The sequence below is a fragment of the Rhipicephalus microplus genome, chromosome X (assembly GCF_043290135.1).
Source record: "Rhipicephalus microplus isolate Deutch F79 chromosome X, USDA_Rmic, whole genome shotgun sequence".
Taxonomy (NCBI): Eukaryota; Metazoa; Arthropoda; class Arachnida; order Ixodida; family Ixodidae; genus Rhipicephalus; species Rhipicephalus microplus.
Genome location: NC_134710.1, coordinates 76,001,851 through 76,073,939, shown reverse-complemented (window position 1 = coordinate 76,073,939; position 72,089 = coordinate 76,001,851). Strand labels below are relative to the sequence as shown.

Genomic DNA, 72,089 nt, shown 5'->3' with positions numbered 1-72,089 from the left:
TGCAGTACGTAAAATGTCAACTGCAGTTGAGTTTGCCAACTCTCTTTGTTTTATCTTTCTTTATAGTAATCATATATATTTCTAGATTCATATGACATACTATGAAAGGCAAAGCAAACAATCACCACTGCTCTCACCCGCTTAAGATTAGCGTACCTTTATGTCATTAATCTTCTGAAGGCTTTTAAAATCTTTACTTTTTCAACTTTTACATGAAGAAAGTGAAGTTATTGTTTCAGAGGCATTGTGTCTACTACACTCAAACCTCATTATATCAAAGTTGCATCTTACACAAAAATAAGTTTACATCTGAAAATGTGTTGTAAAGGTTTGTTGTTAACACTATCTATTGCAAGACTATTTTTCATTTACTTCACTATATCCGAGTTTGTTATATGGAGGTTTGAGTGTTGTTTGTAATTCCTGTCTTTGTTGGTTCTCATTGTTAATAACACTTTGACAATATTGTGCTTTTCACTTCTATAAGGTTTCTGAAACAGGGTCAGGCTAAGTGTTGAGCTTCTACTCATTGCTCTGTTCAGGGTTCCAAGATCAAGCTGCGGCCTCACCTGAGAAGAAGCCAAAGGCAAAGCCCGATGAAACGTCTGAGGACAGCTGCACAACTCAGACAACCTCATCGTGGATAAGGGAGGCCAATGTTGAGCCCCTGCTTCACAGTTACACCAAACATGTGTTGGTCAGCCGCAATGAGTACTTCTTTAGGTTGTGGCACTATGCTGACACACTTTTTAAGTAAGATAAAAACATTACTTGTTCCGTCAGTCCATACACCCTGCACCTTTTCATTCACATATGTGTGTTCCAAAACACAGAACTAAATTTGGTAAAAAAAGGAAAAGTTACGTAAAAGCTAATTTAAAAATACAATACAGCAAAATATGACATAAAACTAACATTTACTTGAACACTGCGGGACATCATGCTGTGATGTAACTAAGGTGCACCACATATCATACATTCTCCTTGTAAGCTTGTATATTTCTTTGATTAAGTTGAGACATTTTTGTACTATATGAAGGAAAAAAATAACATAATGAGTCATTTTGTGATACAAAGACTGCAGGCAGCTCATGACAGCAGTTTGCAGTATGACGTAAATAAGCAGTGAATCCTTGCCTGTGTTTCAATGAATTCAAGATGCAAGGAACACTGATTTATTTGTTGTGGTGACATTCATTGAAGCTGAAACTGGTACAAAGCTACGGTAATCCTCACGGGTTGAATATTAGCCCGACTGTAATTTTGTGTCAATTTCACATTTGCTTTCATTTATTGTGACAGTGTAAGACTGTTTGTTAGTTGAATTTTGTTGTTTGTGAATAAAAGTTGTGTTGTTACCAAAACCAAAAGAAGAATGTTGTTCATGATCGAGTACAAACGTGAATTTTACATACAGATATTATTTTACTCTTCTTGAATTACACCAATAAATGTGCAGAAGCTAAAGGTATAGCAATACCTTACAAAAGGCCTCTGTATCGGCTTTAAAAAGCGTGAAGCAAAAATAATAGTAACTAGTTGGCAGCTTACGAAAATTGTTTAAATATGGGATCAAAAGTTAAACAAAAAGCTCGATAAGTTTACTGTTCACTAACAATTTAAAACACTACCTAGTGATGGAATGTTCCTTTGTACAGAAGTAATTAAGCAAACAATATCTAGTCCAAGAGAATACATGGTAAGTACACATCGTTTTCTGTCTCATCCTTGCTCCCTCTTAAGTACCAAAAATTTATCATCATCATAGCCGTCAGACTCTGTCCAGGCGGCGCTGCGAAAAACGCCGCCACCTGGGCCTTCCTTGCCGCGCTGGCCACAAGTGGATAGTGCTAAAGAGCCGTCCGCAAGCGAACGTGCATAGGCCCTTCTCTTTCGTTGCTCTTGAGGCACGGTTTCCTGAAAACCAAGGACCTGGCAAGCTTCCGTCCATCCAACCTCGCTTCAAAAAAGTAGAAAGCTCATCAAAGCGAACTGCGGGTACAATGCAAAAGATGTTCAGCTATTTCGGCAATCTCCAACTCGCAATTTAAGTGCAAGCGAACACTGCATGACATCGAGTTCGAGGCAAGCACTTCTACGCGCGTTCTGTAACGCCTAAATGCGTGAATTTGGACATGCAGATGTTGCCAAAGAAATGAAGTGCATACACGAGCAAGATAACTTGCGATCAGTGGTAGGAAGCTCGCTTTATCCCGTACTAATGGCCTCGGCGATTTTCGCCTTCGCAGATTGCATTCTCCATCATTTTATTACGCATCCTAGAATGTCCTGTTGACGCTTGTCTTCCGTTTATATGTAAAATTCAAATAGCAACACTCGCGTGTCCACTTTCTCGGTGGAAAGGGAAACCGATGCCTCCGAGAGATAGCTCCGGCAATCGCGGAGAGACCAACGGCAAGAAAAACGTGATTGTGTCACGACCAACATTTTGCGATTTACCTGTATAACGTGCGTGTTCACATTTGTTAATTAAAGCCGGAACTTCGAGCCTTCAAAGCCTACGTTCGCGATGCTGTGTGGTGGCAAACACTTTCGATTATCGCGGCGTGTGCGATGTTTATCGCGCGCGTTACCAGTCTGCCGTTGCAAGGCGTGGACCGTGGTTAGAGGCTGTGTTGAGCTCCTCAATCAAAGTTATCACGAGTATCCGTCAAGGTTACTCGAAACAATAACAGGAGGCCCACATTATCACGCTTTCTCAAGCGACCGGCTGTGGAGAACGCGAGTAATTCGCTTACCCAACACGTTCGCAACGGCTGCAGCGCTTTCGCTGTTCCGCTTCGCGACAGCTACGGAAATCGGCAAAACTGAAGTTCTTTACGTATGTGGCGATTCGCAGCCTCGCTGAGGATCGTGGAGCTGTTGCGTCTGCTCTTGTTTTCGCCGTCGTTCTGGCGTACGTTCTGGCGAGTGCAAGCACATCATGGCGGTTCGGTGACGCGTCCGACAAGCGGAGAAAAAAGTCGTAGCTCTTTTTGTGAGTGTTCAACGTGCAAACACACCTCATATTTATATCAATCGTCCTTTCGTCCACGCTAGTTGCACCTCAATTCGCAACAAATTGTGCATGGAATATATCTGTGCGCCGGTAGGTACTGTACCGGTACCTAGCGGAGCGTCAACGGCGCGAGGAAGAGAAGGGGGAGAAGGAGGTTTAGTGCACTGTGGATGGGGGGGGGGGGGGGGCGGTAGGATCAAAGTTCAAGAGTTGGTGCCGAGAGAAACTCGTCCCTTGAATTATCACATAAAAATCTGTTTCCCAGAAAGGGCGAAGCAGTTAACATTATAGCAGCATGCCATAACGCTATTTATTTACAAATACTGCTGTCTCAGTTTACGAGACATAGCAGGTGTATATACAAATGTTCAGCACCTTAAAAATATGTAATTTAAGAAGATAGAAGTTTACGCATTTTTTTTTTCACAATTGTTCCACCAAGTCTGTGCAGAAACCAAACAACATAACTAAAAAAATGCACATTCTGCCGAAAAGCACAAAAGGAAACAAAAGAAAACGAAAACAATTCTGAATTGGTCAAAGAGGCACAATATTTAGCCAAGATCTCCTAGGAGACAAGACAAGACAATATTTAGAGGATCAAGTCTGGCACAGTATCCCCTATGCCTCCACTGCAACGAGACTGAATCCCTTCACCATTTCCTCTTAACATGCAGGTTATACACAAACCAAAGGAAGAGACTGTTAGAAGAACCTCTCCGTAGGTTGGCTCTAAATTTATCCCTTCCAGTGGTCCTCTCCTTTGGAGCAACTGAAAAGGGATTTAGCCACAGGCATGTTTGCGAGGCCGTATGCGATTTTCTAAAGGCAACAAAACAATTAGAATGTTAAGCTGAGACATGAATTCACTTTATTTCAAACTATATTAGCCTGTTCGTTCTGTGTATTACCTCCATTTTATTTCTGTATCGTTTACCAATTGGTTCTTTGTTTAAACATCGTTATCTAAATAATCAGGGTGGTAAAACAACTCCACCTCACAATTGAGGCACCGTCCGTTTCATGGCCGATCCCCCATAGTGGGTTGCGCCAGGACTCTGATGAACAACCAACCAATCAAATCACTAGCTACGGTGCGCAGAAGATGCGTCAAAGTATATGGCTGTTGAACGCTCGAACCTGTGTGAATCATATATCTTATTTATGCAAAGGGATCATACGACTTAAAGCGCGCCGATGATCGAGAGGGGCTTCCGCGTTAAAACATGCATATGCGAAGTAAGCGAGAAAAAGTGGTCATAGCGACGCAATATAAGCAGTTGTGCTGTTTTTTTTTTTTTTTTCTGCGAAAGCTGTTGTGAGATCACAACTCGGGTCTCGCGCAGCACCGTGGTTGGTCGCCGCCGGTGTCCGTAACCACATCACGCGAAATCAGCAAAAAAAAAAAAAAAACCTAGTACCAATGAAACAGTGGTGCTAGAACCCGGGTCCACTGGGCTCTAGCACCAGTGTTGACAAGCAGTCATCGCACGATGCGAATAGCGTAACGAGCGGGCCGTCCAATGCTCCAACCCATTACAAAAGCTTGTTTTTGTTCAGCTATTAACTGTGGCACATACCCACTTCAGGCATAATTCCTCATCGTCGTCAGCCACTGCATGAACAATTGGCAGAAAATTTCTCGAACCAGTTTACCGGGATACCACGGTTCTCGGAAGAATGATGAGAAATAGCATAGCGAATGCCGGCCTACTACCCAAACGTTTTATTAGCAATGCCGTAGTAGATATATCAAGTAAGTGAGCTTGCAGCAGTTACCCAATGACTGTTTGGAAAAGAGGCTCTGAAAAGCCTATCTTCTAGCTTTCGCTGTGGCTGCGCCTTCCGCGCGGGCCTGGCGTTTTTCTGTTGAGGTCGTGTCTCTGGTACATTCAATAATAATAATAATAATAATAATAATAATAATAATAATAATAATAATAATAATAATAATAATAATAATAATAATAATAATTGCTGGGGTTCAAAGTCTCAAAAATGATATGATTATGAGAGACGCCGCTGTGGAGAGCTCGGGAATTTTTGACCTCCTGTTAACACCTGAATCTAAGCACACGGGCCGCAAGCACTTGCGCCTTCATATAAAATGCCGCCACTGCTGCCGGGATCGGATCCCGCGAACTGCGGGTCAGCAGCCGAGTGCCAGCCACCAACTGTCTCTGATACATTCAATGACATTAATTAGATGTCCGTTAACTTCACCGATTGTAATGAACGATTAAGTATCTTTATTGATTTGTTAAAAGTTGGCAGAGCATTACAAAAGTTATAAAAAAAATTTATAGTTACTTTCCACCTAAAAGTAGGGAGTTATTTTCCACCCACTTTGTTGACAGTATTGCACGGCGCAGTCTGCTGATCTTGCTTGAGTAAAAGTTATTGACAGGACGCAAAAGTCAAGATCGACAAGATTATTTCATTGTTTTATCTCGAGAAATAGCGCTATAGAGTAGTGTTTTATTCATTAGAGTTAAGAAGGGCGCCAGAACACCCGAAAAAATGCTCTTAATTCTCCCCTGGTAAAATTGTGTCGTAATAAGGAACTGTACTATAAACGGTGACTTCAGTAGCTTATGGATTTGCAGGCTGTAGACGTTAGAGGTCGCGGATTCGATGCTGGCCACGCTTGACGAAATCGGAATGCAGAAAACATTCGGGTAGATTGTGTTACACCTGGGAGTCCACACCGAACGTCAATGCCTCTGCAAAGGCAATCTGTGTCAAGGCCAGCGATCGAGCCCGCCTGACGCGATCAACTCGACGACGTCATCAAGCGGCAACGCCGGTCAGTCGTAATTACGCAACACACAGCGAGCCCCCTCAGCCCACGAGCCCGATGAAGCAATCGGTGCCTTCCAGTCTGGCGAGTCTTACGCAATGCATGGCAACACCACTCGTCCTTGGGTGCAACCAAGCGCAGCGGCTCCGGATTTGATGATCATGACGCAGCCCAGTGACGGGTCCCCATTGGAGGATTCTGACATCACGGCCAGCGGCGCTTCTGGTTGGACAATGGTGACGAAAAAGATCCTCCCGGTGTCTATAAAAAAGTCAAGCGGTGCGTCGCCAGCAGTTGACCTATGTGTCAGAGAGAAACTGACCTATGCGTGCGAGAGAAGACCTCTCGGCTCTTCGAGTCCCTAAGCTGTCGGCCCCAGTGCCGAATATGTAACGCCTCTATTTCTATGCTGTACATAAACCTTGCCTTAACTCACCGTCGTCTCGTCCACTCGTCTATCAGCTCTGCGCAGAAGCAGTCGCGAGCGGAGTAACACACGCTACCAAACGGCTGGTGACTTTGGCTGCGGAGTTCAGAGCAGTGGCGCCTTCGGGACCGTGTTGGCGTCGTCGCCTTCTTAACAATTGTTCAAAATTAATTCAGATTAACCCAGGAGACAACCCACTGTGGTCGATGTTGAAGTGGTGATGAGACTTTCGAGCGCGAAACATTGTCTTGCAACCGAAAAATTCTGAAAAAGTAGAGTAACAACTTAGCCAAGGAATCTCGAGGTGAACGAAGCACATGTCGCGTCTTGCCTCTAGTCCGGCCGTGGTTCCGGACAGAGAAGTAGTTCTTGGTGATAGAGGAAGTGCTATTTTATGCAAACCTTGCGGGAGCGCAGCTCAGCACCTTCGAGGAGGTGGGGATACCTAAGCGAGACCAGCTCAGAAGAGTCTGGCGCGTACATAGCGAACAGAGAAGCAGACACCAGACCACGAATTTCTTTTAATCATATAGGGGCCAGGTGCGTAGTCATAAATGTTTTTATGGGGGGGGGGGGGGGGAGACCACTTTGATTTCGGGAGGGGCACCCCCTTAAAATGGCCATTTTTCGCTCTCTATGCCACAGCGAAAAAAATTAGGGGGGGGGGGAGCACATGTCTGGTGTGCAACCCCTTGGCTACGCTCTTGCTAGGGACCACGCTGAGCCGGAAAAGAGCGTATTTTCCTCGCCTTCAACAGTCGAATCTAGGAACTCGGCGAGGCTCGAAGGGTCCTCTCATAACTTCCTGCATGGATCGACGCGCGCCTGCACCCTCCTTTCCATTAGCTAGAAACAAGCTCCGACGTTAATTGTCTCGACAGGCAGCGCATGCACTACTTTAACGTCCGCAAACGGCTGTTAACTCGATCTTTTCCTTTTATATCAAGCGGCCGTGGTTTTGCATACGCTTACTTGAGTATAAAACAGGGGGGTGTGTCACCTACTATGGCTACTATGGTGGGCAATGTAGGAGGCCTTCTTAGGACACTGTCTGGGTCACCTCCTGGTGGACTTCCATTCTGCGTGAAACAATTTTGATTCATTGTACTTAGCGGCTGTAGCGACGTGTGCGCAGGGGCGGTTGCCGGGATTTTAGATTTTTCTTAAGATATAGAAAGCTTGTGCATGTCTGAACAAGCTTTCCCCTGTACATGTCTGTGAGTGCGTGGGTGAGCGTGCAGGAACTACAAAGGCTGGCGTCACGGACTCGGAAGTGCATTTTTTGGGGGGTCAGGCTAGCGCAGCCCAGAGAGCATTATTCCAACGCCAAACTCCCAATATCGTCTTCATTCCCTGGCGGAATTATGCACGTTTCCATGACTTCTGTGTCGACATTGCCTTTTGATAATTTTTTCCACGTTATATAGTCCAGTACTGAACTTTCGCTTTATGGTCACGACCTTTCGTGCTAGTCGTCTGACTTCCACTAGGAATTATTCTACTGTGATATTGAAATTAGGGTAAAATAGGACAGGACTTTTCGTGCTCCGACATTTGTCTTATGTCCGTTGGTATCCCAGGCATTCTCACAACCCGGGAAAGTATATGCAAAGTGTAGGACAAATGAAGCATCTCAATGGTTCTCGACTAAAAATGTGCATTAGGCTGTATTGACAGTGAAAAACAGAACGGATAGACAGTAATGTCTGTTTTGACGCGTTTCACTGCACGCGAGAAAATAAAAATTTAGGAAAATTTTGCTCGTGAAATGACATTAGGTGTCCTCACTGTATCGAAAGCTGTATAAGCGGGCATCACATTTATGGAGTCGCCAACGACGTATATTTTGCTCAAAGAAGTAGATTCCAGCAAAAGTAGGTTTATTTATTTATTTACATACCGTAGCAGTATTATATAGTAGATGGATAGCAAGATTGGGGACGTTGTATGTATAACGCTATAGACACAAACAAAAAAGCTGGAAAATGCTGCTATAGTGACGAAAGAAATACAACATACCAATGACTAAAAATGGAGTAGCTTACTCGTTAGTGATTTTAAGCAAACACCCTCCCTCCTCTCTCTTTTTCAAGTGGAAAATAGAGAATGTCACCGATCGAGTAGAGAGTTCCATATCATTATTTATTGTCCGTGGAAAAAGACCTACATAAATTAACAGTACCGAAAAAGCTGCAGTTCTTCAATAATTGTTCTTGCTCTTATCCGCGAAATTCTTTGCGTGGAATGGCTAGAGCAGCTGAAAGATGCTGTGGGTATTCTGCACGGTACTTTCGGTTCCTTTCATATAGGCTTCTACAATTCAGAATGTTTGTCGTTGGAAAAAAAATGTTTTTTTTACTCAAGCACACGTACATTGTGATGTGCTCGTGAATGCCAATCGATCACTTTGACGCGGACGTGCATTCGTGTTGTCGATATTTGTGACAAGCGTGCCCGCCTCGCTGTTTGTACGAGCGTCGTCACGGGTGGGGTTAGTGGCTGGCCGCACCGGATGCCGCGTGCACTGACTCATTTGACGCCGTACCTGAGACCATGTATGGTTCGAAGTTCGTTCGCTTGCAGAACACGTCGGTGTTTACACAGCACTGCAATTGAGCCCCCCTCCCCCCCCCCCCCCATGTCCACTCTGGGGGAACGGCCACGGAACGGATAGTTCGCAACAGGAAATGTTGTGAACTGAAAGCGAGAGGCTCATGTTAGAATCAAAAGCGAGAGATTTGCGCCGAAAGCTATGAAAATTTGAAATTTGACTTCATATAGAAAGTGTAACGTATAGCACTACTTTCCAGGCATGGGAATTCCGGATAGCAGCGCGAACATTTCTAGCCCTTTGTCCAGAGTCGACCAAGCGCTTTAATAGTAACCACTGTTGGGACTCCGGGTCCTGCCGGTCTCGTTTTCGGTAGCTGGCCCCGTCGCAGGATCCATCGTACAACAATTCAGCGAGAAAAAGCGCCCGAACGAACAACAGAGATTTATTTACATGTGGAGAAGTGGTCAACTGACCCAAAGAGAGAAGAGTGAGTGTGATACAAAACGTCTTCGGCATTTTTTATAGCGCCGCGCCGTTGACACTGGGCGCCCCGTCCGCATCGTCAGCCAATACGGTGTCTCCGGCACCTCGGCCACGAGAGAGGGGGAAACACACCTCACAACACATGGAGTGGCCCAACCTAACACGAGACAGGCACTGCGCCGGGCTCCCGACCGGGTTGCAGAAATTAGGTGCCTTTTCTCATCTTCTAACCACTACCACCACCACCTAACACGAGGTTCATATATGGTCACGGCGCCCTAAAATGTTACCAAACATGGTCACGAACGCACAGCAGACCCCGGAGCTCTCCCGGCGAGAGGAGGAACCCGAATGGGGAGGTGGGGGTGGACGACACCGTCGGTCAAGAACCGGTTCTCCACCAAACTCTTCCTGCTTGGCTCCCCAGGGCCGGTCGTAACACCACATTTAACCCGAGAAGACAAAGCTGTGTTTCTTATGTTATTTTTTAAGCATTGAATTGCATCTAAAAGAAATGAAAAAGATGGCGGATACCACGTGCCATAAGAACCAATGTTATGCGAAGCACGCAAACGGACTCGTGACTGCTGTTTTATTGAGCGAAAATTCACAAATTGACGCTAAGGTTGTGTACAAATGGCATAAGCAGCGACATTTGTCGGTGCCCGTGACATTTGTCATAAGCTAATAGATTGATCGTGCCACTCGCTGGTGTTGTGGCATGCGTACTGCTCCTTGGCAAGAGCAATCGCGGTGGGTGGACCCGATCATCGCCACAGGCGTCTGTCATTCAAACTTACGGACACATGAACTCGGGTACAAACTCGTTGATTCTGAGAAGGCTCGAGTTCAACGTATGACTGTCATGGTTCCGGTGTGACTGTCAAGCGTTTCATGTGGTGGACGCTAATCAGCGGCTTATTTCTATTTAAACTAATTTCGTCAGCTTGCACAACTGTGCAAGGCTGGAGCCGCAGATGCGCTTGTGATCACCTAGCTTCTTTCAGTTTTTTAGTCGGTCGTCTACTCAGTATGCTCGGTCTGCTTCGAAGTGAAGACCACATCAGCTCTTTTAATTTTGATTATACTAATTAGCTAGGGCTTTGTAAACATAATGTTAAACCGCCTTGTATTGATTGGTAATGTTTCAATTAAACGGTTATAATCACCTCGTAATTAGCACAATATTCTTAACTAAAACGAATCTACTTATCAACATATTAGTTAGATCTAGTTTGGTTTCCCTCAGCGTACTCTTAATTAACGTCAGCTTAATTAGTATAGTTTAGTTAGCAAATTAACTAGCACGCTTTAGTTGGCACGGTACTAGCATTACATGGCTTAATTTGAACGGTTTTACTAAGACGTGGTGTAATTACCTCGGTCTTAGCATGACGGCTTAATTAGCTTGGTCATAGCACGTTTTGACCTAACTAGCACAGTATACCGCCCAACCAAGTAGCTAATTAGCCACCCACATGTGCTTGGGGAGCTGGCAGACGACGAATACAATGACGAGGGCGCGCACCAGCCGAGAAGCGTGCTATAGAATGTACAGGCTGTTACGTTTGGCCCGGTAGTTCGTATTAGCAGACGCCATTGTGCTTGAGTCGGTCTACAAGAATGCTTTCACCCCCATATCGGCGCTCGGTCAGAAGCACCACGCACGACGCTGCCTTGCAGGTGTTCCAGGCAGTTCGTTGTGGTCGGGTTACAATGAACTCGACAGAAGCTTCGCGAACAATCCTTTTGCTGAACGGGGTCGAACAGCGTGAGACGGCGCCATGTGCACTGTTGCAGTTCTCATGGAGTCAACCTTCCCACACAGTCATTGTCGCCTACACGAGGTCGTCACAAAGCACTGACAGTTCGGAAGCGTGGGAAGGCGTCGAAGCAGCCGCTCTGAAGATTGACCACTTGGACTGTCGTGTTCAAGAGGGTTCTAGAACACTGTAGCTGAACGCAGCCATGTACCACTGCTGACGTTCATGTCAGCCGCCATCTTCTCCCCAGAGAAGCTCAACTTTTCCCCTCTACGGGACTTTACCTCCTCGCCCTGCGAGGTTTTCAAGGCGTGGGCCGGATGCGTGATTGTGTGGTGCGTTCGTACTAACCATTGGACATTTTCACGTTCTTCTTCTCACGAGTGGCCCAATTTCTGCACCCTTTCTGGTGGGTGGATCACTGAGACTGATTCGTCACCTGATTCGCGGCAACGTTGGTTACCGCCTCCTTCGGCCTAAAAGCCGAAGACATTTGTACATAATTGCAAAACCTCTGTACAGTATTCTTTCTTCCATCATGTAAATAAACCTTCGTTCTGTCTCTGAACTCGTCTCCTCACTGGCAAAGATCGGCTACGTGGACCACGGCGGGGAGCCAGCTACCGTAAAGATACCCGCCGTACCTGCCATCGACTTTCATACCCCTAACAATTTCAAGCTGTTACGTTTAGCCCGGCAGTTCCTCTTAGCAGACGCCATTGTGCGTGAGCCGGTCTGCTAAGACGAACTGCCGGGCTAAACGTATCACGGCCTACCATGAAGATTATACACGTGACCTCGTTTAACTGCCGTCACGATGTTGTAAGGTGCTCTGCCGGAGCTAATTTTAGAAAGCGCATTGATGAATATTCTAAAGGATATTTAGTGCACGCATTAAACGCTTCCAAACGAATTTAAACAGTCCCCACGTGCCTTTAAAAAATACCATCAGGAAAAGTTTCTGACAGTTTTATTGCATGGGTGCACTTATGCACTCACTGTAACGACAAAGGGAAAAAGATGCCTCTGGTTTGAAAACACCGCCCAACTTTGTCGACTGTCCGATACCTCATTCCTTTGCCGCGTTCCATCGTAACCAACGGAAAACAGCGTGCTGAGGGGTATATTTGACATTCTCGTACTGTTGGCTCGTTCAAAAAGGGGTGTCGCCAGAGTTCGTAAAGATCCCGAGTTTCGCCGAGCTCGGGTCATCCTGTATAGCGCCCCAGGACCATAACTAGGGGGGAGTTGAGGGGGTTCTGACACCCCCTAAATTTTTCTTATACCTGAACTTTTCGGGTGACACTAAAGTAGTTCCGTGCCCACGTCGACCACCAGTTTCTAGTGATATTTTTGTGATACTTTCTTTGCGGATACCATGGATTAATGAAGATTAATGAATCTCATATTGTGTATAATGTCACATTGAGAAAAATGAATTCACCAACTTTAAGCCACTAAAGCATTGCTAAAGTCCTGTACATTGCCCCGCCGCGGTGGTCTAGTGGCTAAGGCACTCGGCAACTGACCCGCAGGTCGCGGAATCAAATCCCGGCTGCGGCGGCTGCATTTCCGATGGGCGCAGGTTTGGGTGCACGTTAAGGAACCCCAGGTGGTCGAGATTTCCGGAGCCTTCCACTAAGGCATCTCTTATATAATCATACTGTGGGTTTGGGACGTTAAACCCCACATGTCAAGGTCCGGTGCATTCACACAAATGATCATTAATGAGCATTGTGGGTACAGTTTTTCTTTATAGGCAGGAAGTTTTATGTGGAATATAAATTATAGGTCAAAAAATGATTGTGAATTATCGCAGCAAAGACATGTTGGTTAAAATAAATGATTGAGGAGTAACAGCAGAGATAACGCTTGTTGTTTCTTTTCGGTAACATGTACTTTTGTTTTATTCTTTTTTTGTATGCGTAACGCGCTCCTATATAGAGTAACAAGTGACGCATTTTGGTCACTTTTTTTTCGGTAATGCATATAACACTGCTGGAAAATCATCAAGTTGCTTTCAAGGAGGGCTTTCAGGCTTCGAGATGCACGTGTTTAACATTTGGAATGCTCATTTATATGAAACATTTAGAATGTTGTTCTATGTATCCTAGCAACTTTGTATGTGATGTAATTTTTGTTTGATTAAAGGAGAGTTCCTTGGTGCTCGTTGGCATGAACTGCAGTTCAGCGTCCACGTATTCCTTGCTCGTGCCCGTTTTTCTGCAGCGAGATACAACAGTGGCGTTGCTCTGACACGTCTCCGATCGTCTTCATTGATGTTATAGCTATGCCCGCGCAGCACAAGTATCGTGATCTTAGAACGGCTTGTGATGAGGATATGTTCCATCTGCACGCAGCGTGGCTTTGAGAACGGGAGGGAGGCCCAAAGTGACAACGCTACAGTTGCACAAGCCACGTCGAAGGTCAGCGCAGAAACGTGACTCCACGATGAAACGCCCCTCGACCTTGTTGTGACTCTCGTTCGTTCTCGACATGCTGTCCATGAGGAGCACAGCCGGGGCACGTTTCCACGACCCGAAACCCCAATGCCTTTCTCACGGATCGAGCGTCCAATGGCGGGAAGCAAAGAATGCGGCAAATTCTACGGACCGTGAGCCAACGTCCCTGCAGACATTTCTCCCGAGTGGCTTGTTCGGGGAGGTTACGTGGCCAATCGACCTCGTAGGTCGAGACAAAAGCTAAAAGTCGCCTGGTACTTTGCTGCCTTCTAGGGAGAAACGGCAGCAGACTACTCGCTCACCAACGTACTCCGTGATGCACCACACTCCTTCTCTCTTCAGTGAAACTGACCGGAGGAACATTGCGTCAGCGAGTGCAATGACTATTCGTCTACCGTGTGTTATTGGCCGATGCCCTGGGGAGCGTTGACGTGTGTGTGATTGGTTTTTCAATCAAGAAGGGGGAGCACGACAGGGTTTAAAACGGCGCTGCAAAGTGCAGGAAGGCACTTTGAACTATGGTTTGGTGGTTCGTCCACCATGCTTCTGGTTTGCGGAACTCTAATCTACTATGTTGTACAGAAAAGTGCCAGTAAATCAGTTTTCTTTTCGTTTCCCCAACTTGTCAGCATTGTTTTCTCCACCTGGCGTTGCTCAACGCTACCGCAGGAGTTCGGGTCCGATGTAACCCTGACGTATCGGCTACCCACGTCCCTGGGGACGCGTCGGGTAGACCCCGGATCTGCAACAACTGGTGATCAGCGGTGGGATTCGAAGCTACAAGCGACAACAACAGTCGGCCCACACGGGAAGCAGTTGTCTCGAGACATCAATCACGTATATGGGTGAGTGCTTGGCTTTTCCTTTAAATTGAACCAGGTTCTAAAAGAGGGTAAAGTATTTAACTTTGCCGAAAGACTTAGTTTTGTTGTTTCGGACAGTTATTTTGGAAGTAGCGAGCACTCAGTACGATCATGGACTTACGGGAGCTGCAGAAGCCGGACTTATTGCTGTTGAGTGAGGAATGCGGGATCGATAAAAAAGATTTGGCACGAAAACCCATAATCATACAAGTGATTAAGATTTGGGGGCTGATGGTGAGGAACTCCGTGAAGCATGGGAACTCATCAATCAAAAAAAGGATGAGTAGTCCGGACAGCAGAAAGAGGAGGAAAAGAGGCGTGAGCGCAACAATCATCGCACAGAACGCGAGCGTAACGCAAAAAAGACCGGAATCTGAGAGAGGGGAACGCTGCATCGAACGTGAGGCAAAAAGACGGCTTTTTTGCCTCCCGTTCTTCCTTGCTTGTAAAATGAGCGTGAAAACGCCGTGTGACAATGATCGCACGAGAACTTGAGTTGAGAAAGTGGTCGGCCAGTTGTTTGAGCGGAAGTGCGAGCAACTGCCATTTGAGCAAGACACATGGTGTCACTGAAGGCTACCCACTGTTCTGCCTTGCTAGGCAGGTGATGCTGTTGCGCGACTGAGTGAGCAGGACGCGAACAACTACGAAGTAGGTAAGGCAGAGCTATTCAGGAGATTCAGAACTTCTGTTAGCAAAAAAAAAGGAAGAGCGACTCAGACAGGAGTCAGAAAGAGGGCGCGAAGCGAAAAGACTGGCGTCTGAAAGCGAGTTGTGTCGCAAAGCACTGGAAGTTGAGGCGCGTCATGAAGCGCTAAAAAATGAGATCACCACAGACTTGGACCCGCGTATTCAACAGTACACCAAAGTATAGATCATGTCGAGAAAGAGGCCTTGACCGGTCAGGAGACAGCTCTAGACGTGGAGGCGCGTCGTAAAGCGCTAGAGGAAGAGATCGCGCCAGAGAAGGACCCACATATTCTAAAATGCATCAATGTAAAGCATGTCGAGAACGAGGCCTTGGGGAGTCTGGAGGTAGGGACGGTATCAAAAGACGGTCCTTGCGTGAATGAGGTAGGTGCCAGCAGCCCTAATGGGCTCCGTAAGCAGCTGAAAACCTTCCTCGTGCATCGAGAGGACGTTTCGAGATCGTCAAATGTAGGCATGGCTACTGCAGTGACTGATCCTAGCGAGAACGCGACGCTTGAGCAGTGCAGCAATACCGTCGAGGAGGGCTGGAGTTACAGATTTTATCAGTGGTAACACAGATAATTTGCCCCGACAGTCTGACGTGGCGGATAACTAAAAAATTATGGACCATCTTCCCGGAGGGAAACCCAATGGGGAACAGCGAAGCAGCAGCGGTGCGCACGGCGTTGACCCCGATGAAACGGTCGTCGACGCGGGTACATGGAAGGACGGTTTGAAGCGAAACTCCGTGTAGCGTTTACTCGAGTAAACGTTTGTTCGAAACGCAGAGACACGGAAGGCCGGTTGGGTTTTGTGTAAGTTTCATCGCAGATAAACGAGCCGAAAGAGTAGACAGATTTAGTCACGCATTCATAGCAGCCGTAAGGACGTAACCTGCTAGCCATTTGCAATGGCAGGCCACGTCCGTACGGCTGCTGCAGACGCGCAACTAAATCTATCTAGTGTTTCCACTCGACGTGCGGTCGAGCGTTGCAGGCGGCAGAGAGGGTGAAACATAGGTGAAGCGAAAGTGTGTTCTGGTGGAGGATACAGCAGCTGCTGCGGGTGAGGGATAGAGTGACGTCAACGCGCAGCTGTGACTTACTTGGCATAGTTACAGCAACTGCGGCGAGGAGAGCGCTGTGCGGCGCGTTGGCATTGAGTTACTGTATATGCTACCTTTAGGTAGCAGAGTTGCGCCACTGTTTTCCGGGCGCCGCTCAGCCGGATTTTGACAATTTCAGCAACGCTATTGGTCGCGCGCCATCACGTGGTCATGGGTGGTTCAAATGCACTGCGGAGAAGCCAACACTACGCAGACGACGCCGAATCTTCGCAGTGTTATGAGCCGGCTGGCACCCTTCACACAGACACAGAGTGCGGCCGTCACGGACACCATGGGGTTCCCAGAGAATGGGCGCGTCCCACAGAGACGCGTCTCAATGGCGGTGTTGCCCCCTCCTCCTTCGGCGTCTCGGCGCCTGTAAAAGGCCTGCGCATCTAGCGTCGGCAGATTCCTCAACCACGTTCTGTAGATAGGCAGCAAATATTCATTTTTTGTTTCTCTCTGGTTGCCTTGTACCTTGCTACAGTCTGCTTGCTCCCTGCCCGGCATTGGCCCTCACGACACGGTAAATAAAAAGAAAGCGAAAAAATAAATAAAGCAACGATAGTACTCTCTGGCGCGAGCACTACTCCTACGCGGGTGGTGAGTGGCTTTTATGCAAGACTTTTCAACCCAAGATGGCGTACCTTGGCGCAACTCTGCTACCTACAGGTAGCATATACAGTAACTCTACGTTGGTACGGAGACACTGACAGACAGCGTTACACAGGCTAGTCATAGAGCTGCTTCGCGTGGGAGAGAAAGGGAGAGAAAGCGTTGCACAAGCTCCAACAAGTTACAGAGCTCCGTGGGTCACGACTCAAAGTGATGATGATATAAGCATCGAGGGAAAAGGGGTTCGCAAACATCGCATGGGGTGGGGAAAAGGGGTTCGCAAACATCGCATGGGGTGGGGGGGGAATTGAAGCGGAAGCGTTCGGCATAGGCCTCCCAACCTCGGCCAGGCGGCACTGCGGCGCGCGCTTTTCTTTAATGCCTCGATGCCCGCTCACCCTGAGTGGGGGCGCGCACATCGAGGCACCCTACGCTTTTTTAGGGTGGCTGAATGGTTTTCTCTCGCCCGTCCGGGCGAGGGAAACCATTGCGGCACCATACGTGTTTCGCCGCCTTTCTAGCAAAAACCGGTCACCCGCCACCCCGCTGCCGCCTTCTGGCTGCGATCTTTCAGCATGTTTTCGCATTTGCTCGCGCTCTCTTCTGGCCCCCGCGCACGTATGTTCTACAGCACGTGCAGCCTCACCTGTGACTTGCTCCGAAGGTTTAAAAAGATTTTCGAGATGTAGAAAACCATTTTCACAATGTGAATCTCACCGAAACCGAGAGCTATATTCATTGACAACCTTGTGTTTGAGCGAGTGCTATGTGCGTGACGATGGTGAATAGCCGCTATTTATGACACTATAAAATTGAGGTGACGGCGCGAATTCTATATGTATGTTAACGGTAAAACACGCATTGGCTGCGGCATTCGCGTCTTCTCGGAACTGTCGACAAACCACCACCACGCTTTCGCGTGCGTTTGTGTATAGCGCTCGGATTTCGATTGCTTGGATGTCAAGTTTATCGTGCGGCTTTAAATATATTAGGTGGTGAGGGTGAAGAGCATAAACTTACGTGTACCATGTTGTGTCACTAGCACCATTGCAATGCGCACTGCTCAGTTTCATAGGAGTATCACCTTTGCCGAGGCTTTCATCTGATAACAACGTCGTATGGTAAGTTCAACAATGTCACCTGGGATTTTTCACAGATCCCTTTAAAGGAATAATGATGCGCGCGCACACACACAAAAAAGTGTTTTATTCGCACTTCGACCTTGCATGTTTCCTTCAGCGAATGTTTCATTTTTGATCATATGCACGCCTGATCACGTAGCTATATCACTGATTCGAATGTCGCTTAGGTTGTCATGACAGCACGCTTGGCATTCGTCATATTATACGATACCCACTAAAATCGAGCATGTTTATGATTACGCCGAGATTTACCTCCTGATAACCACGTTTTATTTTGCCAAACCATCGAAATATTTATTGCCGCCATTGTTCCTTTTCTTTTCCAGCTCGTTTTCAAAGAGGCAGCTGTATATCGTCCGCGGCACAAGCAATTTGACGTGTCAAAATCGTGATATCATCACAAGGCGTTGTGTGAGACTCCAGATTAATTCCGGCCACCTGAGTTTTTTTTTTTTTTTTTTTTACTTGAAGTGCAAGGAGCGACGACTACAACGGACAGAGGGTGTGCACACACCGAGCGCCACTCCTGTTGACATTTTTGAGTGTCATTCCACATTTACACCTATATACAGTGGCGAATCCAGAGGTCGGGCGGTAGGGGCGATCGCCCCTTCCCTCTGCAGTCCTTGCTGTCCACCTCCTATCACAGATGAGGACTAATGAGTGGGACCACTGTGGGTACAAATTAACAGTACATATGATACCATAGGATTTTTTATGCTAGTAAAAACAAAACAGTAGCGACGCTGCACCCCTCAGCGGTGTTCGTGCTTAATAACATGCTTAACTATGCTTAACTAACATTCATTCAGTCATTCTCACCCCTAAATCAAAGCACACCGGTGTTACTACATTTCGCTCCAATAGAAATGCAGCTGGCATATGCGGGAACTGAACTGACGACTTCGATGCTACTATCGCAACACCTCAGCCTGCAAACAAATCGGTGCACGTGTTGCTTGCAAAATGTACACGCATAAACCCTCAGCGCGAACACGCACCTTAAAACACTTGCAGGGCTCACGGAACGGTATTTTAACTGTGGTTCATTAAGCTAATAAGCTCCGCCAATGTTGCATTTATAAACGGTTCTTTCGGAAAACCAGTGCGCTATGTGAGAATGTACAGCGGCTGCCTATTCGCTGCGTACTTTCTTTTCATATACGAGTCCGGCCGTCACGTTTCTCCCAGTTAATAGTTGGTAATACTGTGCACGACGAAAAAAATTTTCAAAATCACAAGACAGCGGAATTATCGGCGAACTGACATTATTCACTCTTGGCACCTTTGCTCCTCGCACTGCTTTCATTGCAAACTGCGCGGTAAAACTCGACGGGCTCTTTTCAGGTGCGTGCATGCTTTCCAGGATGACAAAGGAGCGCAGCTTTTAGCGTGCAAAATGCGAGATAAAAGCAACCAAGGGTCCGAGCTACCGGAGCTTTGCCCTGTCTCCGCTAGGGCAGCGAACGGCGCTGCGCAAACTTGAGGAGCATATACAGTAAGCATATACAGTAACTCTATTGAGGACTAAAGCCCCCTAGATCCATTCTAGAGAGGCTAGAATAGCCTCTCTAGTCCATTCGTTTCGCCTGCACTTCGCTAACCAGTTCACGGAGGCTCTGCACTCTGGCATTCGTTTCATAAATTCAACGTGGCGGCACCGCGGTATTTCTTTCGAAAAAAAAGTGCAGCTTCCCTGCACCTGCTCGTGAGGTAGTGCCGAGTCCGTGCAGCACAAGATGGCTGCAGCAGACGACACAGCCGATTGCATTCGTGTGTGTTTTAGTGGCGTGCGAAAGTACGACCGTGAACGTTTGCCCGTAGTGCCAAGAACGTAAGAGGCGCCGCCGCTTACGTTCACATCATCACGACCTCCACAACCCGCTAGAGAATTTCATATTCGTTTCCGCGTCTAATTGCTGCTGCACTTGCTGAAACATCCCCTGCACGGCGACGGCACCACCATGAATTAACCAGTTCACGAAGTGCAGGGTGAAACAAATGGACCTCCTATATTTTGAAAGTATAGCAACAGTCTCATCCGCGCTCGCGTTTTCCACCTCGAATTTTTACCCTTTCTTGGCCGGCGCGGCCCCCCACTTGCTCGTTGTAATGCGCGCGCTTGTTAGTTCAGCTCATTGACGCATTATACAAGGTTCTGTCACTTGAAAAACCACCGCGACGAAAGTAAAGGATTCAAGTTGACATATTTGCAATGCGCTTCGATGAACACAAGCGGAAGCACTTAAAAACAATGAGTACCAACTATCGGCTGAGCGGTTGATCCCGTCTACGCTTCTACTTGTAGTTTAGTGTTCTGGTCACTACTTGGTCGCCACCGGAGAGATGATCAACAGGTACACACAGCAGATTCATAGACTTTCTCCTAAACTGATTTATTCGCTTAAAACACTCCTTATTCACGTTGTACAAACTTGTACGCTACATAACTGGGACAGATCTGCGCGGCACTCGCTGCAACCTGCTCCCCACTGAGCGACTCTCCCGCCGGCTTCCCCGGCAACATACCGAGAGCCCGCCCAGAGACCAAACCGGAAAGGACCACACAAAATTCTCCCTTGACGACACCCAATTGGGTGTAACGAATTCAAACAGGTACACCCAAGCGGGGGGGGGGGGGGGAGGTCTCCACCGAGTGTAACCTCGAGGACTGCTGTCAACCTAAAGAATAATGACCTGAACTAAAGTAAACACACACAGGAAACTACCACGACGTCTGTTAGGCTTCCACCGTACACAGCTCCCCGCATACCGTCAACAAGGTGTTGATACCGTGCGGCACCACGAAGAGCCGTCGGCGGCCCCCCAAATGAGGAAGCAGCCCCGCGTAGGAAGGAAGCTAACGCTCGCACAACAAAGCCGGTGAGACATGACGGCAGTTATAGGTGTGGCAGTTTGGGCTGGTTGGTATCATCATCATCATCATCATCATCATCAGCCTGACTACGTCCACTGCAGGACAAAGGCCTCTCCCATGTTCCGCCAGTTAACCCGGTCCTGTGCTTGCTGCTGCCAATTTATACCCGCAAACTTCTTAATCTCATCTGCCCACCTAACCTTCTGTCTCCCCCTAACCCGCTTCCCTTCTCTGGGAATCCAGTCAGTTACCCTTAATGACCAGCGGTTATCCTGTCTACGCGCTACATGCCCTACCCATGTCCATTTCTTCATCTTGATTTCAGCTATGATATCCTTAACCCCCGTTTGTTCCCTAATCCACTCTGCTCTCTTCTTGTCTCTTAAGGTTACACCTACCATTTTTCTTTCCATTGCTCGCTGCGTCGTCCTCAATTTAAGCTGAACCCTCTTTGTAAGTCTCCAGGTTTCTGCTCCGTAGCTAAGTACCGGCAAGATACAGCTGTTATATACCTTTCTCTTGAGGGATAGTGGCAATCTACCTGTCATAATTTGAGAGTGCCTGCCGAATGTGCTCCACCCCATTCTTATTCTTCTAGTTACTTCAATCTCGTGGTTCGGCTCTGCGGTTATTACCTGCCCTAAGTAGACATAGTCTTTTACAACTTCAAGTGCACTATTACCTATCTCGAAGCGCTGCTCCTTGCCGAGGTTGTTGTACATTACTTTCGTTTTCTGCAGATTAATTTTAAGACCCACCTTTCTGCTCTCCTTGTCTAACTCCGTAATCATGAGTTGCAATTCGTCCCCCGAGTTACTCAGCAATTGGTATGACGATGGTTAAAGCGCGAAAGCAGAACGACGACAAAGGGACAAGAAGGAGACGAGCGCTACAGTCGTCGTTGTGTTCTCGCGCTATAACTATCGTCATGTCATACCAACTAACGCAAACCGACACGCTTCCGGTGAGACACTTTAGGACGCCACCGCAAACCCTACTCTTGGGCCAACCCGCGACATTGGAACGAGCAAGTAGTTAAAAGAAAATAGCTACATCAACGTTTACGCGACCTACTGTTCGTAACATGGAGACGTGACGAGTGCTGTAATGTAAGCGCTTAAGGTTTACACTGAATTTTCATCATTCTACTGTGGTCCTGATGAGCACAAAGAAGGTAGCAGAACGTGGCGGTTTACACAATGAATTAATCGGTGGACCCGACGCCCTTTTATACCAACACCGACGCGAAAAGTCATGTCGTGTTGCCAAAAAGCCCGAGCGGAATCAATGCGCGTGCCTGTGTACCATCCCAACGGAACGACGAGATATTCATTACCTCTGCGACTTACCTCAGTCTCCTAAAGATGTTGTATGTCTAAAAAGAAGACATACAACATCTTCTTAACTATGGCACCTTATAATTACTGTTTAGACATGCACAAACGGACGCACACGCTGGTGCATACGTATACACCCAAAAAACACGTGCGCACACTGACGTGCAAGCTAGCGCCCGAATACACGCACACTGAGCGCATGGAGGCGCTCAAGCACATACACACGCGCGAATTCAGACATACACAAATGAACGCACCTGTTGGCATGCACATGCATACGTGCGAGTGCTCACTGACACATAGGTGTACTGATACACATGTACTGATACACATAGGTCACTGATACAGGCGTACTAAATGTACGCACTGTGCCCGTTAAAGAACCGCAGGTGGTCGACATTTTTGGAGCCCTCCACTATACGGCGCCTTTGATAATCATATGGTGGTTTTGAGACGTTAAACTCCACATATCAATTAAACGTACGCACTCACATAAAGATACACATAGGCTCGCACACGCACCGGCGCAAATACTGGCATACACAGTCGCAAGCAAACGCAGGCGCACACTTGCACACACAAACGCACGCACACATACATAAACGATCGCGCGCACACCCGCGCATAACTACAAGTTAGGAATTACACACGTTAGCTTACAAAGTGATTATTTTGAAGATTAACGCACGTGCAAACATACAACAAAGCTCTGTCAACGCACAGAGAAAACAGCATAGCGGTGACTTACTCAGAAAAGGCTAAACCCACAATCATATGTACTCTTCATGGAACCTAACGGACAGTCCGGTTAAGCAACGAGCATTATAGTCTCCATACAACTTCATCTAAATGCCGAGGCATATAAAAGGAAATTGGTAAAATTTATCTCGCAAAGAACAACGTGCTTGCTTGGAAGGGACGATGTTTTAACGTGATAGCGTTAAAGAGCTCGTGTCGCAGAAAACCCGCCGCCGGCGTCGGTCCCGTTGGTTATGAGCGAAAAATCGTCTGTGCGTCTGTGACCGAAAAATCAAGTTACCGAGATAACCGCGAGAGGCCGCTACTTGTCCACGCGTGCGCGCGCGATCACACCGAGAAAGCCGCGCATTCGAAGAAAAAAAAAAAGCTCAAGGTCACGAGGCGTGGTAGTTTCTTTGCCCTGCCACCCCTCTATGCTTAGCTTCCAGCGCTTTCGTCGGGACGAGAAAAGAGATAATGCAATTGCAGCATGCGACAAATCTTTGTAACTCCACTTGCACTGGATGGATTCTTAAAATTTTTGTGGCGTTGAATTCGTGAGGCAATAAGCTCTTCTAGTGAATTCATTCCATGGTTACTTGAAAAAGTGTTTCAGGGCCCTTTAAATAGTACACCACTGGTAGTTGTGCTTAAGTCCCCTTATTACGCTTAAGGGGCCTTATTCTCTGTGTGGGGCTGGCTGCTGCACCGTGCGGCGCAGTAGACGCTGCCCAGGTGAAAAATAAGCGACATGGCATGGCGAAGTTAGTTTCTAGTAGCAACTCGTAGCTATGGCAGTTTTGCAGCTACGAAAGTATGCAATGGAAATGGTACTAACGCGTAAAGGTATACTCTCCCCCGCAAGTATCAGCTAGAAGTACTTTGTTTCTGTTCATTGAAGGAGCTTCAGAGTTCATTTTACGGAAAGCGTAGTCCTTGATTGTCAAGCAATGAAAATGTGACACTCGTGAGATATCACTCAAGGAAGGACATTTGCAAGGGGTCTTAAATTTCTTCTGCGTGGACCCGGGGATGTCAGGACACCCCCCCCCCCCCTATAATTTGCGCTACTGAACATCAATCATCAGGCCATCTGCAGGGGTGTAGGCAGAATTTTTTTGTGGGGGGAGGGAGGAACAGGGGGCACCCTCTTATAATGGTGTGCCACCCCCTGGTTACGCACCTGGTCCTCTGCCGCCATTATCGTCAAAAACGTGCATGGCCATATGCCTGCGGCGGATAGGACGCGATTGAGGGGCAGACCTGGCGCCCTCTTTAGATGATTAGAGTGGTAGGGGATGCGCACGTACCCCCCTAATGCGCATCTATCTATACTTGAAATGTGTGCGGCCTAACGGCCCCGGGCAAGTCAAACTTTCGGTGAAAATCGCCCCTCAAATGTATTTTGACTGCTTAACATATATAGTTGAAGAGTTGAACTGCGTAGCGACTGGTTTTCACAAAACGAAAATGCTTCTGAGAATACAAAGCATCCCCGACACAATTAGTCAGCGAATGCCTTCGCAGAAATTTCCTTGCCAACACAAACAATGTAATTTCTTTGTTGTCTACGAATTGATACCCATCGACATGTTTGCTTATGAAAGTGCCGAGAAAAGACGGTTTTTTTTATTCATGTAAAGGGTTCGATCACCGAAGAGCTACTAAAATACTAATCCACAACTTTTTGCGGCAAAATTTGTAACCCCAACCTCCCACAGCGTAAAGGAAATGACATTTTCTAACATCTGAAAATTATACCCTGGTATAGCTAAAGCTGCCCCGCGGTGGTCTAAGTGGTTGTGGCACTCGACTACCAACCCGAAGGTCGCGGGACCGAGTCCTGGCTGTGGAAGCTGCATTTTTTGATAGAGGCGAATATGTTCGAGGCGCATACGTACTTGGATTTAGGCGCACCGTTTAAGGAACCCCAGGTGGTCGAAATTTTCGGAGCCCACCACTACGGCGTCTCTCATAACCATATCGTAGTTTTGAGACGACGTTAAACCCTAGACACTATTATATTATTATTGCAGCTAAATCTGTACACCTCTGCTAGCATTAGCCCACTTTGTCGTATACGGCTCATGTTCTAAGAAAGTAAGCAAAGCATGACAATAAAAAAAAAAGTTACGCAAATTCCACTCTGTGTAAATCGCTTCTATGTGAAGGAGCCAGCGTGTAGCTAGCCTATGCTAGCTACACGCTGCGTTACGAGGTGGATCAGCATATTTCTGCAGATAAAAAAATAAATAAACCTGGACTCTCGCGCTTTAGATCTTTAAAACGATATCGCGGTACCGGCACCTAAAAGACTAAACTTCTGTTAAATGAAATTCAATAACTTGGCAGCAGGGGCGGCGCCAGAATTATTTTATCAGGGGGGACAAGGGGGGGGGGGGGGCAGGCGAAAATTATGGGGGATCTCCAGCCGCCCCATGCTCACCCCTGGCGCCGCCCCCATTAGGACGTCACACTCTTTCTCTCTCTCTCGCAGAAACACACATATATCCGTGTGAGAGAGGGAGAGATGTGGAACAGCAATTGAGTCTGGTCCCCGCCCACTGTGGGAAAATGAAAACGCTCCGTCAATGCGTGTCAGAACCTCAAATGCGATTATGGGGCACCGTGTATGTGGCGGACTGTGCGACCAGCTGAGCTTTGTCAGAGTGCACCCAAATTTAAGCATACAGGCATTCTTCACTTCGCCCCCTTTGATACGCAGCCGCGGTGGCCGGGAATCGAAGTTTACCGCACATAGCTATCGATCTCTTCAAAAATACGTAAGCACACTTCTTAAAGTGCTGCAAGCGTGACAGGCAACATATATCCCGCAAAATGAGCCAAAACTCGCTGCTGACGTCATGTCGGCCTCACTTTGGGTGCCGTACGAGTGGAACACAAGGCGACAGACCCGAGAGAACCACGCTGTCAGCAATCGCAACACAGCTGACGAGACGTGACGTCGCAAAACCACAACCTCATTGGAGTCAAAGCGCATAAACAATATGAGAGCATGTGTGCGCGCACGCACACAAGTCACTGAGACCGCGAGGAGCCGGCTGCTGCATGTCCAGCAATGAAAATAAGGGAGAAAAAGAAAAACACTATTTTTGAATTTTAGGCGCCAAAACGGACGCAAATGGTCGAAGAGGAGAAAAAGGGAGCCAACTGGTTATCGTCAGTAGTCACGTATGCGACACGCACAAAGGAAACCCGGCACCGGGAAACAAACTGTTATTTTATCTGCTGTCTTACGCTTATTGTGTTGTGTGCTGTCTCTTTAACCTTTTATTGTAAACTTGTATTTGAAAGGACGTTGTTATTGAATGTGGTAAAGCGGCGAGCGCAACGTGGAAGGCAGTCAGTAAAATAAACGTCATATTTTATCATACACTACTTATTATTTCTCGGAGACACTCAACAAAAGCAATAAATAATGTGCAAAAATCTGACCAATGGCTAGCCTCGCTGTCCGACGCATCTCTGCTCACCGCCATTTTACCCCACCCAAGGCTCCGTGGAGGACTGTTATTTTCTTGTTATATTTATACCTAGTATTCACTCGTAGATATTTATATTTCAGCCTGATCTGGAATGGTTTACTGAAAGGAAAGCCAGAGCTGGCCGAAATGCAGTCTGTTAGAGCACCGGGACAGTCTTTAGCGAGGTGAAGCGGAAATTGACAAACTTCGGGCATGTGTTTACTGTACGAGTCCGTAGAAGTATTTTCATCGACTAAGGGCTGAACAAAAACGGGGTGGGTTCCATAAAGAACCCGCCGTTGGACCAAACTGCGTTCAAGCTGGAACTGATGGAACTGGAGAATATTGTCGCCAACACGGTTTACCTCAAGGCCAGGGAAGGTTGGTGTTTTCGTCTCCGTAAGGCCAGGTGCATGCACTGTGCACGTTCGTTCGTGATGGTGGCGGCGGCTGTGTGCGAAATGCCGGCTCCGCACGGCCTTTCGCGCCGACATCGGCCAGTTTGCCGTCGGGCCTGTCGTAGCGACAAAAATCGCCTCGATCTTGCGCGAGCCTTGTCATTCATAAGCGGCACTTCGCGCAGTCTTGTGGTCCTTATACCGCTGCCGGTCTGCACTGCATGTTAAAAACGATTGTGCATGCGCTACAAATCGGCCGCAAAGTCCAGTGCCCGAAACGTCTGCGTTTTCTGGCCCTGTGCTTCATGCGGCTCGATTCAAAAGTACCAAGCGAAAATCGCGGCTCATCTATATGGCCAGCCATTTCAGTGACCCAAAAGATGTTCCGCATCTGCTCTTGTGTTTTCCACTCGACGAGCCACGGTGTAATGTTCCGAAATGTCGTACCACACGCTTTTCGTCATTCAATGCTGCTACCGGGACTACATATGTGCGCTTCTTGAGGCTCCACCGGCGACATTTTCCCGTTTTGCAATATGGACAAATGCGGGAACAAATTTCTGCGGAATAAGAGCACGTTGCTGCAGTTCAACTTGCCCAAAGTCTAGTCGCTTGTGTTACGTTGAGAAGCACGAGTGTAGTGGTAATAGGCACATAGCCGCGTTTGCTGACGCATCTCTGTGGTTTGCATGGTGTATTTTTGTGAAGAACTGATGCGTGTTCTAACCCGACAGGTGGTGCAGATTCAAACAAAGGCAAGAGCAAAAAATGGAAGAAGATACTGCAGTTTCCGCACATTTCGCAGTGTGTATATCTCAGGGACAAAGTTGGTAAGCACTATTGGACCGCATAGTTTTTGTTGCTTGAAGTATTTTCATGTTGCTGGTTTTTTTCATTTTGCCTTGTGTTTTGCGTGTCGCGAGTGTGTATCTGTATAAATGGTGGGCCACACTTTTTGATCCTCTGCTTTGTTTAAATGTCATGAGCGGTTTCTCACGGTTTTCACATCACTATACTGCATTTGATGCAGTATGTGTTGAAAGCATTCTGTATTCATATGTCTACTTCCTCACTTCTTGTTTAGTGCAGTGCAGTTGTGCAATTATTTTTTTATAGAAATGCTCTGATACTGCAGGTGTTATTATTCTTTATTACATAGTTCTGATTTTTTGCTGTTTTGTTTATGTATAAGTGGATACATTAACAGGCAGTCATTAGATTTTTCATTCTTCTCGTTGTTTTTCTCATATTTGCAATGGAAGCATGCATCACTTTTTAAAACCTTGTTGTGTATTTTACTCTCACGTTAAAAGTTATTTAGCTGTTGTCATATTATTCTTGATCATATTAAAAATTATAGTAGTACATAATCAGGCATGTAAAGGTTTTTGTGTACATGCAAGAAATATGCTGAAGAGAGAAATATGTATATTATGTTGTGTTAGCTGAAAGAGCAATCTGTGTAAGATAATAGAGCATGTATTGACAATTGGTTGAGTACATTGATGTGTAGAATTAGTATTAGGTCCGCATCATAATTCGATAACAGATTTCAAACCTGGTTCATACAGCTTCTCATTCATTTCATGATTGATGGTGCTTTGTCTAGACTTGTTGGCTGTATGCACAACAAAAAGTTATGGAGCAGAAGTCTTCCGAATGGCACCTTAGAAGCATAGACTGAAGCCAGTTTTTTTGTTAAGTTCCAAAGGGGTTTTTACATCTGCAAGTGTAATATTGTCATGTATTGGAATTTTTTTTTGTAGTTTCGGTCATGCTGTATTCAGCAAAAGTAAGCTTACAAGCATGCGACTAAAGCCAAGATTAATATGAATTATATTGTTCTGCTTTATGTTAACCAACTTGTTTTTTTTTCCATTGATCCTACTGACATATTAAAACACCTGTAAACCTCAGTTTTACCGATTCTGCATGCTAAGCTAGTAAGTGTCTATCATGAACACTGGTTTGACTGATCTTGCTACCAAATTAATTTAGACTGATGGTGAGATTGGAAAGAGATGTCGAGAAATTCAGTCTTGCAAGGTGAAGTGTATCAATGGGCTCCCAGTAATGTTCAGTTGCAGAAAAAAATCTGCCCTCTACAGCACCCTGGTCAAGTGTAGTGCTGCTATGTAGCATCGTAGAATTTGTTTATTTTTAAAATAGCTTACATTCTTCAGTTGCATGGAGTGAGGGGGTAGTATATAAAGTGATATAAAGTGAGTAACATACATTTAACACACAACCTACATAATACACAGTAGTATGTACTGCACAGTAATGATAACTGAGATGCAAAATAATTACTTAGTTCATGCAGCATCAGTGCAGATGTAGTACCAGTATTGATAAAATATACATATTATGGAGTCCATTGTACCAAGTAGGTTCAGTCAACTTGTGTAATCAGATACAAATAGTGTGTTTTACAATATTAGCGTTTACAGATAAAAAAAAGTTCTGGGATGGATTTGTTATCAGGCAACATGTGCTATGCACATTATAGAAATGATCCAATCTTGCAAAGGCAAGGGCTAGCCTACTAATTAAGGAGAGAGAGAATTCATAGGTGTGTGAGCTTCTGGTTTGATTGGTGCCACTAAATTGCGACGAGAATTATCAGCTTTACCACGCATACGTAGAAATCATCCTTAAAACCGTTACCGCTGCATGTAGACTGGCAGTCACTAATAAGCATACTTGTCAGGCTTATTAGAGCTTGCTATGGTGCATTTCACACTGACATCTGTATGCCGCCATTCGTAACAGCGTGCCAGACATGCCTATTTGCTTTTACCACCATGTTTTGTTTTAGCTTGTGTATTAGCACAAACTGGCATTCAGGACCAATAGGAGGCAGAAGATGCCAGTCCTCTGTTGTGACCTCTTGTGCTACACCCCGGGTTATGCATTGCAAAGTAGCTCACCACTTTGTTATTTTCATTTTTCATGTTTGCTGGCTGACAAAAAGTGTGGCTTATGGCATTCTTTTGAATACTGATTCATCTGCAACACTTAGACTGACATTTTATCTATGGGGTATTTGTTAGTTCTATCATGGCTTTGCCTTTATGCACTTTTTGCGAGCGACAGGACCGTTTTTTTTTTCCTGACATTTATATGACCACAGAACTGTGTTCTGTTTAGGTTAGTTCGATGGAGGCAGTATGAAAGGTTCTTAAGTTTGTTCCTGTCTTCGATTTGGTTTGGTTTCTAACGCGATAGCGTTAAAGAGCTCGTGTCGCAGAAAACCTGCCGCCGGCATCGGCCCCATCGGGTGTGAGCGAAAAATCGTCTGTGCGTCTGTGGCCAAAAAATCAAGTTACCGAAATAGCCGTGGGAGGCCGCTACTTGTCCACGTGTGCGCCTGATCACACTGAAAAAGACGCGCATTCGAAGAAAAAAAAAGCTCAAGGTCATGAGGCATGGTAGTTTCTTTGCGCTGCCACCCCTCTCTGCTTAGCTTCCAGCGCTTTTGTCGGGAGGAGAAAAGAGATAATGCCATTGCAGCATGCGACAAACCTTTGTAACTCCACTCGCACTGGATGGATTCTTAAAATTTTTGTGGCGTTGAATTCATGAGGCAACAAGCTCTTCAAGTGAATTCATTCCATGGTTACTCGAAAAAGTGTTTCAGGGCCCCTTTAACACATTTTGTTCAACAGGTGGCCCCGCCATGCTGGTCTAGTGGCTAAGGTACTGGGCTGCTGACCCGCGTGTTGCGGGATCGAATTCCGGCTGCAGCTGCTGCATTTCCGATGAAGGCGGAAATGTCGTAGGCCGGTGTGCTCAGATTTGGGTGCACGTTAAAGAACCCCAGGTGGTCGAAACTTCCGGAGCCCTCCACTACGGCCTCTCTCATAATTATATGGTGGTTTTGGGACGTTAAACCCCACAAATCAATCAATTGTTTGACAGGTGTCACAACGAGAACGAGCCCATTCGGCAATAATAGCACGCGCTGGTCCAATCTACTGTGTGCGTGTATGTGTATGTAATAAAACATGAATAATTATGCACTTAGCGGTTGAAGGGTGCACTAGGGGCCAGATTTCGCTATCACGTTCAACTCTTAAAAGTGAAGCTTAAGGGTCCCCCCTTTTTTTTCTCTCTCTCCGGTAAAGACAATTTGGCATTAGGAATCGGAATGCTTTTTTTTTTTTTGGTGAACACAAATAAAGGTACCTTGCAGAGACTGGTGTAGCATCTGTAAGCTTTGTGACCCCATAGCCATCATGTGCATTAAAGGTGCAATGGCACAGATTTTTTTTATTGCGATATCAATTATATAGATACTCCGCTCAGTTTTGCCGTTGCCATTATGCCCCGGATATGTCTATATATGTGTGTGTGTGTATATATTTAAGAATTTATATATATATATATATATATATATATATATAAATTCTTAAAGACAAAGAAATCGGGAGAAAAAAAATTCTAAAGCCGGCGATTGGAACCAGTGACCCCTCGCTTTACAGCATGCCACGTAAGTGCACTCAGCCACACAACATGCATGCACCAGCATAATAATGGCTGGCTATTTATATACTCCATATACCACTGGTGATATGTAGATCTCGCAGGAGCTTGAGCTTGTTTTCTATCATGCAGCTCTTCTACATTTTCTTTCAATTTAAAATTCGCCATTAAGACGTGCACAAAAAAAAGAGAGGGGGGCTTCTATTTGTAGTTTCTTGGGATGTGGAATGACAAAAAAAGATCGTTTGACGAAGCATCGTCTGCTTCGTCGAACGTGGTATCCAAGGCACTTGCAAAACACGTGGCTACATTTGATCACGACTTTGAATAGGCCCAAAAAATGGTTATCGCGAAGGAAAAAAAACTGGTGTTTGCGTCAATACCTGGAATCCTTTTTTATCCAGAATATGAAAAAAAAAAAAAGACACTGAACATAAATTATGGCATTCTGCCACCGGCGCATGCCAGGCGTCTCGGCAGTGCTCTAAAACGGACATAAGCCCACTTCGCTGGGCTACTGTACTGTGAACAAAGGCACCGTACGGTAGCGGAAGCATCATTTATTATTCTTTTCAACCTTTTGATTTTGGTCAGCATTATTTCATTTTGTTTGTATTTCAGGCAAAAAAAAGAAAAGGAACCGCACCCATACCTTGCCTCAGACGCTACCGCGTGACAGGATATGCAAGGTCATTTCACGCGCTGCACATTAAAAGAAGTATTCATGATATTCGGGTTCTGCATTGTCAACACTTGCAGTGCATTGCTCAAACACAAAGGCATAATAGTTGTGATAGTTCTAAGGTCACGCTTGTCCTGTGTATACCTGCACGTCCTTTTCGAGCGTCTTTCTTTTTGCTTCAGCGGGAAGCTACAAGTATCAAGCCGTTCATTGATCTTCGTGCGACATTCTAATTCTGGCTATTGCATTCGTTTGCTTCACCCTTGCGGCAAAACTGCTGACTTTTTTGCAGCCTCATTCTGATCACGGAGGCACCTTTCAATACCGCCCCGCCGCGGTGGTCTAGTGGCTATGGTACTCGGCTGCTGACCCGCAGGGCGCGGGTTCGAATCTCGGCTGCGGCGGCTGCATTTCCGATGGAGGCGGAAATGTTGTAGGCCCGTGTGCTCAGATTTGGGTGCACGTTAAAGAACCCCAGGTGGTCTAAATTTCCGGAGCCCTCCACTACGGCGTCTCTCATAATCATATAGTGGTTTTGGGACGTTAAACCCCACATATCAATCAATCAATCAACCTTTCAATACTGTAACCTGCTGCTACGTGAAATGAGTGATTACGTTTTATTGTTGCCAGTTTAAAACGAATCTTGATGTGACTGCATTTCACTTCGACTCTGTGTAGCATCACATTGATGCAATTGGGTGGTCGTTTGATTTCATAAACCATTTATATGTACTTATTACAGAAATCTTCAAACATCCACAACAAGAGTATCTGAGTGTATTTTTTTCCAGTTGACATCGTATGAATTAGTGCCGTGCACTTCTGTTCTAATTTGGTGGGCTCTAGAGTACTCGGCTGTCACTTGCACCTTCAGCATCTGCTTCAGTTTTTCCCGTGAACTTAATGCGGTGGGCCTGCTGCATGTCACTTGTCGATATCAGCACACTGTCCGTGATGGTCTCTCTAAGTGGTCATGAAAAGTAAAGAAGAGAGAAGTGCCCTCGTAACTGTCTATCCTTAAGGTAACACCTCGACAGGCCAGCACACAGATAGGGTAATGGGAATAAAAGGGATAGGAAGGAAAAAGTAAAAGAAGATAAAAAACTAAAAATAAGAAAAGGGACACATTCACTCTGCCTCCCTCAGCATGCGCCCGAACCACCACGACAACACGCAAATGCCCGAAAAGCCGCCCAAAAGGCCGGGGAAAAAATTTCGCCAAAAAAGAAGATTGACGAGCCAAAATGATGCATTATAACAAGGGAGTGCATGAAGCACTTGCGTGCGCACGTGGCCTAGGCACGAAAAAAAATGAGATTTCAGATGAGCTCATGGGTGAGAGTCTAAATGGCCTCGATGTGGTAATCCAGTCGTCTAAATCCTTAGCATGATGGCTTCATATATACCTCTTCTGCAGGGGTTCGCGTTCCAAAATATGCATCCAACCATATTTACTTCTATTTATGCAGGTATATTTAAAATATAATGAAGAAGAAAATCACGCACAGCCCTAAAATGTCTCGCGCCGCTCCTCAGTGCGGGGCCGAGATGTGCTTTGGCGGCCTTCTTGTCGTGAAGAGAAGCTTTGCAGCTCGTGTCAGCCGGTCGTGCTCCAGCGATGTGTAGACCTCGAACGTAGCCAGAGTAGCTCTAAGATTGTGCACAAAGGTCAGCAGCTACGTACGTGCAGCGGAGGAGACCACTTGAGGCCATAAACAAAACCAACCCTAGAATGGACGTGGATGTCCCAGGCTCAAGCAAAACATGGCCGTCATCAAAGCTTTATGCTAAGTTGCTTCTTCGCCTTCAAAGCTTGTCGTAATTCAGGTGCAGTCGCTAGATAGTTTTGAGTGGCGTGCATTTCTTGCAGCGAGAGTGCGCACCCAAGCTTGCGTGACAATGACTCCATAGGAACGAGAAGCGATATGGAGTTCAGCGCTGTGTTCGATTGAAATATAGAAGTGAAATTGAATGAAAAGGCCACATCCTCACGTTATACATGCGGCATACCTTTGGAAATAATATTTTGTAGAATAAATCTTTCCCCACTCTAAACAACAACTCTTTAGTGCATAGCTGGCATAAATTCTGAAATTTATTACCACTTAACTGGGTCAGATTGCAAAGCTGACACCATGATTTGATCTTTGACTTGTAAAAGTTATTTTGATGACAGAACTCTAATTTTATCAAAACATAACCATGAGCGGCGTGCATTTATGTTCGCCAGCCAAGAGCATTTTCCCAACAACACACGCACATTGTTTTGCACTAATGTTTGTCAAAAGTCGCTATGTTGCCGAAAGTCACTATGTTTCCGAAGGTTAAACAAACAGATTCTGAAAGTTCAGTGGCTGGATTAACTTCTAGGAAGAGCTATGTGCGTGAGAAACAAATTCAACATGCAAAAACAAACAGTTCAAACCATCAACTACCGGTGATCAATTTGAATAGATATGGTAACGGAAGAGTTAAGAAGGTCGCTGGCTTGCACGTCGTGTGAATCGTAGTGTCTTGTTGTCCACGTTTTTGTTGCTATGTGCCAAGTTGTGTGACAGTCTATAAGTGCAATGAAATAGGGAGCCACAAAACACAAAAAATTCCTGGGATAATTGCAGCATGCAGTGGCAAATACGAGACATACGTCGCCTGAAAGCTGAATATTGTTCCATCATGGCGGCACCCATCTGGTTATAGGTTTCAAAACTTGGGTCTACAAGGCACATACTTGTTTTAAAAAGAAATTAAATTATGCTAACAGCAGTGCAAGCTATTTGGTGAATCATGCCCATTTGTGCACAAAAATCAACTTAAGACGTCTAAAATTGAAGTTTTCTAATTATTTATGTAGAATCAAGAGAAAATAGATTACACGGCATTGCCCGGATATTTAGACCATTATTCGATTACTTTAGCCAATTTGTGTAGGCCTGCACGATACTCAATGTTGATTTCTTTGGCTGGAGCTAAACTGCAAACCAAATGTTTCTCGATTGTGTTGCTCAGTGAAATATGAAATCATATATTGTGTAAAATTATTATTTTTTCAGTTTAGTACTCTTAGTAGTATTCTCACATAATGGATTATTTGCAGAATCTTGAACTCTGCTTCTCTGCGAGGTACTTTTTAAAGGAGCCCTCCAACAGTATTTAAGCACCTATTTTTTGTGGCTTGCATAGGCCAGTAGCTGGAGATAATTTTAGCATACGTGTAAGCGTCAAACATTAAGTGATTTAGTATTTTAATCATGCAATAAAGTAACTACATTACTGCCGACCCCATCACCACATAGTGGCACTTGCCAGAACTGTGCGGGCGGAAATGACTCCGGAAGGTTGCCGCCATATGATTGGATAAATGTAACATTGGAAGCGATCGTGGTGTAGAATGAAAACTGAGGTTACTGATCTGTTTCATTTTTCTCTTCTGTGCGTTTTCATTGAACCCTGAACAGACGCAGCTACAAGAAAAATAGATCACTGACTACAAAGAACACTGTAGCACGACAGATACGTTGGCTGCCATTTTGCCACTAGATTTTTGGCTTGCGCGGGTCGGACGTTTATATGAAATACCTCTCTCTCTTTCTTCTCTCTTTTTGCTTTTGGGAGTTTGGGAGCTGTCTCTTTCCGCATGTGCACTGTTGAAGGGGTGCAGTGCACCATTGTTGTTCGTCGGGCAGCTTACCAAATAACGTGCGAAGGGTCAACAGTACTTCACTGTCCTGGTCGTTCCACAAGTATCTCAAAATAAGAGGAGGGAGCGACTCCAAATGTTGTAAAAAAACTACAGCAAATACCTCGTTTCTACACAGTAGCTCCTGCTCGCGTTCTGGCAAGCCAGGCATCAGGCACCACGTTTGTTACTTTGGCAACTAGGTCAATATTACCTTGCAAAAAAAAAAAAGCAATAATTTAGTGCGAGCTTCCCCCACGTAGCTGCTTCCATCTTTCGTTGCGACAGCCCGCCAACGTCACGGGTGTGTGAAATGTGGTCAAGTGTTCCACGAAAATCGAGTTGAGGGTCAGCACTTTATTCTTGTATTTTGAATTTTGTTAGTCGAATAACTTCAGACTGCCTGCCGTTACCACTGCCGTTTTTGCTGCATTAGTCTGTCTCTACTTCAGTCTACACAACCTACGAATACAACAAGGAGGGTAAATAGTGTTGGAGGATCGCCCCGTTAATAAAAGCTCATTCACAGACAGCTTTTCTGGCTGTGAATATTTGTTCCTCTCTATGTTCTACTGAAAGTGTATGAGCATGCCAAAGACTTTTAAATAATTACTGCGGCAATGTGATACTTCATGGTTAACCTACACATGATGATCGGTGAACTGGTGATTCTATAAATGTAGTGGTACGCAGTAAAAAAGTAAAAAAACCAAAGGAAGGCAGGTATGAGTGTCGATTATAGATAGTTGGTGCTGCTAATTTATGCTCAAGGCTATTTGGTTGAGGAATATTCTTGCTTACGCTTGTATACTAATGATTTTGCCATTTGTCAATTGGTTAAGTTAATATCGAGATGCTGCATAATGAGCAACATTTATCCTAACTTACTGCAGCTATTTTGTGCCTTGCAAACTCATGTTTGAAGATTGTGCTTGTTTTGATTTCATGTATTGAGGTTAGGCACTCTTTAGACTTCATGCAACTTCAACAAAAGAGACTTTTTTTTTTTTCTATAAACTTTGTACTGGAGTAATGTGAGAGCAGAAGCGTGATGTACTGCATAGCAGTGAACGTAAGGTGGAGTTTCAGAGAAGCATTGAAGGAGAAGCCCCATTGAAAGCTGTTGGGCTTGAACTAAGCCTTGGCAGTCAGATTTTAATGGCAGTGAAACAAAAAACATAACACTGCTGTGCTTAGATTTAGGCAGTCATTAAGCATCCCTAGAAGATCATAATTTTACTGGTAGTCCCCCCCCCCCCCACCCCTGTTATTTCTCGCAGGATTAAACAGTCAATGTCAATACAACTGCCAACGTGGGAGTGTGTGCCCTTGCGAGCTCCAGTTTTTTTGTATGGCTTCAATTATTTTTGGGATGATCACAAATAAGAAAATTAAATTTTAATCTGGAAATTAGGACATGTTGAAGCCATGTGCAATCTTTCAGCTCATGAGGCCACATAGTTGTAAATCACGAGTGCTTACCTATAAGCACAAGGACCAAGACATACTTTTATTTAACATTTGTAAAACTTTAAGTTTGTCATGCTAAAAGAGGGGAAAAGAAAGTGTACCAACTGTTGGATGCAAATATTTACTCTAGGCCATTTTTAATTTATATTTTAGAAAAACTTTGTGTGCATGTGTGCACGTGAGAGAGAAAGGCATCGCATTCACAACCTTGTATCCTGACAATATGTAATCATATCAGCATTTTTATGAACTGCTTGCTGTGAGAAAGTCGAAGGACAAAATTAAAACAATACACTTATATGTTGTGAACTAATACATCATATTTTTCTCTGTTCAATGATCTAACCAATGCAGTTTACACATTTGCTGTTTGTCTGCTTTTGCTGTAAAAATACAGAGGGCATAGACTTCTTAAATTATGATGACATGCCCAAGCCTCCCTGATTTTAGCATCTGATTGATTGATTGATATGGGGGGGGTTAACATCCCAAAACCACGAAATAATTATGAGAGATGCCGTAGTGGAGAGCTCCGGAAATTTCGACCACCTGGTGTTCTTTAACTTGCACCCAAATCTGAGCACACGGGCTTACAGCATTTCCCCCTCCATCGGATGCGATCCCGCGACCTGCGGATCAGCAGCCGAGTACCTTAGCCACTGGACCAACGCGGTGGGTCTTTAGCATCCGAAGGCGAGAGCTTTACTTTAATTACAGCTTTCTATCAAAATAATCTCATTGATAAGTTCTTTTTAGGCATTTTATGTACGGATGTGATGGGTGCATCAGAAGCAGATTTGTTGCTGGAAATACTGGTATTTGAAATATTTCAGTGTTTCTTAACATGTATTCAAAGTTTTAATATTATGTTAAAAGTGTGTTTTGAAGGCACTTTAGGAGTTAAACACCCAACTGTTTGCAATCAGCATCGCTATGTCATATAGCACTTTCACTTCTTCCACTATTTCTCACAATGTAGCTTTTACACCAGACGTGTTATTCAAGTAGTTTGATTGGTGTTTTACAACCATGCTTGACATGAACTAGTTAATATTTTCCTACCTGTTTTTTTACTGAAATTATGTGTGGAGCCCTCAGTTTTTAAATGTGAAAAAACCATGACAAATTTGAACTTCTTGCAGTATAATGCTTTTAATGATCTAAGCATTCAAGAAATATGGTAAATGCTTATTCTCAATTGGCTGAAATAATTGATGACTAATTGGTAGTGTAGCATAGGGCTTAATATGGATATTTAGGAATAGTCTTGCAATATTCAACTCACATTCCAATTATACTGGGCTTAGTAACTCATCAAACAATGGGAAAGGAGGCTTTTCGGGAGCACAGACATAATGAATAACTAAAGAAAATGTAAATAAAAGTCACGACGTAGGCTTCATGAGGCTTTTCCATGTTTCACTAGCATCCAGTAACTTGTGCACAGTCATAACCAAAGCAGCTGTTTGTGTTCATTTTGTTGTTGTAATGTGTGATCATTTCTACCGTGCAAGCGAGTATGTTGACTGATAAAAACGTGTATATATGTATATGGTGCACATATCTCAAATGCAGGCATTCAACTGTTGGAAGAGTTGAGCAATGCATTAAAAGCACATCAATTTGGATTTCACAGGAATGAGAAAACTGTCTGAATGGCCCGAATGCTGAATTATCGAAAGTAAAAAGAAAGATGCCTCTTTAATCTACATACTTTTTTTAGAAATATGTAAGTCTAGTAATTAATTGGCATAAGAGCAGTTCAAAAGCCACAATTTTTATCATTTGCTTCTTCATTTGCAATTAGAATGGACCCGTGACCCCATTTCTTAAGCCAAAAGGTGTTATGAAGCCATACCTTATTGCGTACCAACATGATTGTGGATGGCGACCACGTTTTTCTGAAAGCCCTCGGCCGTTTCTGCGATAGATGAATGCTGTTTTTGCTGTTTTGCGTGGCATATTTGCGATACCTGGTGCTTGGCCTGCTCCAAATATCGTCTTAATTAACTGGATTATGGCCAATTATGACCAAATTGACCGGCATTTGATGCCATTGAATGAAGCTGGGGCCAGAGAACAGGTCCGAATTATCTGATTTTTCAAATAACGAGTGTCGAAATAATTTACTGTATACACCGTAGCCATCACTTGCTGCCATATCTAAAGATTTGCTCAAGGCAGTACTGCGATTGTAGAGCAGATTGGTTTCACATTTACTTCTCTTGTGATCCATTATCTTGAGACAGGTTGACCTTTTGTTCGCAAGCTTCTCACAGGAGCTGCCCTTTCCTACTGAGGCTTTTTGTAGAATTGAAATGTAGCTACATGCTGTCGTGGTTTCGGCTGCTTTCTGCTTGCAGACATCTCCTATGGGTACATTGTGGAGCAACAACCCATTGGTAGGCTCCTGTTTCGGCAGTACTGCCAAACGAAACCCCATTACTGCAAGTGCAACAGCTTCCTAGATGCAGTGGTAAGATGTCAACGAAGTTCGTACACGTTGAGTTACAAGTCTGTGTTTTGTGTTAATGATGGTGTAGCATAAAAATATAATGTTTTTTTACTTTTTGTAGCATTTGTGTCTGCAGTTTTCTTCTTTTTCTAGCTACACCAACATGTAAGTATACCAAACCTGTTGCTGTTATTAGCAAGTAGAGTACGACTGAGTTTATATGCTCACCATACCTGCAACGCTGTTTTTCATATGTAGGTGCTCACTGGTATGTTGCTTCATACTGCATCAAGTTACATTATGTGCATAATGTGGGCTTTGTAACAAAAGTTTCACTGAGGTCAAAAGAAACTGATTCCGAACTCACGATGCTTGCATTGTTTGATTCTCCTGCATACCAACGCACCTATAACCAAGGGGTGGCAGTGAATGCAGTCCTTAACATATTTTAATATGTGTTCTAAGCAGTAGTGCTTATCTCCCACTAAGCAGTAGTGCTTATCTCCCAGTTCACGGCACTTGTTGACATCATCATCATGACGTGCAAGGTGGCTGCTCAGGCTTCCTGTGGCATTTTGCCCAATCTGCGAGTACTGGCAGGAGGGTGTTTCCTGTGTCATAGTATGGTCGGTTTTCTATAGCAGACCTAAATTTTAGTAGGAGAATGTGCCTAGTGTGCCACACCCTCGCTGATACTGCAGCAACTGTGTTGTTTCATTCCTTTTCTTATGTGGGGCTGTTATTCAACAAGTGTGCTCTCAATGTCAGTGAGGTATGAGTGCACATGATGTCATGGCACTCAAATGCAGTGGGGTGCTAGTTTACTGTGACTCTGGGTGTGCATTTAGAAGTGACAGTAAAATTTAGTGTTAATCAGCCAGGTTAATGTGAATTATACATGGCATTAAAAAAAACATTTATCATTCGCATTCACGAAGTAAAAAAAATCACTAGTAAATTTTTGGCTGTTGGTGGTGCTTCAATAGGGTTCTGAGAATATTGATGGCAAGGCAGTGAAAGACTGGGGTTGACTATACATGCTTCTGCTCTGCTTATGTGTTTGATAAATTACTGGGGTGCCCAGATGTTTAAAACTTCAATAACATATAAACAATGGCTTGAAAATCGGCTGTAAATAGTATTTTTCTGCTTAAATAAATTTGTTCAGAAGCCTCTCTCAGATGATACTAATAAATAAATAAAAAACAAACAAAATACAGCGAAGTATTTTGTTAGAACATTTATATTCGTAGGCAAAGTGAACTTAGTGTGTATCGTTGAAGTTTAATATAGCGCAGTTAGGGAACTCGGAAACTTACTTTATAAATTTGCCTTTTTTCTTTTAGCAAAACAGTTGCACAAGACTTTCAGTAATAAAGCTGTGCAAAAAAAAGGTAATTTGCTAGGGTTAAAATAAAGAGAAATCTACGTACTGAGTTTTAACGATTGTGGCTTGATGTTGTGCCAGCAAAGACCTCTTCACTGTAGCTGAACGTCGTGCATGACATGAAAGAAATGCAGGCTAAACAAACTGTGGTAGTTTTTGGATTAAGTGAAGCTATCGTGCCTTTTTCTGCCGCCTTGGTGTGTCATCAAAACTTTGAGTGTTACCTGAAGTAGTGCGAGACTAGTTCTATGTATGATAGTCACTAAGCCAAACCACTTGCTTGCCACTTGCTTTCCATTTGCTTTAATGAACGCTGTGTGCAAGTTCGATAACATGCCACATAACAAAATGGCTGCATTCTAAAGTCTAATGAAAGCAAGGTGAAAACTTGAATCACTTAAACATTTTAAAGGACCCCTGACAGCAAAAGGTTTCTTTGCGAGCTTTTTACAGTAATTTCCAGCTTTGCGCCTGGTAATGCCAAAATTATATCGTAAATGCTCTAAATGCATTGTATAATTAATGCTGGTGGTGTTAATTCAGAACGATGTTGCGTTGGTTCGAAACGCCTGCCTAAATACCATAAGAAACTAGTGCCCTACAGCGAAGCAGCGCCAAAGGCTAAGTGCGCTCAAGCTTCGGTGATGCTGAAACACTCTGCTTTCAAATAGGGGGACCCGCAGGCGGTGAAGAATGAAATGCTGTGGGGGCTTTGAGCGTGTCCCCCTCAGAAAAAAGAAAAGCATCCCTGGCGAAAGCAGCCAAAACCACCGCGAGAGCAGCCTGACAACAGAGCAAGAGGGGTGACGAACAATAGTCCTCACCGGGTGCGAGTCGGGGTGCTGTTCGGGCCTCGCAAATGTTCTTCACCTCTGCAATGTCACAGGGGGATCCCCGGTCTATGTGAAACCACAGAAAATGTATTGTACCTCAATACTCGAAAGGAACATGCACCCTTACTTTAAAGCCAAATTAAGATATCGTCTAGGCAACGTTTGCCACTACTAATCTGTCGGATCACAAGGAAACTCTCAACGTTTGAAAGCAATTTAAAGAGGCCCTGCAATACCTTTTGAACAAGGTCAGAAAATGCTGCCGATCAGTAGTCAAGCCTCCTGTGAACATGTGATCAGAATGTAATTGCGTTGTATGCAGCAAGGAATTTACAGTTTCGACATGCACATCTTTTGGAAAAGTATGTGCAGTCGAACACCTTTATAAGGGACACTGATATAATAGGCAAATGGGTATAAGAGACGCCAGTGTGCCTACAGTAAAATACTGGTTGTAGAGAAAATCCATACGAGGTACCCTGCTTATAAGAGACATCTCATGTACAAGACAAGAATTTCTCTCTGGACCATGCCTCTTATAAAGGGGTCCTACTGTGTTTGAAGAAAACAGCTATGTAGACAAAGGAAAGGGATTGGCCAAAGGCTGCTTTTATGTTTGCTAGAATATCCTCTGTAATATTCCAGGGTGCAACGGCAGTGCCAATTGTGCGAATTTGATACAATTCCCCGTTTTCGCTCCTTGCTGCGCGAAAATGTCCCTCATGCCTCAATATTTTCTCAGTTGCCCTACTTGAGCGAGAGATGGACGCTACATTGGCCACCCGCAGTTTGTGTCATCAATTAATTCAAGCGGGCAGACCTTAACCCATGGAATAAGAATTCTTGAGGCAAAACTGCGCTTCCTCAGCCATTCTGAAAACGTGCCGAAATCGGGCACAGCACTGACACACCCTCTGCTGTGAAACTGTTAGTGGAGAAGGAAAGACGCATGTGCCACCGTAACCGCGCTATTCAAGGCCACTCCGCGGCGAATCGCTGTTAGCGCCCAAGTTATTTTGTTCCTGTGCGTATGTGCCAGCTTCAAATTTTAACGCGATAGCGTTGAAGAGCTGGTTTTGCAATAATGCTGGCATCGGCGTCGTTAATTGTGAGTGAGAAAGTTATGCTATTCATGACCACAAAATCAAGTTACAAATAAAATGAGCAGGCATCTGCCTTGAGTCACCAAGGTATCTATCTGTCTTTGCATGCTTTTTGCACTTCACGTTAGGTCCAGCTCATTTTTCTTTGTGTGCTTGTGTGAAATAACAGATGACAAGTACAGTCGAACCTGGATATACCAAACTCGCCAAAAAACGTTTATTAGTTCGATATATGGCATAATTCGATATAGGCCGGGTATAGGTTTTGACACAAAGGCACATAACAAACTAGAAGAAAAGTACTTTATTAATATGGTGGCTTACTTGCGTGCTCTACTGTGGAACAAAATAGTCCCGGATTTTTTTTCTGCGTCAACGACTTCGCTGCCTGCGACAGCACGCACGCCTCCAGGTTGTCCAACGAGTCAGAGCAGCTGAGGCCACAACCTTCCACATTCAAACAATAGCGCCGGACAACGCAAGTGCACTAATCACTTGGGAGGATGTAGGCAATGGGCCGTCGTCGATTTCCATATTGCTGTCGCTTTGGCTCGTGGTCGGCACGACGTCTGCAATGTAATCCTCATCCTGTAATTGGCCCATGATGGGGACATCATCGTCCGCACTGACGAACTCGTCGAATGTCGATCCGTCGATAGCACCCGGGAACTCTGCCAGCTTGTTCCAAACTTTGGCGGAAACACCTGCGGTGTCTTCAGTGCTGTCAGAATTTGGGGTGTCATCACCAGGCATGCGGAAGCCGGCATACCTAAAGCAGTTTTGGATCGTCTCCTTCTTGACATCTGCCCACGATCTACTCAACATAGAAATAGCTCCGAGCAAGTCGATCCTAAGCTTCCTGCCGACACGAAGGTTCTGCAGCAGCCTCTCCACCAGGCGCTTCCGATAGCCGGCTTTCATTGCGCGTATAACGCCTTGATCCAGTGGTTGCAGTACAGACGTAGTGTTCGGGGGCAAAAAACGCAGCTCGATGTTGCTGAAGATCGTACTGCAGTGGTGCGATGAACAATTGTCCACGAGCAGGCACACCTTGCCATTTTCGCCTACCAAATCATAATTCCACGATTACAGCATCTGCTGAAAAGCTCCCTGGTCATCCACGCTTTTGAGTTTGCTCGGTAGGTAACTGGAAGCGACAGCACATTTCGAAAACACCGCGGTGCCGTGCTTTTCCCGATAACTAGAGGTCGAAGCTTTTTTGATCCGTCTAAATTAGCTGCCAACAGCACAAACACACAAGCTTTGTTTGCCTTGCCGCCGCTTGTCTTGTCGCCACGACACGCAAGTGTCTTGTTTGGCAACATTTGCCAAAATAGAGCGGTTTCATCCGCATTGAAGATATCTTGGGCTCTATATCTTGCTGCGATATCTCGCCAGTTTTCCTCGAGCCATTTTTCTACGCTGTCCAGATCCGCCGCTCTGCTTTCACCTGTAACAGCTTTGCCAACGATGTCGTGCCGTTTTTTGAACTGCTGAAGCCAGCCTGAACCGCCTTGGAAATCATTCCTGCCAAGCAGAAAAGCAAGGTCCTTGGCTTTCTGCTCGATCATAGGGCCGGACAACCGGATGTTTCGCGATCGAACGTTCACAAACTACTTGTAAACGGCCGCTTCAACATCTTCGTACACAGCACCACGCACACGTCGGGTGCCACGGGCACCTGGCCTTTTGTCCAACTTGGCCCTGATGTCTGCCTTGTTCTTCAGGATAGTACTCAAGGTGCTCCTTGGAATTTTGTACGCGGCGGTGACGTTGGACTTCTTTTCAACACGCTCAACCCGATTGATGATTTCGAGTTTCGCGGCGAACGGCAAGTTTTGCCTCTTTGCGCAAGCCATGATGACAGCACGCCAATACAGTTCACAGAGTACCAACAGGCAACACCACAGACTACGCTGAATCGGCAGCAGCAGGCACACAAGCATAAAGAAAGAAAAAAATGGCGCTCACTTCTACCGCCTCCGCGCCTTGGAGAAAGCATGACGGCCTCTGATTGGCTGTAAGCGCTGCGAGTGGGCCAGGATCATTTCTTGGAGGGGGGTGTCCGCCCGCGCACAACCAGGTCTAACCAACTTTTTCTAGGGTGGCGCCGGCAGTTTTCCCTACCACCGCGAGGGAAAGCCAACTTGCTGGGGCACTTTTGAGGCACATGGAGTTTGATATATCAGTTGTCGTCTCTATTTTCGTTTGATAGAACAGTAACTTTTTCTATATACTCTCAATGTAAACTTACTGTGTTTAGGAATTGTTCGATATACCGGACAATTTGGTATAAACGGGTTCGATATAGTTGGGCTCGACTGTAGTTGAGAAACTACGCAAAGATTGAAGTCATGGACTCTGGTAAGAACACTGGCCGTTTCGCTTTGTCCAGGCTAACTTCGCCGTCACCAAGCTCACCTCAATAGCACCGCCTGTATATGTCCGCTCACGGTCTTTCCTTGTCATGGTGCAAGCCAACGCTTCCAACCTCACTGGGCCATTCGAAACCTTGAGGATGTTTACCTTGTCCCTGCAGGATGCCTACCCACTGTTGCCGTTCGGCACAACCCACTTCCACCGCATCCCAAAGTACCACTGGTCAAAATGTTCAAAGCACTGTCTTTCGTCGTGATGGGAACAGCACCCGCAGACACTGAGGATAATCGTCTATGTCGGCGCTGCCGGCACAACGCGCCAAGATCGCGAAGAGATTCGCGGCCGCTTCTTGTGAACTTTCCCTCTCAAGGCCAGCTACGCATGCGCGTTCACTGCATACGAGCACAGGGCGAGGGGCGCGTGCATGTGCAAGTTGACGTCAGGCTGCAGTACTAATTATGGTGACTTCATGCAGCAGTCTGGCTAGTTGTAATGACATCAGGTACCAAACTTCCAAAATGATCGCTCGTGCATGACCATACATTCAAAATGGCCACTTGTACGTCGCCAGCGAAGCCATAGTGCAAAGCGGCTGTGGAAGCATCACGATATTATAGTGGCTAGAAGTTTACTTAGTGTAGTGAACACGTGCCTTTCCCAGCGGTGGCGGAGAAATCGGATTCTATGCCACCGGGCGGTGGCGCTATCCATTGCTGGTGTGTTGGCAAGTGGGGAGCGGAGTGTGACAAGTGGGAAGCGGAGGGTGACGACGGGGTGCAGCTGGCGGCAGCACAACGATGTCATTGTCTCATAAATACTGTCAAAACATTTACTTTAGCAGAAGATTTTAATGCTCACAAATTTTAATAATGATCCTGGGCTGATCAACGAGGGGCTAGACAGTGAAAATTCTATTTTTGCGGTCCATGTGAAAAGTCCGCATATGCAGGTGCTAGCAGACCAACATATTTTTCGCTGTGTGCAAGTAAATCTAGCTGTGTTGACACAGGACTTTCTTCACAGTTTAGTTTTAAATGCAAAGCATTTCTTTCAAGCGTTCAAACTGCGAACAAACGCACTTTGAGTGTTTCTTCCTATATTGTCGCCACATATACGTAGTACGTCTGTGTGATGTAGTTGTATTCTCTTAACTTGGTATAAACCAAAATTAGAAAATGAGCATGTGAGTGTGCGACGAACACGACTGACAGGTCACGAAATGTATAGCATATTTTTGTCGCTCACGTCATCATCCCTTTCTCTCAGTCACATATACCCACATAACACGGGCCGTAGAATGCTGGTATATATATCCGTCTCATGGATGTTCGAAGAATAGCATTATAAATGCCAGTTTCTCAGAAAACCTCAATATACTTAAAAAATGGGAAAAATTACTAATCCTTCCAAAGTAAAAACAGGGCATTGCATCTGCTTGGGCAGTAACTTATCACAGAGCCACAACGATGCCTGAATGTTCTACAGAAAAATATTTTAGTAGTGATGTCAGGGCAACGTAAATTGTGGCTGCAGTGTTGACTAACCGCTTTGATAACAATGCAATAAGCATAGGCATGCGCAGGGTTCCCCTTCAGAGAGGGCAAAGCTTCGTCGCAGTGCCACGCCCCCCTTCCTAGGTATTATGTCAATGTATGGGGCTGACTTTGCACCCCGTCCCCTCTTAGGTATATAAGAACCATAGAAACACCGTTCTCCATGGAAGGATCCAGGAAGTTTTGATTCTTAAACTGGTATTTTTTAACGTGCATTGACATCGCACAGTAGCAGGCTCAAGCACTTAGCCTCCATTGAAACGCGACCGCCGCAACCGAGATTGTACCCACGTTCTTCGAATCAGAGGCCGAGCACCGGCCGTAACCGCTACATCACCGCTACAGTCTCATTGTATTGCTGCTGCATATACAGAAAGCACCAGGGACAAGGTTCTTTATGACGAGCCCCCCCCCCCTTCCCCTCCAAAATTTTTTTGCCATAGTATACACAGTGAGAAATGGCCATTTTAAAACATGCCCCCCTGGCCAACCCCCGAAAAAGAAATTTCCAATTTCTGCCTATGGGGGCGCTGAAGCCCTGAAGGCCTTAAGACCTTTCTAGCCACTCCAACGCACCGGGCCTAAAAGAAAGTGAACTTGTTCTGTATTTCGTGCGAATAAAAGGTATCCTGCTACTCAGAGCACCTGCGGAGCTGGTACAGCTGCAAGAGTTGGCGCAAAACATCAAAAGAGGTGCCTATGTGTGCATACATTTTATTGCACTGCTTTTTATTATTACTTTCAATTTTTTGTTTGATTGCCTTTGTTTTCCTTTCACTAGTTTCTCTCAGTCTGTGCCGTGTCTGTCTTGTCGTCTTTTTCACTGTTTATATATTTATATTTTACGCCCTTGATGAAACCATTGATTTATATGTGGGGTTTAACGTCCCGAAACTACCATGTGATTGTGAGAGACGCAAATGAAATCACTGTAATTGTCTGTGAGTATTTCTATCTAGTACTCGAACATGTCTGTGTGAAAAGAAAAATGTTATCCAAATGGAACTGAAACCCCAAATATCCTACATACATAGGTGTGTTATGTACGCGCTATATATGCCGCCAGCATGTGGCATTTTGAAGACGCTAACCTGCCCATATAGTCCCCGTGCCTCTTTTTTTCTTGTTTACACGTTATCAGCGCCATGTGTGGTGAACACAACGCGATTATATAAACCGCAAACACAATACTTGCGAGGAACTGGGTGCAGGCTGACACATGCAAACGAAGCGCGCCAGCGAACGGCTGCGCCCTCTGGAGACTGTATCGTAAACTTTTTCTGCCTCGCCGCCTCGTTCACAACACTAGGAAAACCTTTCTAGCCACTATAACGATATCTTGCACGAGCATGTGATGAAAAGCTCAAATCGTGTTGTGGTGTCGGGACACAGTAGAAACCGAAGCTAGCTTTTAAAAAGTACTCTACTCACTTTTGAGTTATTCCAAGTGAAACGTTTGAGCCCACATTTCTACCACTAGCGATTCTGCTGAAAAGAGTTGAGCTGAAAGGTAACTATGTCAGAGTGATTTTAGTAAAGTACTTTTGTTCAACAAAGTTGTGTGGTCATGTGACCACCCTCCAAATGTGGTGGCGAAAAGGAAAAGTTATGCGGGAATACATTATGTGTATGCAACTTCCAAACTGGCTATGGCGACACATTTGGTTTTAAAGCATTATGTTGTTATTGTTCTTTCACGTGACGTCACAACTGAAACCATATATTACTTCTACGACCTAAATATTCTTAGCAAAGAGGTAAGAAAACACGTAAATTCAGGCAATTTTCGTAAAAACTGGGGCAACATTTGAGCCACAATACTTTTTCTCGCTTTTTTTACTAGTTGACGCACTATCTGCTGAAAATATTTTAAATGTCTATAAACGAACATTTATTGAGAAAAATCCTTGCAAAATTGACAAAAAGTGACTTTTTGGCAAGGTTAATTTGTAAATTGAGTATCTTGGCCGTCGTGCTAAAAATGCATGAGACAGTTCATTATATGGTCCAATGCCTTTTTTTATGATATGAAAAATTTTATTTCTGTAACTTTTGTTTAAAACATAAAAATACATTTTGATGTGCATAACCAATGTCAGGAGTAGGGAATATAGCGATGTCTCTCTTCTGTTGTGGACCGGGGTCTCACTGACGCGTCCCCGCCGACGTAGGTTGCCGAGATGTCAGGGTTACATCGGACCTGGACTCCTGTGGTAGCGTGGAGAAACTCCGGGTTGAGGAAACCATGCTGAAAAGTTGGGAAAATGAAAAACTAACTGATTTATTGACACTTTGTACAGCTATTTACAACATAGTAGGTTAGAGTTCCGTAAATCACTATCGTGGTGGATGAATCATTAAACCATGGTTCAGAGCGACTTCCTGCATTTTTCAGTGTCTTTCTAAGCCCTGTCGGGCTTCTCCTTCTTGGTATAAACATCAATCACACACATGACACTACCCACCATGGCATCAGCCAATAACACATGTGCGCCAAATAGTCGTTGCACTTGCCGACGCAATGTTCCTGCGGCCAGTTTCACTAAGAGAGAAAAAGTGGGGTCCTACATAGAACAAGCTGGCTGGTGAGTGCTTACTGCCTCTTTCCCTGGAAGCGCAGCTAAGGATTAGAGACTTAATCGCTTAGTCATGACCTGCGAGGTCGGTCAGCCGCGCCAACTCCCCAAACAAGTCATCATGAAAAAAAATGCCTGTAGGGACATTGGCTTACGGACCGTAGAAGTTGCCACATTTTGATCCCATTGTTGCTTTAAAGAACCCCAGGTGGTCAAAATTTCCGGAGCCCTCTGCTACGGCGTCTCTCATAATCATATGGTGGTTTTGGGACGTTAAACCCCACAAATCAATCAATCAATCGATCCCATTGTTGCTTCCCGCCACTGGACGCTCGTTCTGAAAGAAAGGCACTGGGGTTTCAGGTAGAAACGTGCCCAGGCTATGCTTCGTATGGACAGCATATCAGCGACAAATGAAAGTCGCAACACTTCCTTGTAAAACACGTGCTCGTTCTTGGCGAGTTTTTGGGCTTGCATCAGGACCACCTTAGTTGTTCTAGTAAGTTCTGGTAAGGTCGCTTCGCAACACTGTACATATATAAGAACCAACTTGCTTGTTTCTCTTCCTAACTGGCTTTCTCGGCACTACGTAAAGTAATGCCAATGAAAAAAACATGGGCAACGGTATCTATTTGCTGACTCTGCTTCATTTTATCTCCCTCTGATGCGTGAATCAAATGGTTTCTTGTTCTCAGGTACTTGATATTTGCAGAAAAAGTGCTTCATGTTTTTCCAATAATAAAAAAAAAAGAAAATTATGGCTTCCATGACGTAAATGTTTTGTCGTTCAGGTTTTTTTGCTTTGTGATGTGTCGTCCTCTGTTGAAACCCTAATCGTTCACATCAAAATACACTACATTTCCAATCAGACCGGCTTTTTAAGTTGAATTTCTCGAGTTTTAGAGGCCAACATGAAAGGCAGAAAAAGTCGACAGTCTGAAATAGTGCAGTTGTTGGGTCCCTTTTACAGCCAGCACCACGGCGAATCTCGAAGTAGGCTTCATTTTTTTTATCAAACCGTTGAATGGGCCAATCAAATTACTGTAATTCTCTTTACCTTACTTTTAGTCCTCAGAAATATTGTGTGGTGTCTGAATCTGACCACCATACAGCCTCTGTAAGCTTGCTTTTGCTGTTTGACGTTTTATTGTGCCACCGACACTATCGCATGCACTTTTGCCATGTGAAGTGACAAAGAAGTTCTCTTCCAAAAATTTGTGGTCCTGCTCGTGGTAGCAAAGGTTCAAAAAGTTCTCAAGGTCATATACCGCACACTAAATGAATATGTAAGTAAACATAAGAAATTTTGCAAATTCTGCATACTCTATATATTTGTATGGGATGCATTTTCCAGGATGATCCAAGCATTAAAAACACAGCAAATTAGGATTCATAAAAGCAATCTTGCTGAATTGCGGTGCCCCAATAAATTACCAATTCATTCTAGCATGATTTTCTCACCTTTAAGTTTCGAGAGTGGAGGCTCAGGGAGGCTTTTCACAGGACTTGCATTTCGTTATCCATTTTCAAGTTGTGGCACCAAGTCCCGTCGGCTGCTACAACATATCAGACACTCGTGAACTAAAACTTTGTCTGCTTAAAATGATAGGAGGCTCAGGGAGGCTTTTCACAGGACTTGCATTTCGTTATCCATTTTCAAGTTGTGGCACCAAGTCCCGTCGGCTGCTACAACATATCAGACACTCGTGAACTAAAACTTTGTCTGCTTAAAATGATATTAGCAGCCCGACGATTACTTTGCCTACTGTCCCCTGTGAGTGTCAACTCACTCGTTGCAGAAACTTCGCTGCGCTACCTAATTAATGCGAAAACAGACTTGTAAGCAGAACAAAACAAGAACTCCCCAAAATGAGAGTAAGGAGCTTTTTCTCCTCTTACAACTCAAAAGTGAATTAAAAGTGGCCTGAAATTGTCCAATTGTGTTTACATACTTGCTGCCATCTGTTTTGCAGCAGACTACAAGGAGACTGACAGCAGCACATATATACACACTTTGCCGATGCTCACCGCTTCCGTTGGTTGTGCACATCATAACAATTTTTTTTTGTTTTAAACAAAATTTACAGGAATAAAATTTTCCACATCGAAAGATAAGGCATTCAATCACATAATGAACTGTCTCATGTATTTTTAGAACAACGGCCTTGGTGCTTAATTTACGATTGAATCTCCCCGAAAATTCACTTTTTTGTCAATTTTGTGGGAATTTTTCTCAACAAATGTTTATTCATAGATGTTTAAAATATTTTCAGCAAATAGTGCGTCAACTAGTAAAAAAAAGCAAAAAAAAAGTGTTGCGGCTGAAATGTTGCCACAGTTTTTACGAAAATTGCCTGAATTTGCGTGTTTTCTTGCCTCTTTGCTAAGACTATTTAGGCCGTAGAAGTAATATATGGTTTTAGTTGTGACGTCACGTGAAAGAGCAATGACAACATAATGCTTTAAAACCAAATGTGTCGCCATACCCAGTTTGAAAGTTGCATATGCATACTTTATTCCTGCCTAACTTTTCCTTTTCGCCGTCACATTTGAAGGGTGGTGACGTGACCATACAATTTTTTTTAAACACTTTACTAAAATCACTCTCACATAGTTACCTTTCAGTTCTTTCAGCAAAATCGCTGGTGTTTGAATTTTGGGCTAAGACGGTTCACTTGGAATAATTCTTCTCCAAAGCCCACTTGTGCTTAGCAGTAGATTTTCTAGGTTCTTTAGGGCTTGGCCTTTCAGCTGACTCGAAAGAACAGAAAATTTTCGTGTCAGTATCCCGCTTTAACCCAACATTCGGATTGCCTGTTGCCTGAACAGGCGCGACACTGGACACCATGTCATGAATAAGTGACAATGATCCTTGTGAATGGTAGATGGAAAATACAGTCTTTGCCATTCTGTGGTGCTAGCTTTAGTAGTCACAAATTGGTTTTGAATTATCTGTGGGGGGAAAAAAATGAGGATATAAAAGGTATAATTGTAATTTTCCTGTTTTTTTTTTCTTTCTTAGGAAGCTTATGAATTGCAGTTGGATGAAGACCGTGCTTTGGCAGCTCAAGATGTATTCAACAAGTTTCTTAGCGAACAGGTGAGTCTGGAAGGCGTTTGTTAAATGTCACTGAAGTTGTTACTTGTGCAGTCAAGTGAATTTGTGGACGTGGTCAATGAAGATCTGGTGGAGAAGTGCAAACAAGGCCTGGCAGAAGCGTCTAAGGATTTATTTGCTGAATGTGCAAGGTAAGGCAGATATTTTTTATTAGAATAATCAGTTAGGCAAGCATTGTCGCAGTTGAATATGCCCCTTAGCACCAACACAAACAAGATAGAAAGAGAAAAGCACATCATGATTGTTAGACAACTTTGTATCCTGCTTGTCTGCACACTTCTTGATATTAGAGCGTACTGAAGAAGCTGGCCTAGCCAATATGTTTTGCATTGGCTGCAACCACTCAATGAGTTCTATCATGACTGGTCTAGAGGCGTGTGCTCGTTCTTTCCTAATATGGCCTGAGCAGGCACTGCGAGTACAATAGAGCTGTTTCTATACAGTGACCACGGCGCACTCCGCATAAGGGCATCCCGGGCTAACCCTTCAAAGTGCATTTTTCTGCATAAGCTTGGTATTATAAAGAAGCTGATCCTGGCCGCTTTCTCTTGCTAATTGCTTCTTCCACTTATGGGAAGCGATAAAAGTTGTGCGTCTGGGAACAGCCTGGCTTTCTCGAGATTCATGCACTCAACACATGAAGACTTGTACACAACGCTACCAGAAATTTTGTTTTGTATGGCTTGACCATCTTATATTCTATGAATTTGAAAGTGCTTGAGGCCCGTGTGCTTAGATTTAGGTGCACATTAAAAAACCCCAGGTGGCTGATATTTCCAGAGCCTCCGCTACAATGTCTATTATAATCATACTGTTGGTTTGAGACGTTAACTGACAAGTTACTATTGTCATTACATTATGCCGAAACACAACAGTAAATGCAGATGACGTGGGGTCACAAAGAAACATGTACAAGGAATTCACTCTGTTAAGTGGCGTCATGATCACAGCACGACAGATTACTCACGTTTTACACAGCAAATCATAACTTTTTCATTTACAATGGTATGGACGACATGCGAGCGCGTATATAACTGAGTGCTTTCTTTTGCTTAGTTCCTACAGTAACACGTGTAATATTGTCTTATGGGGAGCCACTCACTTGTGTGGTTGTTCATGTTATTGTTTTCCTCTGTGTCGTTCACAATTAATGCAAAGGATCGGCCGAGTAGTAGGTGAATTTTTAAATATTTTCGATAGTGTATCATTCGTAGATGATTAAAGCTTCGAATATTCATCCCATTTCTCGGACGACAGATATAGCGCAAGAACAGAACGACGAAAGGACAAGAAGGAGACGAGCCCTTTGTCGTCATTCTGTTCTCGTGCTATAACTATCGTCTTGTCATACCAACTAGCCCAAACTGCCACACCTCTAAGTTACGTTTCTCGGAGCTACAAGAAAAAAAAAAACGGGCTTTGTTATAGCCTCGTCTATGCTTCCCTGAACAATAAAAGTTGGTGTATCAGTGGTTCATTTTTCCTCTTTTTCTATACTTTAGTGCCTTCCTTGCACTGTATGAGTAACTGCTATTTCATGTTATTTTTAGCTTTCAATTTCAACAGTTGTTTATTATTATTTTTTATGTTATTATTATTATTAGTCCTGCTACTGTGAATTTGACTTCTAACTAATTAAGAGAAGAGTGTCTGTCTCAATTATGTATTTACTTTAAACTTTTTCATATTTATTTGAACATTAAAGCACAAATTATAATAGCATCAACAAAAGAGAATAAATTTTTATCATTTTCAAGTGCCGCACAGCTGGCATGTGTACTTGAAATCAATGTTTTCTGAAAATTTTTCTAGCAAACAATAAGTTATGCGTAATTTTTTTCGACTGATCGGTAAACATTGATCCTAGTCTTCCGAGTTCGACAAACAAATGCACATGCGCATCAAATGCAGTATTCAGCCTCCTACTTATTTCTCAATGCTACAGAAAACGAAACAACGTTTTGTTAAGTAGCCAGCGCCACGCATTGGCACCAACCTCTCCTTACATACATTTAATTAATAAAAAATGTTTTGTTACAACCATGACAATGCTTTTCCGTGCAACAGAAACAGACAGATCAGCGACTTGCGCCTCCCCTTCAGAAAAGTGGAGATCAGCGGAGTTATACTATGTGCTTGCCGGCATGTTCACATTGCATTGGTATCACAAAGTGACTTCAGAAGGGACTACAGCGAGTTCGAAGCCGAGAATTTCGCTGCGCGCAATAGCCTCCACAGCTGCTAAGTTGGCCTTCGCCGATAGGTAGCAACCCCCCCCCCCCCCCCCCCGTGTGCAGGCCATAAAGAAAGGAGCGAGTGCGCCCCTCCAGATTGGCCATGCTTCTATGTGTCTATGTAAGTCTTGTGATGCACACCAACACTGGGTCGTTACTTCTGTATGGGTTTTTGCCTTAGTGTTTTCACATTTGTTAATTTGCTTCAGTACTCTTACAAGGAAAAATAGCAGGATTGTAAGCCCGGTCATTGACATTTCACAGAACTTCAAAAACAAAACGCAGTGGTGCAAAAATGCTGTTGTAACAACCATATTTTTATAATTTTATTACCAGAGTTTTAAACTACACGTGAACCAAAAAGTTAACCTGAACCAGAACTTTAGCTGGAACCGAACTTAAAAGAGCACTGACTCCAAACTTTTGCATGAATATATAGTACGCAAACACAGTAAGGCAGTCAATAGCGCTCCTCCTTAGCTGCTCCTTGTGCTTTTGCTGCTCCCAGTTCCAGCGAAATCACGTCTCTTGATCAACAGCTTTCTCGTTAACAATGCATAGACTGGCAGGTGTGACAACCGCACAGTAATTTTCGAAAATGCTTTTGTGGCATTGAGATGCCTTTACCGGCAAAACCACAACAGCTGGGAATGGTGGAGCAGCACCGTATTTGCATATTATATTTCCGTAACAGCTGGAAAGCTCGTTTGCTCGAGCATAAGACTTGATTATTTATGGATGGTGTTATACTGCCCAGTTGCAGTTTCGGTTTCAGAAAGTGCCAAGTGAGGCGGGACCGAGAGTTCTTCTTATGTAAACATAGCTGGCTACATAAGCACACAAGGCCACATACACATGAGCACACGTTGACAACATTTTTCAATGCCTCCGAGACGTAAATATGCGTGACCCCCCCAAGAAATGCATTGCCGAGGAAAGGACATCAGCCTTTCTACTCTTGTGCGAGCCTGCCTCTTCTTTCTGTTGAAAAGGTGTTATAGAAAGGAGCGCTTGGTTGCAAGGATCATGGCAGTCAACTCAAACTAGTGTGTCGAAGGTGGCGGTTAGTTGTTTACATGAAAATCTAGGGAGTGTTTCGCATGCAGTGACACACGCTTTAAAATTAATTTTAAATATATTCCAGGCAATATTATTTGCTGATGCTTTGTAGACAATGTGTGTCGGCACATCTATCTCACAAATTATCTCCTCCTCAAAATTTTGTCAGTGCTCCTTTAAACCTGAATCAATATTCTAAGGTTTCTGAACCAAACTATAGCTGCACTGGGGGGAAAAAAAAAATTTGTTACTAGTCCTGCATGAAATTATTTTAAAATGATGAGTGAAAACAGATACTCAGCATCTTCACAATGTTTCCATAAAGTTATAGTGTGCCATGTAGGGCTGCCACTGACTTTCGAGTGAAAGTGGCCAAATGACGAAAACTTACCATAAATTGCCATTTTTCTTCACATTTTGCCAAGAAAGTCGCCACTCTCTCTACATAATTGTGTCGTGCCTAGTAATAAAAATGGCTAATTATGTATAGCCCCTTGCAGTACAGTACCATTTATAACCCTCAAGCTATACTGATGTTTTTCTAATGCCATTTACATCACCCGCTACACCATGGGAAGGATTAGTGGGCTTGTAGTCGCATCACCTGCTTCACCATGAGAGGAGCACTGCGAAAGGGCATGCCTACACCTGTGGCGTCCCTAAATGCTAGCGCCCAATAACAAAAAGATTGTGATAGTTTAAGTTGTAGCGAATACAAGGTGAGGCCAACGCTACAACAAGAGAGGGACGGTGTGCATGGCCTTCCTGCGTATTTTGAGAATTTTATGCGTGGAATCTTGTGTCCGATAATTGAACAACTTAATTACAAAACAATTGAAAGTACCGTGTAATTGGTACAGCGTTTGCACTGTGCTTTCTGTGCTGTAATTTTAGGGGCAAAGCTCCTTATGGCGTCACCCGTTGTCCCATTGTAGTTTGTAACCAACGGTGGCACATACACGAGAAAGCAAGTGTGTGCCACAGGGGATAGACTTTTAGGGGCGAAGCTCTTTAAGCCGTGGGTGGTCGTGCGTCCTGGATGTATGTAGCAGCTATCCACCTCTAGTTTATTTCTTGGAATGTCGAAGCTCATTAAGCAGTGGGTCGTGGGTCCTCGATGTATGTAGTAGATAGCCACCTCTCGTTTAGTTCTTGGAATGTCTGGTACTTGTATGTAATCAATATATGATGAAAAGATACGAGATGGTGGTACTTGGAGTGTTCACTGTACGAACAGATGTACAGACAGGCGGACAATCGAACCACGGATGGTACAGGCAGGCGGACAATCGAACCACGGATGGACGGATACACTAACGAGCGGACAGACGCTTCGCCCCACTCATCATCATTCAGTCCGTGGATGTGCTGTAATTTTTTATGCTACATATTTGCCTTGGCGCAGTTGTTGAAAGCTGCCCAAAAAAAGCCGGCTTCCTTGCCGGCCAGCGAATTCAAGTATGCTGATAGCAAGTATAAATTTTAGATACCACATTAGGGGGTACTACAGCAGTGAAGAAGTCTGCAAGCTATTCAGAACAGTTGGAACTGTGTTTGAAACACGCGGTCTAATCATCACCTAGCCACTTTAAAAGAGAAACTTGAAAACACCGAAATAACTTAGTACAACGCCACCATTTCGCGGCACACGAAGCTATCCGCTAACCTAAATTTCGCTGGAAGCTTCCTGGCCGATGCACCAGTGCCTCCAGAATCTAGGTGTGTGCTAACGTGCTGAGTTCCCTGTAAAGTGCGCCATCTACTGCTGAGTCTAAAGCCAAAAAATAGGAAGCATGTTTCCATCGATTCGTTTTAACGACACTGAGTACAGAATACATAACTCAGTCAAGACCTAAACCGAAAATCACCAAAAATTTACCATGCCGCCATTCATAATTTTAAGTAACCACGGGCCTCTCAAATTCACCAATTTGTCGAGTAGCCACCAGTGGCAACCCTGGGGCCATGGCTTCCATTGTATGCCAACTGAGTATGATAAAGAAAAAAGATTGTGCTGATGGCCGCTTCTCATTCATGTACGTCAGTTGTGTTCCACAGTTGAAATGCTGTGTTGACTCTGGAAAAATGGGAGCTTTGCGTAATTATAGGTCCTGTGGAGCCTCCGACTTCCGCCACTATTTCATAATATTAAACACTTAACCAGGGAAAGCTAAATATGTTATATCAATTTCATGTATGGTGTCCTTGGAGGATCATAAAAATTCGGCATATCAATCATTCAAGACACAATATATGTGGATTTGAAGCTTATCTGAAAATTCCACATCTGAGACAGTTTCTTAAGGGGGGGCATGGCAATGAAAACTGAATTTGTTATTTATAGAAATAAAGTGATGAATTACAGCACTCAGGTGTGGTTTGTTATGGCAATATCAGATCCAAAATCATTTTTGAACTATTTGTTATATTCTCTGAGTTAGACACTCTCATCGTCATCCCAAAATTATTTAATGAATTAGATGCAGCTTCGTCAAGATTTCTACATAAGGATATTTGCAAGAGCCCGTTCTGTGCCGTGAAGATATTGGATTATTTTTTTTTCTAATAAGCACACACCAAATTGTTTTAAATGTCTTGTAAAAATTGTCTTACTATTAACTTTTACAAAGAACGAATTATGAAACTCTGTATGATCTTCAGATCAATATGAACAACTTTACGGCACTCACCACTGTCTCAGGATCTAAGGGCAGCAAACGGAATGGTTATAGAGCAAACCTCATAAGCGCGAAAATGCACGCGACAGCGACGAGTGATGCTATGAGCGACGAAACAGGGCGTTCGCGCGACGTGTCCCGGACTCATTTTCGCGCGATCGCTCGGTTCTCCAGATTTGGAAACCGTCGCTCATCGCCCGGAAGTGCTGGGCTCAAGCAGCCAATAGCGAAAAACCGGAAAAGACAAAGACTACATAGGTGCACGTGACCCTGCCCGAGTCATGTATGCGCAACAAGAAATGACGCAATGTTTACGCATGTGCATATAAAAAAAGTGCTGCAAGGCATTCATAAACACTTTCCGTTCCATTACACAACAATATATCGTATTTTTAAATTGCATACCGCTCACTACGCGGTTTTCTTGGTGCTAGTAGACTGCCTCATGCCAGCAACAGCGAAGTTCGCTCGCCAAAGCCGTCGCGTGAATGAGGTTTGCCTGCTCTAGCGACTGATCGCGCGAAGAGGATCTACGTCGCGTCGCTCGTCGCTGTCGCGTGCATTTTCGCGCTTATGAGGTTTGGGCTTATATCTTTATTATTGTGAAATGTCAGTGGGATGACTCTCAACAGCTACTCGAAAAATTAAAGCTGAGTAATTGGAGCTGTAGGAAAATGGCACCTAAAGCTAAGGAAACGGAACTCGGAAAAGAAGCTAAGGAGACGGAGCTCAAAAAAGATTTGGTTTTATTTTTCATTGGAGAAATGCAGCTTTCTGGCCCTCTTGAGCTCAGATCTGTTCTCTTTACGATAATGATAAGATGATGGCACTGTGCTAAGAAAAAGCTGCAAGATTTGCATCTTCTAATGCCCAATTTTCTGACAAGTTTTTTATGACAGCATACTAGTAAAATGCTTTTTCTCAACCTCTGCTAATTTTAGTCTAATATTTTGCCATGTTAAAGAGATTGTCGTGGGATTGCAAAATAAGAATAACAAAACTAACTACCGCACATTAAAACATACTTCCCAAAGACACTTATTATCGGGACTATCACCACATTGCTTCAAGAATACAAAAAGCCTCCCAGTTTGATATACACATTCCACAGAAAAGTGCACATGAAAAATTATGAATATGTAAATTATTATGCCTTTGATGTGGCCTTACAGCAAAAAGTCAGTAAATTTTCATCTAAGGCGGGGGTGGGGCATGGCAGTGGGACTGGTAAATTTGGTCATATTTTTCAATTTAATATTATTACTATTATTATTGTTATTATTCTTATTATTCTTGTTTATATTTTATAATAATGGTAATAATAATAAATTGAAAAATATGACCAAATTTACCATTCCCTCTGCCATGCCCCCCTTAGTTGAGAATTATTATAAAATATGAATAATGATAATAAAGGTAACAATAATAACTTGAAAAATATGACCAAATTAACTATCCCCACTGCCATGCCCCCCCCCCCCCCTTCCCCCTTGGATGAAAATTTACTGACTTGTTGCTGTAAGACCACATCAAAGGCATAATAATTTACATATTCATAATTTTTCATGTGCACTTTGTTGTGGAATGTGTATATCAAACTGGGAGGCTTTTTGCATTCTTGAAGCAATGTGGTGATGGTCCTGATAATAAGTGTCTTTGGGAAGTATGCTTTGCTGTGCAGTGGTTAGCTTTATCCACTATTGTTATTGTCACTCTACTGCACTGTTGCATTGTATTAAAGCTTACTAAAGCTGATAAATCATTATGAAGGTTTAATAAAATCCCTGCTGCGTAAGCGATCCATCCGTCTGACAGCGTCTGTCACAACCAGAGTGTCTAACCAAACCCTAACCGAAAACCATGCCCTAAACAGAATTTGTGCTGGAATTGAAACTTAAATTATGCCAATTTTTCTAGAACATGCCTGAGCCCAAACTGAATACGAATGAGCTCAAACTGAACAGGAATTAAGTAATAATAATAAATAATTATAGTAACGAAGGTTATCAGTTGAACTTTAAAATGGTTGAAGCATATGTTGTGAGAATGGAAGCATAGCATATAAGTGATCCTTTATTCCACTAGAGGATCACAATGACACTAGAGTAGTGTTGTGTATGATTGACAAATGGTAATAGATGATTGTTGCGTGCTTGGAGCTGTATGAATACGTGTGCCTAGAGGTTCAGAATTCTGGATTAGGTCATGCTACTCGTGTTTTGAAGTTCAAATGTTGTTTTAAAGGGGTTCCGCATAATCTCCTAGTTGCCAAGTCTGTTTGAGTTTCAGTTTATTAATACAAGTTTAACTAGCAAGAAATTATTGTACATAATATCAGGGGTAGAAGGGCTGTGCCAGCCGTACCGTTCTGCTCTAAACTAACCTTGCTGCACCAAAACGACGTTTTAGTGCTAATATTTCTTAAATTTAGCCGATTGTAGTTTATGCTCGGACAACACTATACTCATGGACAACCTTTATTTGCAATGAAGTGGAGGCTGTAGAGCTGAATCGCATGAATGCTACAGCTAATGAATGTAGTCCCACTATTGCATCCATATTCTGTGTGCGAGGAGAGGGGGGGAAACATTTTCTGCCGGAAGCTTTTTGAGATAAGACCTAAGACACACCAGTGAGGTATTTGTTTTGCTTCATGCTTTCTGATTCCGCATTTTTGCAGGTGTACGTACATCTCAAACCTTAAATGGTGTCTGCCTCTATGCTTGAGCGTACATGTCATTCTGGCTTTTTTGTATGGCCGCCTCGAAAACTTGTGACAAACCTTACACATGATGGGCTGTCTTATCAGGCTAGGATGAGGTTACACAATGCTAATGCTGCACAGCCATCACTTTCCACAGCGGTACAAATCACACGCCGTAGCAGATTATTTTATGTAGCAATATATGTGCAGAAGCTCCGCTCTCGTACCTTCCTTGCCAAGAAAGGTTGTTCATGATTGTTGGCATATATATAACTTCAGCTGTTTTACGCAGCTCATACACGGAATGCTAGCAAGGGGTTAGCCTTATTCTTGACGCTTGATGGTGCTCTGAAATTGTGTCACTATGCCGTGATCTGTGTGCAAGGTGTTTTTACCTCTTTTGTCCAACATGGCTGTGGCCGATGTTTTATCAGAGCAGCTTCAAGAGTTGTTTAAAGCCTTTGGTCGTGAGTGGGGCAGGGGCTGGGAAATCTCCGCCTGGAATTCCCTGTAATCTGGAGAATGAAGCTTGTAATGGGACTTTACGCTAAAAAAGCAATAGAAACATGACCACCCAGTGGGAAGAATGGTTTACACTAGGGCATGCACATTTTATTTAACATGTACCAACTACATGATTCCAAGGCTTCCGCTGGGCAACATTCTATTCTGCCATCTGGGGTTCCTCCAGCCTTCTCTGTCACTTGGTGGCAAATTCACCGCCCCAAATCATTCCTTTGATTGGCGTGTCGTTACTTACCAATGAATGAAGCTTTCAAGTAGAAAAGAAAACATGTACAGGTTTGTTAACTCTTTCTCTGGTCCACAACATCATAGACAGCACTGAATGATTGCCAGTAAAGTTTTGAGAGATTGGGGGTTATACTGTTACACCTAATTATACTGCACATGCATGTCTCTATTATTAAGCGTCAAAATGTGCCATGCATCTAATGACCCCTTCTCTCTCTTAGTACGCTTTTTCACATGACAACTGCGTACTGCAGTAACGTTGACATAAGAACCATTCCTTAGCTTGATTGACATAGGGAAAACTAAAATATGCTTTTGTGCATATGAAACTTTGCACAAATGCACTTTGTGTGCTGGGGTGCATAAAACAGTACTTGTGTTGTAGGTATGCACTGCAGTACAATGCAAAAAAAAAGCATTCATCTATGTATTGTCATTGGAGGCCAAATATTAGGGGGTGGGGCTAGTCATTTGGAAGGGGGGTCCTAAATCCTGCTCGACCTGACTTTTTGTGGCATTTTCTAATGTGGAGAGTTATGGCTGTGCATTGTGTTTGATAATAATACCTACGGAAGACCCTGATCATACATTCAAATAATTGTTTATGCTTTGCACCTTTACCCATGGAAAGCTGGAGACCAATAGCAGGCTGTTGTTAGGAGCCTGTTATTGCTTCATTTTGCTACTAGCATCCATGGCGGAACTTGGTTTCTTTTGTACTTGACCAACAAGGGGAAGAAGCTGCAGTTAAGCTTGCCCCCCCGCCCCCCCTTGCCCCGCCGCGGTAGTCTAGTGGCTAAGGTACTCGGCTGCTGACCCGCAGGGCGCGGGTTCGTATCCCGGCTGCGGCGGCTGCATTTCCGATGGAGGCGGAAATGTTGTAGGCCCGTGTGCTCAGATTTGGGTGCACGTTAAAGAACCCCAGGTGGTTTAAATTTCCGGAGCCCTCCACTACGGCGTCTCTCATAATCATATAGTGGTTTTGGGACGTTAAACCCCACATATCAATCAAGCTTGGCCCCCCTTAATGGAGAACCTTGTGCTAGACGGAAACAAGGAAATTGATTTGCTTATTTATTGAATGTTAAAGTGAAGTACAATTTTGTTAAGTAGTGCCACATTTGAGTTAAAACACAAAAGTGTAGTGTCACTTTTTGGTTAAAAACTTTTGGGTTTTGGGTTAAATTTTATTAGGTAGTGTCAGTTTGGGCTGCCTTGAAGTCTTAGTAGTTTTTGCTGTGTCATGCTTCCTGAGCTTAATATATAAATTTTTATGGCTATTATCTTGTGTTTTTGCCCTGTTACTAGATTTTGTATTGCTGTTGAAGTTCTCCACAGTTGCAGGTTGATAGGATTTCTTTTTTTTAGTTGCTTGGCTAGAAGAGCACTTAATATTCTTAAAAAAGTTCACATTTACTTTAGTTTTTCCTCCTAGCATGTGTATTTGTTAATAGCTTGAGTTGATTTAAATGTTTAGGGTGGTGACCACTCCAAAACTCTCTTTATCTGCTACAAAAATATTAATTTATTGCTCCAATGCTGCTCACAGCCTTGTTCCTAAACATTTGAGTGTGCTTCCACCCATGAAGGTGCAGATGAAGTGAAAACCATGTGTTAGTTCATTTAGCTACTAGTATTACCAGAAAAACTGTTTAGTGAGCATGGCAATATACACGGAGAGTGAAAAAAATACGATGTCCCTGGAAAGTGAAAATAGGAATACGAACGACTTAACTAGTATGAATGGCTTCTGGTAAATTACCACCGATGCCACCTTTTCATCTTACGGTTACAGTGTCTGCTAAAGGCACAGGAAAGCAGCTCCCACTGTGCACTGCGAATTGATAAGTATGTCGCTGCTTGTGATTCTAGAATTCATTCCCAGCCTTGAGCACATGGTATATGAGTTTTTGTCAGGGCAGTGCAAGACTTGGTTCCCGCTGTGGTCTGTGGAGATAGGTTTGCTCAAGAAGTCTACACTTAGAAGTGACCGGGAAGGGACGTGACATTCTTCACTGCTGTCACGCGCAAAGGCGGTATGGCTGGGTTTATCAACTTTTCGACACAGCACAGAGGTGGCACACGAAGCAGGTTGTCAGCAAACACAAGTTAACCCAAGATACAGCACGGTGTGACGATCATGAGCTTGCGGGCCAACAGGAAAACTCTGCAAGACCGACCGTGTGTATGCGAAGCCACCTGCTAGAGCAGCACGTCTGCCTCTTGTACAGGCCTGTGAGCATCTCTTGCAGTGCACGAGTGCTGGGCAGAAGCAAGCTAATGGGAGTGGGGGTTCTCACTGGCAGCCAATGAGGATGATAGTCTAAGCTCAGTGACGTGCGCTAGCGTGATGTGAGGGGAAGGCATTGTCCGGGCATATTCGAATACGAATCTCCGGGGAGGGATGACCGACACATGGCTTGCACCAGACAAAACGGCCTGGTGGCGAAGCCACAGCAATCATGTTGCCGATTAACAGTGGTTCTCGACACTCGAGGAGCATGGGGCTAGCACTCCCACTAGCTGGGGAACGAGGCGCCAAGAGGGAAGGCACGTTCGATTCCCACAAGTCGTGTAAAAAATATGCACAAACTGTCCGTCATTGGCTAGAGGCATCAGTGGCATCACCTACTGATCCTTTAAAGAACGTAAAACAGCCAGCAAAATTTTATTCACAGTCCCACCCCCCATTCTGCTACAGGCGGGAGTTGCCAGAAATATTTGATGTTTAATTAATGCAATATGATCTGGATGTGTTTTTTCTCTCTCTCTCTCTCTCTTTGTTTTTTTGCATCACATCTTGAATATCGTGGTTTACTTACTATCGGTTGGGTAGTGATTTACTTGTGCAAAAGAAAACTTATACCTGCATTTTGAAGCTAACTGCTGCTTCAAAACTGATGTGCAAGCTGAACTCACTGTGTGGGCACTCATTCTCACTAATTAATTCTGCCTTCAATATATACAGTGAAATCTAATTGTGATTTAAAGAGAGGGATTTGTGCCTGGCATTGACCACGGGCATAGTCAGGGAAAGGATGTGATGCTTCCCTACCTAGGTGACACACTAGGGGGCTACGGCTTGGTTTGTTTACTATTCTACAGGGCCCAGAAAAGGCACTTGAGGCAGATAAATGTGGGTTTATTAACCCAGGATGCAGTCACAGATTGCGGGTGTGGAAAGGCTTGCCACCACAAATTTTATGGAGCATGCCTGCCTGCATCACTATTGGCTATCAAAAAAAAAAAAAAAGGTCCACGAAACATGTTATCGAGGAGTCACAGGCAAAGGCACCACCTAACCAACTCATTTTAGGCCTGTGAGCATCTGTCTGCGGCGAATGGGCGCCAACCATAAAGGAGCCCAAGGGAAGGAGGGTACTATAGGGATGCATCAGGTGTGTGTCCCAATGATGTACATTAGTGCAGTGACTCAACGCCAGGAGGAAGAAACATGGTAAGCACGGATTGCACAGGGGAATAAGTCCGGCTTGTTAGCTGTGTCCGCCATGTAATGCTTGGCAGCGGTTCCCGACAATTAAGCTGGCTTGAGGCCTGCAGAGCGTACTAACTGGGGGATGAATTGCAACAGGGAGGCACTCTTGAGCTCCACTCATGGAATGGGTTATAGCAAAGTAATTTTAATTACCCTTGCAATTCTCATAGAGGTACATGCATATGAAACCGTATTTTAACTAACTAAAATCGTCGTGTCAATAAGTGTAAATAATAAAATTCGTCTCTGAAACCAACAAATCTTTGCCTCTCTGCACTGAGTACATTTTAGTCTAGTGATCTAATTTTTTGTGGCAATGTACGTAATCCGTAAGTTTTACCAGCATTTAGAAAAATCTCATGAAATACGAAATAAATCCACGTGGTGCACTGTTGTTTCACTCATAGCATGGTTAAGGGCGCTGCAGTACGGTAGTGCATAAGCTTAGTCACATGGTCCTTTTTCAAATTTTGCTAGCTCACTGTAAATGCTGGAAAAAATCACAACACAACACGTAAGTTGCCATGAAAAAATGAATTGGCTGTTGTGGAATGCACTTGACAGTGTAACGAAACACACTTGGTCCTAATCATTAAAATTTTTGCACAATTGATGTAGGTAATTAACTAATTGAGTTCAATAACATAGATATATTGACCTGCAGGTCGCGGGATCGCATCCCGGCTGCGGCGGCTGCATTTCCGATGGAGGCGGAAATGCTGTAAGCCCGTGAGCTCAGATTTCGGTGCACGTTAAAGAACCCCAGGTGGTCGAAATTTCTGGAGCCCTCCTTTACGGCATCTCTCGTAATCATATGGTGGTTTTGGGACGTTAAACCCCACATATCAATCAATCAGTATAGATATACCCTAACAAGTGCCACTTAACTGTAAACCATATGTTAGTTTCATTCACTCGTGGCAAACCACTTTTTGTTTTTTTAGTATTTGATTCTAGTTGCTTGTGTTCCCTTGTGTGTGTGTGTGCGCGTGCACGCACGTATTTGCATATGTTAAACAGTTAATATGTAGTGCTTGCATTGTGCACATGAACGTGTGCCTCCCTGCATTTTGGGAAGATTTGAAATATATTTGATTTATTGTTTTTATTTGCCCAAAAAGGATGAATGAAAATAATGGGTGCATACATATTCAATGAAGCATTTAGTTAGAAGCATGGGTGTGCATTCTTCATTCTTAGCGGCTCTTCCTCCGGCATCACGAATTCGCGACCGAGCAAGAGCCCCCTTCCAGTTCTTGTCGGATTTTCCTTTACTGTGTGTAGAGGGGGGGGGGGGGGGGGGGGGGTATTTGCTTGAGATTTTACAGTAGTATTTTATTTAACATTCTTGCGCGGCACCCACTCAAATGAATGTCCCTGTAATTAAGAGGTGCCTGCCGTCTCATAGCTAATCACAGACTTACTCACAAACAGATCATGAGAGATTCGACTCTCCCATTTGGACTTGGGGAAACCAGTTGCAGGGATGGAAGTGCTATGCGATTTGCACTACACTGCACCAATCTGCTTCTGCGCAATCCTGCCCAAAATGCATTGTTACTACACTGAAGCTTTTCCCAAATTGTCTTCGGGGCCTTCATGTACTTCTTTCAACCATCTTATGCTTCTTTCAGTTCAAGATATTCATCATCGAGCTTGACGAGTGGAATCGAATCACGTGCACACACACACATGCACGTGCATATATGTGGATAAATTTTTGGTAAATCTGGTCAGTTCATCAGTACTGAATATTTAGTATAAATCATTGGCAATTTTTGATTATCAGAATCTAAATAATATCAGTTTACAATGTTGTTGTGCTTTAAAAATCTGCTCCAAAACTAGCTTCTATTGTCAGAAACAAACCTTTTGATGCTCTAAAGCTGCTCCAAAACTTTTTTTTATTATTGTTTGTAAGCATCTCCAAAACAACTTTATTCCTGCTCCCTAAGCTGCTCCAAAAGACTGGAGCCGACTTCCACCCCTGCAGTTGGCAACTCTTAACCAGGTCTGTCAAGCCACAGAAGCCGATGTGGGCCTGTAATGATGTAATTAAAATACACACAGTTTCAAATATTTATGCTTACCTCTGTGAGTTAATCATTTCAGGTTGGCAGTGTACGTAATTTTATGTTCAGCCCTTATAGGTAAACCACCTGCAATGTTTGTATTATTATCTCAGGAAATGTTTCTTCTGTTCATGAGAGTGGGGGATGTGCTTGCATTCCGTGATACCCGGATTTATGATAAGTAGGCTCAACAATATTGTCAGAGTATGTAAGACATTTCTTCCTTTACACAACTGCGTAGCAAGCACCACAGTTGAAGGAAGAGCATGTTGCAGAAAACAGCAAAATGGTTTACGAGGACCCTTCAAGTAGTGTTTTGCATTGTACAGCGGCTGTATTTCGTGTTTATAAAATTGATAGTTTGGATTCATTAGCATGCATAGCATTATTTTGTGGCTGGCTAAAAGTGTAAACAATCAAATACTTTGTGTATGATCAGTACTCAATGGCTGCACTGTAAACGACTGACGTGCACTATTGCAGGCCAGTTTTTACTCGTGCATTTGTCCTGTCTATCTTTCTTTGTCATCTGACGTTGCAAACTGAAACCATTACAGGGCTGTCAAGGAGTTCCTTATGGGAGGACCTTTCAAGGAGTTTGAAGGCAGCATGTACTTTGACCGATACCTTCAGTGGAAATGGCTTGAGAGCCAGCCTGTGACTGCTAAGACATTCCGCATGTACAGGGTTTTAGGCAAAGGTGGCTTCGGTGAAGTCTGTGCTTGCCAGGTGCGTGCGACTGGAAAAATGTATGCTTGCAAAAAGTTAGAGAAGAAGCGCATCAAAAAGCGGCGTGGTGAGACGATGGTGCTGATTGAGAAGCAGATCCTACAAAAGGTCAACTCTCGCTTTGTGGTAAGTGATAGGTTCAGATAGGCTGTAAATGAACTCTGGTTACAAGTGCATTGATGAGGTATAATGTAAAATGCAGGTAAGCCTGGCCTACGCATATGAAACAAAGGATGCACTGTGCCTGGTGTTGACCATCATGAATGGCGGGGATCTCAAGTTCCACATGTATTCTATGGGTGGGGAGCCTGGGTTCGAGCCACAACGGGCACGCTTTTATGCTGCAGAAGTAACGCAAGGTCTGGAACATCTTCATGCTAAGGGGATAGTGTACCGAGACCTAAAGCCAGAAAACATTCTGCTAGATGACCATGGCCATGTGCGGATCTCAGATCTTGGCCTTGCAGTGGAGATACCTGATGAGCATGAGGGTGTACGTGGTCGCGTGGGAACCGTAGGCTACATGGCACCTGAAGTGATCGACAATGAGCGGTACACTTACAGCCCTGATTGGTTCAGTTTGGGCTGTCTCCTCTATGAAATGCTTGAAGGCCAAGCCCCCTTTCGGGCACGCAAAGAGAAAGTGAAACGTGAAGAAGTTGAGCGCAGAGTTAAGGAAGAGCGGGAGAAGTACTCAGCTAAGTTCAGTGAGGAGGCCAAGGACTGCTGCCAGCAGCTACTGGCAAAAAGCCCTGCATCCCGACTTGGCTGTCAGGAGGGCCGCGCAGGTGCCCTTCAGGTAAAACGGCACCCTTTCTTCAAAAGCCTTAACTGGAAGAGACTGGAGGCAGGCATGCTTGAGCCACCTTTCGTGCCCGATGTGAGTTAAGCAAGGTGCACTGAAAGTGTAGGTTATTACTGACATCCCCCTAAACTTATCTTGCAGCCACATGCAGTGTACGCAAAAGATGTGCTGGACATAGAGCAGTTCTCCACTGTCAAGGGAGTCAACCTGGATGCTAGCGATGACTCCTTTTATAGCCAGTTCAACATGGGCTCAGTGTCCATACCATGGCAAACTGAGGTGAGTGTTGAAAGCATCATTGTGGTAAGTGCCGACTGTGGTTGTGTGCATGCAGATGATTGAGACCGAGTGCTTCAAGGAGCTCAACGTGTTTGGACCGAGCCAGACCCGGCCCCCTGACCTCTGCTGGGAGCTACCCCCGGCCGAGGACCGCCGGGGCTGCTTCCCTTTTCGCAGGAAGCCACGATCCCGGCCCAGCTGAGCTCTCCCAGACTATGCAGACCCTGTATTCCAGGCATAATTGTTGCACCCAATGGCACTCTGAGCCCAAACCTTTCAGGGACCCTTGTTTGGTGAATTGTTTGTGCAACGCTAGTCATGACATTCCTAGCTTTGGCGGACTACTCTTAATTTATTTGACGCTCCTGATGTGGAGTTATGTGGCACCATTTGCATCCAAACCTTGTGTGTATTGTCCTGAAATGGCAGTTCGGTTTTGTTTGTAATTGCAGGAACGTTTGCGAGTTAACCTGTGCCAGATCCCCGCAATCCCTACCTTCTGTGTGTTTCAGTGGAGTTGTGATTGTGCCATTTACATTTTTGTAAATATGTCGACCATGGTAAACTAGCTGTTTTGTGACTCCCTCGAATAAATTGTCATCTCTTGGTCACTTACTTTGCTGCTGTTTAGTGAGTCACTTAAGTGCAGAATATTATATATACTGTTGATCATGATGCTTCTGCACTTAAGTGAAGACAACTTCAGCAGTAATTTTTTTTTTTTTTTACTATTGCTAACAAAGGCAGCAGGGTTGTATTGCTATGGCTTTGTTGGGCAAACAGCTCGCATAGTTGTTGATACCACTAGTGACATGGTCTCAAGCACACATATCAAAGTGGTGCAGCAACTTAGTTTTCATCGCTTTGTTTTAAAGCCAACCATTGCATGAAGAAACATTAGTCTTGTTGTTGACAATGGTGTTTTCCACACATGTAAGATGTGCTGCACAGCCACCTCTTCCCTAGTACCTTTTATGTGTTATGCTAAAGATATTTGAAGTGTGTACATTTTGACTTTATCTTTCTTTTATCAGATAGGTGCTCTGTTCCTTTATTTGCAAGAAAAAAGGCAGTGTTCTTTGAATGCCAATCAGCAAGGACATGTTCAAAGGTTTTACTCAGGGTCATTTCCATAATTTCACATAACTTGTAGCTTTATTCAGTTTTTTTATCTGTTTTTAATATCGGTAGCACTCTTGTGTGCGATGACACTGGCCTGCCGTACAATGGAGACCTGTTGAATGCACTGTGGAATTTAGGTTGTGCTCCTTGGCTGCAAGGCAGTGGCTGTGGACAGTTGCGCACTCACCGTTTCACACAGCACAAAAGTGAGCGAAATTTTACACGATCATTTTTTTTTAGTATATAGGCATTGTTAAGTCCACTTGTGCAACAGAAATGCCCTTAGCACTTTTTATGGTGTATTTGGCTGTAGGTGAACTGGGCGTTGGCTGCATATTTTTTTTAATGACTTTCTCTCAAGGATGACTGTCTGTTATACACACTCAAACACAAATGGGATTGTCTGATTTGTACTTGTCTGTGTTAGTTGTTGTTCAGTACAGTTCACTGCAGTGTATAAATTATGTGCAGCCCTGGTAGATAAAGCCCGTTGAATGCTGAGTGTGGCACCTGCTCAGGATAAGGGTGGCCTTTTCTGCTTCACCTGTGGCAACACGCCTTGCAATCATTTCAATGACTCTTCAGTACAGCTGTAGCAGCAGTATGGATGTTGCACTCTGTTGGTCCTCCAATTGAAGTATGCTTTGGTAATTTGCATCAATTTGTTCGTCAATAAAGAATGCCTTTCCCTATTAGTATCCATCACTAACTGTGTTTCCCACCAGTTGTGGTCCAGGATTCAGTTGCATGACAAGTCGCATGTGATGCAAGGGAGACCGCTTGCATCTTGAGCAAGGTGCTTGCCCTTATATTTGGTGTGGAAAGCATGCATTAGTTTGTTGGTATAATTGCAAACAAGTGCACTGTGGGAAACTGTTCAGGTGAGACAAGAACATTGCTAACACTTAGCATTAGAAAAAAAGTGCACCTTAAGAACAATGGAGCAACGCCAGGTAAGTAAAACACTTCATTAGCCCACCAAGCAGCATTTAGGCCCTTTCAAATAACTCGGTAAACGAAAATTCGTTAAAAGAAAACTGCTGCTAAAATGGAAAAAGTGCTTATAAGAAAGTTGGTTTCATTTTTGCATTCTCCTCCCTGGTCATCATTCAGTAAACGGAACTCCTACTAAATAGAACATATTTTCTGGTCCCTTCAAGTTCCATTGAATAAGACTCTACTGTATTCTTAAGTTAGAGGTATATTGTAGCTGGATTATGACAGTGCACAGGTCAACAAGAAAAAAAATACACCACAAAACGGGCGCTATGTGGTGTAGCTGAAAGGGCAGCACATTAGGGATGATGTAATGAAGCAAATGTGTGAAATTCCTCCAATGCCTGATCAATTGACTCACTATTAAGCAAGTATTAGAGATGCAGTATACTGTGATACGTTGCTTTGTGTGTATATGGTGAATTGCACAAAGTGTAAAGTGTGCGCATACCATTGCTTTGGTATGGGTAAAGCACATGCAATTGTTCACTATTATTGTCTGTTTTTATATAGTTATTTTTCTGTAGATCTCCACATGCTTTCCCAACATTTTCATTGATGAAGAGTAGCTTTGTTTTGGGATACAAGGATGACCAACTTTTAGGACCCCAGTTGTGAAGTATTGAGTAATTCCTAATGACTGGAAGTTCAGGAAATTGCCCATCTGTCTAACATTTAGGAAC

The 72,089-nt window shown here is 44.2% G+C and overlaps 2 protein-coding genes across 3 annotated transcripts in view; both read left to right on the top strand.

Annotated features, from left to right (window-relative positions):
* The window catches only part of LOC119176676 (uncharacterized), a 322,419-nt gene extending 321,043 nt beyond the window's left edge, over positions 1 to 1,376 (top strand). Inside the window, exon 175 of the mRNA XM_075876363.1 lies at positions 543 to 1,376. Within this exon, the coding sequence (XP_075732478.1) occupies positions 543 to 757 (215 nt within the window). The 3' untranslated portion in view covers positions 758 to 1,376. The remainder of the gene's footprint in view (positions 1 to 542) is intronic.
* Positions 1,377 to 26,332: 24,956 nt separating this feature from the next.
* Gprk2 (G protein-coupled receptor kinase 2) lies at positions 26,333 to 71,105 on the top strand. Of its 2 annotated transcripts, none has more exons than XM_037427076.2 (9): positions 26,333 to 26,742; positions 27,503 to 27,589; positions 39,439 to 39,551; positions 52,384 to 52,461; positions 52,513 to 52,610; positions 68,033 to 68,330; positions 68,407 to 69,084; positions 69,151 to 69,288; positions 69,344 to 71,105. In XM_037427076.2, exons 1-9 carry the CDS (start codon positions 26,691 to 26,693, stop codon positions 69,488 to 69,490), a joined length of 1,689 nt encoding a protein of 562 aa, XP_037282973.1. In that variant the 5' UTR covers positions 26,333 to 26,690; the 3' UTR covers positions 69,491 to 71,105. The 2 variants fall into 2 exon arrangements, with proteins under 2 accessions (XP_037282973.1, XP_037282972.1); XM_037427075.2 differs by having other exon boundaries at positions 27,494 to 27,589.
* Positions 71,106 to 72,089: the final 984 nt, after the last annotated feature.

Bases quoted from the DNA above. Each gene is read 5' to 3' on its own strand.
- Gprk2 (XM_037427075.2), top strand. From the start codon at position 26,691: ATGGAACTGGAGAATATTGTCGCCAACACGGTTTACCTCAAGGCCAGG. The intron at 26,743-27,493 runs GTTGGTGTTTTC...CTAACCCGACAG, and splicing joins TTACCTCAAGGCCAGGGAAG to GTGGTGCAGATTCAAACAAA. The intron at 69,085-69,150 runs GTGAGTTAAGCA...CTTATCTTGCAG, and splicing joins AGCCACCTTTCGTGCCCGAT to CCACATGCAGTGTACGCAAA.